Below are 68,482 nucleotides of genomic sequence, written 5' to 3'. Positions count from 1 at the left end.
AGCGCTAACTTCATGGACTGTGGAGACTTTTTGTTTACATGTAATTTTGACAGAAATGAACAGTTGGCGTATTAAACAGCTGCATCAGATTCTGCTCATCATCAGCGCCTCCACAAGACGACAAAATACCGACGTGGGCAGGATCGAGAAACCCTCATTCACCTGGAAGCTGGCCCAAGAGGTCAAAGTTCACATTTCTTCACACCGCAATCGTTGCGACACCTCAGGTTCATCTGATTGACACGTGGTCGAGCAGGGGGTGGAGTCTGCAGCAGTGGCTCTCACCTCTTGGCTCAGAGAGCTGCAGGTGAGGTCGGCCGGGCGGCGGCACTGAACACTGACTGCCACAACATCTCCAAGACTCTGGACTGAAGGTCATCGAGGTCAAACTTTCAGAAAAAAGACTGATGAGATAAGTCTACATCAATCTGCATGATGAACAAAGTCACGAGATGGAAACAACGGTGTGATGAAAGCATGCTCACGTTGACGCTGCGCTCTCGTCACTGATGCTACGAACATGGTTACTGTTTGAATAAACGAGCTGTTTGTCAGGCTCAGGGAGGAAGACAGGATAAAGACATGCTGTGGAAGAGAGACAGATTAATAACAAGTATGATTCAGTGCAGAGAGGTCTGTTAACACATAGTGAGTGAAGAAGAAACACCCAGTGCATCATGGGAATCCCCGGCAGCCTACGTCTATTGCAGCATAACTAAGGGAGGATTCAGGGTCACCTGGTCCAGCCCTAACTATATGCTTTAGCAAAAAGGAAAGTTTGAAGCCTAATCTTGGGTTATTATAATGGTCTTTTTACTTGTCTCAACAAATCAGCTGTGGAACGCCTTCAGACTGCACAGACTTTTAACTGGCACAAACAAGAGGTCACACATTACTCCAGTTTTGACTTCTCTTCATTGGTTGCCAGGAAATTTTAGAGTTCATTTTAAAACTTTTGTCGTAACTTTTTGAGCTCTGCATGCTGAAGCTGCCCAGCGTATCTCTGAGCTGCTGAAGCCTCATGCTTCATCCCGAGCACTCGGGTCTTCAGGTCAGAGGTCACTGTTGGTCCCACGCACTGGGTTCAAACCCTGTGTGGGGATCGGTCTCCTCGGGCACCGAGGCTGTCGTCTTTACGCTGTGCACACTCCACTGTCTCCTTTAAAAAGCAGTTGAAGACATTTTTATACAAACAAGCTTTTAATCTTTTCACTGTTTTCTATTATTTTATTTATATTTCTGGATTTATTGTGAAGCACTTTGTGATTTTATTCTGTGAATTGTGCTATATAAATAAATTTTGCTCACCGTATTTTCCGCACTATAAGGCGCACCAGATTATAAGGCACATTAAGACAAACAGTCAGATAACTCGACCTTTATTAAGCTCATTCACAGTAACTCTTAACACTGTTAAGCTGTAACACATTAAATATTGAAGAATACACTCACTTTTTCCTGTACATTAACTTCCACAATTCCATCAAGTTCTTCACCTCCCGTGTCTGAGTTACGGTAAACAGCTGGGCAATTTCGGCATCAAGCATGCCCGGATCGCTCTCATCATTATCTGAATCAGTCTCGTTGCTGTTACTTAGCTGTTCAGTGATTATTCCAGCCTGAAAGCTCAGACGACACTTGAAACTGATACCTTAGCCCAAGCATCCACGATCCATTGGCAGGTAGTGGCGTAACTTGCTCCGCGTGGCCTCCCTGTCTTGGTGAATGTGTGCTCGCCTTCTGTCATCCAATGCTCCCACGCAGCTCGTAATTTAACTTTGAACAACCAATGGTTGGAGTTCTTTGGTTAATCCACCCGGAATGACGGCAAGCTCCAAATTAGTTTGCTTCACTTGGGTTTTGACAGCCTCGGTGAGATGGGCGCGCATGGAGTCGTAGATCAAAAGAGACGGAGATTTGTGGAAAAAGCCACCCGGTCTCTTGACATAAACTCAGCCACTCGCTCATCTTCTCCTCGTCCATCCAGCCCTTTGAGTTAGCCTTCACGATGACGCCGGCCGGAAACTTTTCTACTTTTCTTTTGCCAAAGTCTTCCTCTTTAAAATGACCATGGGTGGTAGTTTCTGGCCATTAGCTTGGCAGCCCAGAACTACAGTGGAGGATGACTTCTCGTTCCCTGTGGTGCATATAGATACCGTACTGGTGCCTGTTTTCTCAACAGTACGGTTCACGGGGATGTCAAAGGTGAGGAGGACCTCGTCCATGCTAGTGATGTGTTCTGGCCGGATCTTCTTTCCAGTGATCTCATTCTGGCAGTAGGTGCTGAAAATGGCCAACTTTTCTTTGGCAGTTGCTGTGAGACAGTAGTTCTTGTGCGGATTGAGAGATTATGCCTTTTCATAAAACGGAAGCACCAAGAAGGTCGCTCTCGAAAGTCGTTGATCTCCATGTCACGTGCTGCTGTAGCCTTGAGTCGAACAGAGACTGTAGAGACACTTCTGCCTGCTGTTCTCTGTTCAATAACCCACTGTTCAATTTTGTCCTCTGCCATCGCGCCGTGTTCCCTCGGAAACTCCTTTTGGTCTTCTTTACTTGTTTTAGGTCATCTTCGTGCTTCCTCCACTTGCGCACCACCGACTCATTAATGCCGAATTGCCTCGCAGCTGCTCTATTTCCATTTTCTACTGCATAACTGATTGTTTAAAATCCGCTTCGTAAGCATAACACGGTAATGTTGTGTTGAAGCACAGTACGTATTACTCCATGAGGCTCCTTGCAACGGTAACCGTAATGCTCCGAGAAAGTGGCACTAAAAGGTTTTTTTGACAGATTTTTGAGCATCGTGTACCACGTAAAATCGGTTCACGGTCAGGAAGCACAAAGCAAATTTCATACATAAGGCACACCAGATTATAAGGCGCACTGTCGATTTAAGGATTTTACGTGCGCCTTATAGTACGGTAAATACGGTACTTACTAATCTTAAAAGTAGTGTCTGTCTCCTGAATCCAAACTGGAAGCTGGTTCCACAGAAGAGAGGCCTGAAAACTGAAGGCTCTGCCTGTCACGGCCCCTCCCCTCTGTGAACAGACTGCTGTGGGAGGGGCTTCAGTCGGCCTTTTATTACATCACTTCCAGGCAGAGCGACATTTGACGGTGGAGGTTTAGTGTTTTTGGGTGAACTTTAAAGAAGTCAGATTTAAGAGGAGTCAGAGACATTGGTTCATTGATTATTGACAATCGTATTATTAGTTTCATGTAAACACTGAGGACGAGCAGACTCCCCGGCTCCTGCTTCGTTTCCTGCTCTCAGCTGAGTGAGGTGGACCCTGTAGAGCAGCAGGGTCATGTGACACACCTCAGTCTGAGCACGTCCCAGAATCCCACCCACCCGCTCACCTGTGCCAATGTCACAGCGGCTCGCGGTCTGTTTTCCCAGCATGCATCATTCACAGACACAGAACTTCAGCTGTAATGACTTCAGGTAAAACCACCTGCTGCCCCCTGCTGGCCGGAGCCTCCATTACAGTCTGCAGAGTCAGCAAAGAAAAACTGAAATAAACGTTCGGAGTCTCAAAGGCATTCAAACATGAATAAAGCCCCGCCCCCTTACGGTCACCAGGACAGTCACCGTCACCTGACCTGAAACAAAATGCAAGTACTTAAAATAAATAAGTAATGTAACTTAATTTAGAATCAGTCCTACTAACTGACAAAGTTCATCTAACATTTTCTTCTATTTCAGTTCAACTCACCATTTCTAGTATTTTCCATATTTTTTTTTTTTTTTTTTTTTTTTTAAATGACATCAGAAACAGCAGTATGCAACATTATGTGATGGCAGAGCTTCAGTTCATCCTTTGTCATTTTTTTTTTTTTTTTTTTTTAATAAATAGGACAGGGGGAATGAATGAGAGAGAGAGGGGGAGAGAAAGAAAGAAAACCCAAGGGGAGAAGAGACGGTGAGAAGGGGGGGGGAAGAGAGACAAAAAAAAAAAAAAAAAAAAAAAAAAAAAAAAAAAAAAAACTCCTGGGTCACCTGTATGGAGAAAAAACAAACAAACAAACAAACAAACAAACAAACAAACAAACAGAGGAGACAGCAAACAACAAAGAGCAACATAATAATAGAGAAAACAAAGCACCATCACAATAAACTAGCTAGTCATAGATATCAGTATTTACTAAGTAATAAACGATATTGTGCAGCACGCAAGATAGACAGCGCACAGTGTGCTTTGAGGCAGCAGCCAAGAAAGCTTTAGTCCGCGTCTGTGAATACCCATGTGTGCATACCTGTGTGGATCAGCATGCTTGCATTCCAAAGGTTTCTCCATGTAATGATCTGCTAGGGAGTGTGGGGGGGCCACAGCCCCGTCCTCCAGGGTGTGAAGCGGGTATGGAAGAGATCAAAACTCCAGACATCCAGAGGCCCCCAGAACACAAGAGACCAAGGAAGACCAACAGAGGGGCAGCCGCGCCACTGTCCCAGTAAGAGCTGAGGAGAGTCCCAGATGAGGGCTCGCCCAGCAGCCGCGGAGCAGAAGTCAGGGGGAGTTGCAGTGACGCGCCCGTGAGCTCCGCCGGCCCCCAGCTGCGCCTGAGTGACCGAGCCCTAGGCCGAGAGGCCGGGGGCACCCCACCTCCAAAGGGGCCCGAGCGAGCCCCAGGCCCCAGGCCCCGACAAGCGGCCGCCAAGGAGTGAGCCGGTGTGTACCCGGACGCCCACCCCCAGACACAAAGAACCACCAACACACCGACACCTGAGGGAGTCCGCCACCGGCAGGGGAAGTGGTGGTGGGTGGAGATAGGCCTCCAAACCTTGGAGGTCCTGAGATGTCCCCAGAGAGGTGGCGTCTGACACCCAACCTGACATATAGACACAGACATACAGGCACACACAGACACAAACATCCATTCCCACCCTCATGCTCTCATATGCACTTACTCCACACTCAACCAACGTGGAGACAGACATAAAGAGACGCTGTACACACAATCACACTCCCCAAGCGTACTCTACAAACCGGGTCTAGGTACCCTTGCCCCTGGAGGGGGGAATTGCACCCAGACCCAGGTGGTGTTACCCTTTTCCCTGCGGTGGGGAGAGGCAGACCACCCCGACTCCGCAGCAGCAGGGAGGCCCCACACCCCAGACCGCAGTCGGACGGCCAACTCCTCCTACTAGCCCTCCCGCTCCAGCAGGCCGCAGAGAATGGGGGTGGGAGAAGACTCCAAACCTCCCTCCACCCGCTCATTGTAGTGTTGATGCATATGTGTTCTAAGGTGCAATTAAAACCCAGGAGGGCATGGAGCTACCTGCCAGAGAGCAGCAGGTAAGCGCATAGTCCCTCCTGCTAACCCTCAATGACTAAGTGTATTTAAAATTGAGAGGTGGGCAACGACGTCAGGGGTGAGGTATACACCCTGATGGTGATTTGGACTCCGTGATTGTGCCCACCCCCAAGATCCTATATGTATGTGTAATGAGAGTGTGAATAATGTGAATGTCTAAGTTGTGGGATAAAATTGAGGCAGAGGCAGCCAGAAGGGGACAGAGGGGGGGGGGGGGGGGGGGGGTAGCCTCCTCTGCACCCTGGTGACATACCCCCACTCCAAGGCCCTGCATGTGTGGGTGGTTGTGGAGGAGCGGGAAGAGGGAGGCAGCTGGAGATGGGGAGGGAAGGAAGGGAGGGGCAGGTAACCCCTCCCTGGGGCCAGCTCCCCCGCTGACCCCAGTAGGCACTCCCACCCTCCGCGACCCGCCAGGGATGGGGGGCCCAGGCCCATCAGACTGGGGCCCAGTGCAGTAGCGCCCCCCGGCTCCACAGAGCCCTGGACAGTCCACCCAACCCCACCACAGAGAAAACTGCACCCACCCCACCAACCACTCATCTTCCAGACTACATAAGACGGTAAACGCCCAGGCTGAGATCTTCCTCCACCTCTCCTGTATCTCCCCCTCCTGCAGAGAGTTCCTGAGAGAAGAAAGCTCCTGCCAGATGTGACCATCCCCCCCACCAGTTGAAGAGCCCCCCAGGCGGCTCGATGCACCGGCGCCACCCTGCTCCAGGGCCGGGCCCCCATGCACCCACCCGCCCACAACCCCGGCAACACACCAACCAGGACCCGAGCCCCCGAGGCCCGGCCCGGGCCCCCGCCCAGAGACGGAGCACCCCCAGAACCTCACGCCCATCCCGGACCCACCCAGGGGCAGCCAGGTTGCCAGGTCAGTAACCCACGTCCGTCAGCACAGACCCTCCCCTAGCCCCGCTGCACGCAGCCGCGAGGAAACAGTCACCTGAGAGCCAACAGAGCCCTCAACCGGACGTGACCGCTACCCCGGGTTGAGCCCCCCAAGGAAGATGCCTCCGGGGAACCCCCCGACGCCCTAAGCCTGTCCCTACCCCCTCACCAATCACAACAGTGAAGGCGGGACCAAACTATGACCCCCCACCCCCACTAGGTGATGGAGCTGATAAAAGGAGCCCAGAGCAATTGATCTGATGTGGTGGCAGAGGCTGTATCAAGACTAATGTAATCTAATAGATAATTTCTATATTGGTTAGAATTAAGATTATTTTTATTTTTCCAGTTCATGAGGACTGTTTTCTTGGCTATGCATAGGGCAGTGAAAACCATATGGGCGATATTCTTTTCTGAAGTGACATTATCTAAGCTGCCCAACAAACACACTAAGGGGGAAGTTGGAATGTTACATTTCAGACATTTTGATAAGTCTTCACATATCTCGCGCCAAAACTTTTGCACTGGTGGACAGAACCAAAGAGCGTGGATGTAATTGTCTGGTGTATTGCCTTGACAGTGTGAGCAGTTGTTGGAAGATGTAAAGCCCATCTTGAACATCCGATGACCTGTATAGTGCACTCTATGAAGTATTTTGTATTGTATTAATTGCAGACTGGGATTTTTAATTAATTTAAAAGTTTTTAAGCAAATCTGAGACCAGAAGTTTTGGTCTAGGTTGACTGATAAATCTGCTTCCCACTTTGCAGTAGGAAGGGATATTGATTCATCTAATTTAGAAAGTGTTCTGTATATTTTAGATAATAATTTGGGGGATTTAAGAGTAAGAAAATGTGCCGCACTTAGTGGTGTTTGTAATTCAACTTGACTGAGGTTAAATTTCTTTTTTACTATGGATTTAATTTGTTGATATTCTAAAAACCTTGTCTTGTTGATCCCATATTGTTCAACTAGTCTGTCAAATGGAATAAATTCTGTTCCCTCTAATATATGTTCTAAGTATTTAATTCCTTTACAACTCCATTCTGGGAAATTAATCATATTATTGTTTTGTAATATGTCAGGGTTATTCCAGATAGGTGTACGTTTGCATGGGATTAATGAAGACGCCGTTATTTTTAGAAACTCCCACCATGCTGTTAGAGAAAAGCTGATGTTGATACTTTTAAAGCATTCATGTCTTTTGATGTTTGAGCTAATAAATGGTAGGTCTGAAATCTCTAGATCCTTGCATAGTGCCTGTTCAACATCTAGCCAGGGCTCAACTAAGAAGGTATGTTTTAACCATTCTGAGATGAACTGAAGCCTGTTGGCTAAGAAGTATTGGTGAAAATTAGGCAGATCTAATCCTCCTCTATCCTTGGTTCTTTGTAGCGTTTTTAAGCTGATACGCGGGGGTTTATCTTTCCAAAGGAATTTGGAAATATATGAATCCAGAGATCTGAACCAATCTTGTGATGGTTTGTTAGGGATCATCAAAAATAAGTAATTTATTTTTGGCAAGATCATCATTTTTATAGTGGCGACCCTTCCCATGAGTGATATGGGTAAAGATTTCCATCTAGTCAGATCGCCTTCTACTTTCTTTAGAAGTGGGATGTGGTTTAGTTTAGTTAAGTCTGAAAGCTTAGGAGAGATATTAATACCTAAATATTTAATATTTCCGGATTGCAGTGGGGCAGAGGAAGAATTATGGAAGGAGCAGTTAATGGGGAGAACTGTAGATTTTGGCCAGTTAATTGAATAATCTGAAACTCTTGAAAACCAGTTTATTAAAGTAATTACCTCAGAGAGGTTGGTTTGTGTGTTTTGCAGAAAAAGCAACACATCATCCGCATAGAGACTGATTTTATGTTCTATGTTCTTACATTTTATGCCCTTAATTGTTGTAGCCTGTCTAAATGCTGCTGCTAGAGGTTCGATAAAAATTGCAAAAAGTGAAGGGGAGAGTGGGCATCCCTGTCTGGTGCCCCTCAAGAGACAGAAGCTGGAGGATGTCTGGTCATTTGTTCTGATACGAGCCGTTGGGGAATTGTATAATATTCTTATCCAGTTTATGAAAGAGTTTCCAAAACCAAATTTGTGTAAAGTTGCGAATAAAAATTTCCAATTAACTCTGTCAAATGCTTTTTCTGCATCTAGAGATAATATTATGGTTTCGATGTTTTTATCGTATGAGTAGTCTATTAAATTAAGTAATCTACGAGTGTTTGTTGATGAGTGACTACCTTTTATGAAACCAGTTTGGTCAGGATGAATTAAGAGGGGGGTTATTTTCTCTAATCTCTTTGAGAGAGCTTTGCAGATTATTTTAAGGTCTACATTTAAAAGAGAAATTGGACGATAGCTTGAGGGAAATAAAGGGTCTTTGCCTGGTTTTAGCAGGAGACTAATGTTGGCAGAATTCATATTTGGTGGTAGTCTGCCATTTTCCTCGATTTCCTGCAACATGCCGTGGAATACTGGTGCCAAAATTGTCCAGAATTCTTTGTAGAATTCTGCAGGGAAGCCGTCTGGACCTGGAGCCTTATTATTGGGCATACTTATCAGGGCTTCCTGGAGTTCACTTGGCGTCAGTGGCGAATCCAATTCCATTGCTTGACTGTCTAGTAATTTTGGAAGAGTTACGTTGTCAAGAAACAGATCAATTTCATTTTTAGATGGGTTTATTTGTGGTGAGTATAAAGTTTCATAGAAATCCCTAAAAATGTTGTTTATTCTTCCAGGATCATATATTGTGTTCCCCGATAAATCTTTAGCAGCACATATAGTTGTTTTTTCTTTATTTATTTTTAGCTGGTTAGCTAGAAATCGACCTGATTTGTTACTGTGTTCAAAATTCTGCAAGCGAAGTCTTTGTATAAGGAATTGTGTTTTTTTATTAATAGTTTCATTTAATTCTAGTTTTGTTTTGCATATTTTGTTCAATGTTTCCTGATCTTGGTGGGACGCGTAGGCTTCTTCTAGTGATTTGATGTTTTTTTCTAATTCCTGAATATTTTTGTTTTCTTCTTTCTTTTTGTGTGATGAGAAAGAAATTATTTTACCTCTCATCACAGCTTTCCCTGCTTCCCATAGAACAGAAGCAGATATTCCGGGAGTGTCATTAAAGTCTAAATATGAGGTCCATTCCTTTTTAAAGTATTTAATAAAGTCTTCATCTTTAAGTAGTGATATATTAAATCTCCAGTTTTTTCTTGGCGTAGTGTTATTCTTGTGTATTAGTGTTAAGGATACGGGAGCATGATCGCTGACAGCTATAGGATGAATCTCAGTGTCTGAAATGTCACACAGCAGTGAGCTGCTGACCAAAAAATAATCCAGACGAGAGTAAGAGTGATGAACATGCGAGAAAAAAGTATATTCCTTACTGGTGGGGTGAAGAGAGCGCCATGCATCGCAAAGACCAAAGTCGCTCATATACTGTTTGATCATATTTGTGGACTGCCAATTACGCTGAGTTCCTGTTGTGTTGAGCCTATCCATTTCTTCATTTAGTCCAAGGTTGAGGTCACCGCCAAGAATGAGTGTGCAATCAAGGTGTTCAGAGAGTGCACTAAAAAAACCGTGGAAGAATGAGGGTTCATCAACATTTGGACCATATATACTAACAATACATAGTTTTTTGTTCAATATTGATAGTTTAATAATTAGAAATCTACCCTCTGGATCTATAACTGTATCGAGTACTGTAAAATTAACATTTTTATGTATTAAAATTGCTACTCCCCGTTGTCTAGAATTATAACCGGCTGCAAACACGTTAGGAAACTCAGGTGTTTTAAGTTCATTTAAACCTGTGACAGGTCTGTGAGTTTCTTGTAATAAAACAACATCTGCCTGTAGTTTTTTAAGCTGGTTAAATATTTTTAACCTCTTTCCTCTGGTGCCAGCTCCATTTACATTCCATGTGACAAACCTCAGCATGCCCTTAATTGTGCGTGTATGTCTAATGATGTATGCTGGGTGTTTCGTTTAGACAGGTGGAGAGAATATGGAAACATCCCTTGTTTGTAAATAGAAAGAGAAAAAGAAGTGTGGTGAGAGACTCCATAAGTCTGACTATGTGTGTGAATATTCACTAATATGAACAAGCGTGGCTTGCTTATGTGTCCTGCAAGTCTGTGCGTGCTGTGAGGCTGTTGTGAATGTGCTGCCGTTGAGCTGATGTGTTTGCGTGATCGTGTTGTGAAAATATGGAGAAATAGAGGGTGTTGTTTGTAGGTGAGTGGGGAAGTAGGTGATCACAGCAGTGAAAGACAAGAGAAAGAAAGAAACCACATGAACTGTGAGCGACAACAAAAAAAAGGAAACGAAACGGAAACATTCCAATTAAAGTAATGACGGAGGGTGACGGTGTTATATCTGCTATGACATCCTACTGATATTACTAGGTTAAACACATTTTAAAGGAGAGAGTGTGAATGAATAAGAAAAGAGTGTAGCGGGTTCTTATCTGGAGTGCAGTCAGTATAACCACGGTGTGGTGCCGGGGTCGCGGTACAGCTGTCCGTCCACGTAGAGCCGGTCCACAGCGATGACAGCACGGGAGCCTTTCTGGATAAAGCTACGTCGAACTGGGAACAGGACCTTGCGTCGTTCCAGGATCTCTTTGGGGAACTGGTCGTTCACGCTGAAGTCCGTTCCTTTCAGCTCTCTGCCGCGACTCTTCACCTGTTCCTTTTGTTTGAATTGGCTGAATTTGGCCACAATAGGCCGTGGTCTCCCGGTCCGCGACCGCGCGCCCCCCAAGCGATGTACTCTATCGAAGTCGATGTTCTTTACGGTGTCCTCCGGCAGCTTCAGGTGGATTTTAATGAAGCTTTTCACCGTTGCCTCTGCGTCCTCTCCGGCAGTTTCTGGAATACCAGAAAACACAAGATTATCTCTCATGCTACGGGCTTGTAGATCGATAACGGACTCTTTTATTTTTTTATTTTCAATGTTTAGCTGGGTCACGTTATCGGTGAGAGATTTAACCGACTCCCGTAGCGTGGCATTTTCAGCGGCAAGCGTTTCCACCTGCCGCTGGCTGAATTCCAGGGATTCTCTCAGAGATTTAAATTCCCGGTGTAAAATCTCCACCAGGGACAGCCTCGCATCGAAACTGGACAATCGCTTGTCGATGGACTCCAGGATTTCTGCGATGTCTTTGCCGGCAGGCGATGTTGTACCGGGGGAGTCTGCCTGGCGACTTCTCTTCGATGACGGCGTCTCGATTTTGGCCGGGGAAGATGCACTCTGGGCCTTATGCATTACTAAATCTTGAAAACAGCGGTCGATGTAATCTTGGAGAGCGTCTAAACTCTCCCCGTTGTCCTCCAGGGTGTTAGAGATGATAAAACAGATGTTGTTAGTTATATGACAATTGATTAGTATATTTGGAAATACTGAAGCTTGGAAAACCTTTGTTAAACTCTATGCTACCATTTGCTTTTTCTCCGCCAAAATCTCCGGCGTCTGACGTCACCTACAACATCACTTCCGTCACTTACCTCTCACTTCCGTCACTTACCTCCACTTACCACTTACCTCAGCCTCAGTATTTTCCATATTGAGTACCTGCTACTTTAAAAGCATAATTTCATTTTGTCAAGTCATCTTTGGAAGGTTTTGATTTCAGGGAAAAATTTGAACATTAAAGATATTAGTCTTTAGTGTAACTGATTCAGGTGAGAAACACAAAACAGTGAAAGTAAAATGTCTTTCATCAGTTGCTCACAGGTTGTTGCAGTGACGTCATGCACAACAGTTAACTCATTATTTTTGGTTTTGCTTCTATTTCTTTTTGAAACTTTACACAAATATTTTAAACATTTGAAAAACTAAAAACTGTGCTTTTTTTTGGAAGTCGAATTTCCCAGAGGAACCCACCCGAGGGATTAATAAAGTTCTATCTTATCTTATCTTATCTTAACTACTTGACTAAAAACAACAAATTTACTGAATTCATTCAGCTAATAAGTTAGCGCAGCCACCTGACTACGCTAGCTGACCGAGTTCACAGGTGAGGCAGACTGCTCACTTTTTAAACCACGGACAGTGTTATTTTATTTTTCCTTTTTTGACACATGCTCTCTATTGTAAGCAGACACGATGACAACGTTTTTTAAATTTAAGGGGATAGAATGAAGATTGCAAAACTGGTAAAAACTGCTGTGAGTAATTGTTAGGTAAGTGACACGAGCTGGATCAGAGAAGCTAGACAGAGAAGCTACCCTTGAGTTACACGACCTGCACGTCTGCCTAATTAGACGTTTTACAAGAACGTCTAATTAGCAGAAACCAATGTGCCGGCCTCTTCACCCACTTCACTCACAAAGATGCTGGCAGGTCAAAACTTCCCTGAGAAGAGCCAGAACTATCAGGAGTTCCTCCCGTCTCCCCCTTAGTGGGTTTTTCAAATGTTGTAACATGAGTGTGAAACACACCTCTGTGGACCAACGTGAAAGGAAAATGATTGGTTCAAGTCACTCAGGTCAATGCAGCCGTTTTATAGGATGTGAGCTGGCAAGAGCAGGGCTGTGATTGGTCAACCATGTGTAGAAATTAGAGAAGTGTGAAATCACTCATAAGTTGCGTATGTGTACGTGTGACATGTTCGCTTTATGTTCCATTACTGATAACTGAGTGATAATGTTTGTGATGGATTGTGAAAGTTGAATGTTTATACGTGTGTGTGTGTCTCCTGCTGCTGGGACTTCTTGATGGTTTTTACTAATAAGAAAAACAAACATAATAATACATTTTATTTGAAAGCGCCCAGAACACTCAAGGACACTGTACAAGGTAGAATAATAAAAGGAACATAAACGCAAACAGTTTACACAATCATAAAAGCATAAGACATAAAACAAATGTAAAATAGCAGAGTGGAGAGGTTATGTGGGATAAGCTGTTTTGAACAAGTGAGTTTTGAATTGGGACTTAAAGAGAGAGAAGGAAGAGATATTTCTTAAATCAGGAGGTCGGGAATTCCAGAGTCGAGGAGCAGCTGAAAGCTCCCCATGGTGGCAAGACGGAGGGGACATAGAGAGAAAGGGAAGAAGAAGATCTGAGACACCGAGATGGGGCGGTGATCCGAACCAGGTCAGAGAGATATGGAGGAGAGAGATGATGAACAGCCTTAAATGTGTACAAGAGTATTTTGAAATTGATGCCATATTTGACTGGAAGCCAATGAAGCTGCTGCAGGACAGGAGTGATGTGGTGGACAGAAGGGGTCCTGGAGATGATACGGGCAGCAGAGTTCTGGACGCGTTGGAGCTTGTGGATGGATGTTTGAGTAAGACCAAAAAGAAGTGAATTACAATAATCAATCCAGGAAGTAACAAGGCTGTGGACAAGAATGGCAGCAGCATGTGGGGTGAGGAAAGGACGGAGACGATTAATGTTGCGCAATTAAAAATATGCAAACCGAGTAATATTATTAATGTGTGAATTGAAAGATAGAGTACTGTCGAGGATGACACCCAAGCTTTTCACAGAGGAAGAAACAAAGACCGGCGAGTTATTGATAGTAACAGAGAAACTGTTGGTTCTGGATAATGTAGATTTAGTGCCGACCAAGAGGAGCTCGGATTTGTTACTGTTGAGTTTGAGAAAATAAGAAGAGAACCTGTGCTTGTCCTGCTAGACCTCAGTGCAGCGTTCGATACTGTCGACCATAATATCCTATTAGAGCGATTAGAACATGCTGTAGGTATTACAGGTACTGCACTGCAGTGGTTTGTATCATATCTATCTAATAGACTCCAGTTTGTGCATGTAAATGGAGAGTCCTCTTCACACACTGAGGTTAATTATGGAGTTCCACAGGGTTCAGTGCTAGGACCAATTCTGTTTACATTATACATGCTTCCCTTAGGCAGCATCATTAGAAGACATAGCATACATTTTCACTGCTATGCAGATGACACCCAGCTCTATCTGTCCATGAAGCCAGATAACACACACCAATGAGTTAAACTGCAGGAATGTCTTAAAGACATAAAGACCTGGGTGGCCGCTAACTTTCTGCTTCTTAATTCAGATCAAACTGAGGTTATTGTACTCGGCCCTGAAAAGCTTAGAAATATGGTATCTAAGCAGATTCTTACTCTGGATGGCATTACCTTGGCCTCCAGTAACACTGTGAGGAACCTTGGAGTCATTTTTGACCAGGACATGTCCTTCAACGCACATATTAAACAAATATGTAAGACTGCTTTCTTCCATTTGTGCAACATCTCTAAAGTTAGAAATATCCTGTCTCAGAGTGACGCTGAAAAACTAGTTCATGCATTTATTACTTCCAGGCTGGACGACTGTAATTCATTATTATCAGGAAGTCCTAAAAACTCCCTGAAAAGCCTTCAGCTGATCCAAAATGCTGCAGCAAGAGTCCTGACAGGGACTAGAAAGAGAGAGCAGATTTCTCCTGTTTTGGCTTCCTGTTAAATCCAGAATTCAAAATCCTGCTCCTCACATACAAGGCCTTAAATAATCAGGCCCCATCTTATCTTAATGACCTTGTAGTACCATATCACCCTATTAGAGCACTTGGCTCTCGCTCTGCAGGCCTACTTGTTGTTCCTAGAGTATTTCAAAGTAGAATGGGAGGCAGAGCCTTCAGTTTTCAGGCCCCTCTTCTGTGGAACCAGCTTCCAGTTTGGATTCAGGAGACAGACACTATCTCTACTTTCAAGATTAGGCTTCAAACTTTCCTTTTTGCTAAAGCATATAGTTAGGGCTGGACCAGGTGACCCTGAATCCTCCCTTAGTTATGCTGCAATAGACGTAGGCTGCCGGGGATTCCCATGATGCATTGAGTTTTTCCTTTCCAGTCACCTTTCTCACTCACTATGTGTTAACAGACCTCTCTGCATTGAATCATATCTGTTATTAATCTCTGTCTCTCTTCCACAGCATGTCTTTATCCTGCCTTCCTTCTCTCACCCCAACCGGTCGCAGCAGATGGCCCCGCCCCTCCCTGAGCCTGGTTCTGCCGGAGGTTTCTTCCTGTTAAAAGGGAGTTTTTCCTTCCCACTGTTGCCAAAGTGCTGCTCATAGGGGGTCATATGATTGTTGGGTTTTTCTCTGTATCTATGAAAGCGCCTTGAGGCGACTTTTGTTGTGATTTGGCGCTATATAAATAAAATTGAATTGAATTGAATTGAATTGAATCTGTTCTTCCCGTATGCAAACTGGTGGAGATTGAATGTGGCTGGGAGTCCTCTCGAGACACTTCGAGATGACTGGAGTAAGAGCCACTGGGCAGAAATCGTTAGGCTAGCTAGACACATGAACAGGTTGGTGGTGCACCTGGGGCCTCACAGTCACCCAGCCGTCCTGTTTTCCCGGCTGCTCAGGGCCTGCCAGACACGGCTGCAGCTCACAGAGGAACACGTTCATCAGCTGGCACATTATCTGCTTACCCACAGCGATAAATCAGCTCCCCGTGTTGTGGTTGCAGTATCTAGTAGTTCCACGTATTGACAACGCTGTCTCCAGATGTTCTCGGCCTTGTTCAGAATTCCCACCTCACCAGCAGTAACCTTCAGCTCCCACTGCTCTCCTCTCTTCTTAGAAACCCGCTTCTGGTGACCACTACTCCCAGTGCTTCCCTTCTATCCAAAGATCTAAACCAGTACAGAGTCCAACACTCTCTACCAGCCTAGTCCGCCTGTCACACTTTCATACTCACACATTTTATTCTGTGTGTGCTAGTCTGCTGAAACGTTAGCCCTGCTCCAGCTTCACTTTACAATGCCAGAGCACTGAGCAAAGAAATCTTTATCTTTCTTTATGTTGGTTACCCAAAATGGACAACGTGGACTTTATGAAGGAGGAAACAAGATCAGGAAAGTCCAACTCTAAAGAAAAACTGCAGTTAAACATGAATTCAGTAGATTTGTTTCATAATAAAACAAATCTACTGATTTGTTTTATTATTTCACTTTCATTTCTCATGTGAGAATTGAAAGTGGATCAGCTGTGCTGCCACAGTGCTGATCGTGCTACTTCTTTCCACTCTGTTCATTTCCTCATTTCCCAAACTTGGACTGTTTTATTAGACAGAAATGATGAACACATAAAACTTTAAACACATAATCAGTAATGTTTGAACCCTTCTTTGTTTATTTAACGCTTGTTATTTTTCCTTTTCAGTATAACTCACAATAATCATCGTCAGTCATTCCAGTACAATCCTTAATAGCTGCCCATGGTTTTTGATGACGATCAGTCACGTGTGTTGATATTGTGACTATGATCACATGTCTGCTGTGTATTTAAATGTGGATGTTTCTGTGTGAGATCAGCAGCCGTCCAGCAAACCTCATCCAGCCGACCACGTCTGCACACACGTAAGTCTGCCACCATTCACTCGGCGTCCTCATTTCACTCTTTATTTTACTCTGGTGAAAATCATCTCCCAAGACTTTGGTATCATCTTATTAATTAAAGGTGGTAATAAGCTATTTTTCCCATATGTTCCTCTGGGTTCAGTTTAATGGTTTCAGGCTCAGAGTGGAGACTGTAATATCATAAAAACACAAGGATGCTGTGATTGTGTGCAGATTGTTCTGTTGGCATTTTTTCCTTTTAAAGAGCTTCTTAGTTGGCGCTGTTGCCATTATTACATACTATCCTGATTCCCCTTGTTAAAACCTTTTTATATCTGGATTGATTCTTGATTCGTTCAACTCTGTTTGGTGCAGGAACCCATAATGTCTTTCATCGCTGAGCTCCAAGTGTCTTTGAACAAAGCCGAGGAGTTTGCGCTCCGTGAACAAGGCTTCAAGAAAATCTTTGTTAATCTGAACGAAGGAGCCGGGGGAAACTTCGTCTACCTCTGGTACAAAAAAGGCGATCATGCAATTACCAGGATTCAGATTTCCTTCCACGATGAGATGTCCACGGGTCTGTCCAGTGCAGGGTTCAAAAAGATCGACAAAAACCTGAACGAGGGGGCATGTGGAGGTTCTGTCTACCTGTGGTACTACAAAGGTTCCTTAAAGTACGATGTTCCCATCAGGAAACTCGATGTCTCTGTACAAGCAGGAGATGAACCCTACAAGTATAAACTGGGCTGGGAGAGACTGGCCTGTGACCTGAACCGTGGTGCTGGAGGAAACTGGATCTATCTGTGGTTGAAGAGAGAGAACCCCACCTACATCTGTGACATCAGGGCCACTGCTAAATTTGAGGAAGATGATGACAACTTCAATGATGGCTACATCCGGGTGGATGAAGACACCAACAGGGGAGCAGGAGGGCCCTACATCTTCATCTGGTACCGTCAAACCAAGGACCCCAAGGACGCCATCAGTGAGCTGGAAATCTCCTCCAGTGATGTCAAGCAAAAGAGCCTCCAAGACCAAGGCTATGAAATCGTGAACCAGGATCTGAACGAGGGCACCGAGGGAAAGGAGGTGTTCCTGTGGTACAAGAAAGACAGCGGCAGCGCTCCCATCAAGGCCGTCACCGTGCTCGCCGACCCAGCAGCTAAGCAGGCGTATGACAATGACGGGCTCAAAGTGAACCCAGAAAACCTCAACACAGGCAACCCAAGAGCTGCTCCCGTCTACCTGTGCTATCATCAGTGAGAGCGGTCATGGTAAAAGAAGTGAGCACGCTCACTGAGCAGAAACCCAGAGGTCTGATGATGTCTTTTTTCTTTAATGATGTTCAATCACTGTGATCTCAGAGGTTTGTCTGCACCAGCGATCATTGATCCTCCAACCAATCTGATTGATTAGCTCTGAATCACTTTATTCTGTTTATTGTCTCTCTTTCAATAAAGTCTGTTTAGCATCTGAAATCTCTCTGTGTCGTGTGTCAAAGCTTCATCTGTTGCTTGTTAGCAGAGTAAGGTGAGCTCAGCAGGATCAATACATGACTTCATTTAGCAGAAACCCGAGTTCACACTGAACCTCGCAGTAATCACAGCAGTAGGTACGTCCTCTTTGGACTCAGGTTCATCGTGACCAATCAAACAGTACATCTGAGGAGGGCCTTCATATGTCCTGTGTAGAAAAATGCTCAGCAGTATCTGAGCCGAAGGCACGACGGCGTCGCACAGGTGGAACCCGTTTAACAGCAGGACTATGAGCAGCAACTTGGTCAGAGAATACAGCATCCTCGACGTGTAAGTTACAGACAGATGATATGATAACACCGAAGATAATGTGGCACCCTTAACAAGCTGAATGAGATTAAAAGAGTTCACTAAGTCCCAGGAGCTTCTCTGGGTAACACAGGTGGATATTAAAATCACTGAGCAGCAGGATCTGGTCGTATCGTGATGCACAGTCAGCTAGGAAGTCACTTGGATAAAAAAAATCCTTATTATATCTAAGAGGCCGGTAAACTACTGCACACAGCAGCGAAGGGGAGTTCACAGAAACAGAGCTGAAAGCTGGTGCATGTCGATGAGGATCGCTGCTTAAGGTTGAAGTGGGCTTTAAAAACAGCAGCTAACCCTCCGCTGCGACAAGAAGCTCTCAGAGCACTAAAAGATGCACAGCCGGCAGCTGGCAGTTCAGAAAAGCTGCTTAACTCACCGGGTGATGTGCAGGTTTCAGTTAGACAGAGGAAATCCAATGAAAAGAAATCCTTCAAAATAAAGGTCTTATTTGCCGGGAGCTGGGTCAGAGACTTCCACGACAACCGGATCCACCGGCCGAAGGTTTGATCGATCTGCTCCCCGCCAGTGAAAGGGCGATGGTGGAGGTTCAGAGTTTTGTATGCCTAGGGGGTTCAGAGGGGAGAGGTGGATGCAGGTCTGGAGGTGGTGTGAGAGAGAGTTCAGCATCCTGACAGCCTGATGGATGAAGCTGTCTCTCAGTCTGCTGGTTCTGGCCTCGAGGCTCTTCAGTCTCCTTCCTGATGGCAGCAAACTGAAGAAGCTGTTGGACGGATGGGTGGAGTCACCTGTGATGCAGAGAGCTTTCAGGTGAGACGGGTGCAGTAGATGTCCTGGAGGGAGGGAACAGAGGTACCCACGATCCTCTCTGCTGCTCTCACTACCCGTCGTAGCTGTTTCCAGCAGCACCCAGGAGCCACACCACACAGTGATGCAGCTGGGAGGATGCTCTCCATGGTGCCTCTGTAGAAGCTGCTCATAGTGGAGGTTGATGCTCTCGCTGTCCTCAGTTTGCAGAGGAAGTAGAGTCGCTGTTGGGCTTTGCTGACCAGGAGAGATGTGCAGGAACTTGGTGCTGCCTACCCTCCACAGCAACACCATTGATGGTTAGTGGGGTGTGCAGAGTGTGAGTTCTCCTGCAGTCTGTGATGATCTCCTTAGTCTTCTCCACATTCAGGGACAGGTTGTTGTTGCTGAACCACTTGGCCAGATGTTTAACTTCAGTCCTGTAGTAGGCCTCATCGTTGTTGCTGATGTGACCTACCACAGCTGTGTCGGCTGCAAACTTGATGAAAAGGTTGGAGCTGTGTGATGGTGTGCAGTCAGTATGTGAACTGAAACGGGTCCAGGTCGGAGGGAAGAGATGTCTTAACCGTTCAAAGCTTCATGCGAGCAAATCAAAATGTATTTATACAGCACATTTAAAAACAATGTCGATCAAAGTGCTTCACAAACTAAGAGCGAGTAAAATAATTTACCATTTCACTCGCTGGGCCCACGCCCTCATTTTAGGTTTGACAGCGTTTTAGTAGGTAATGCTTTGACATCAATTGAGCTGCGGTTTGGGGAAGGCCTCGATGGGGACTGGCGACGGCTCCTGGGCCTGGCAGATCCCCGTGTTACAGAATTGAGAACAAGGAGGGAGGTGCACAGCTTGCAGAACTGGGGGCACCTATATAGATGACAACCGGAAGGAGCACGTTTGGAGGCGTGGCCCTGCTCCTGAGATTCCCATACATAACCTCCAACACAAACATAGCAGCTTGCCAAATGATGATCAACTAACTTAAGTCAAGGCCAAAGTAAAAAGAAGAGTCTTTAAAAGACTGAATAGACTCAGAAGAGCGAATGGCAGTAAGATTGTTCCACAGTCTAGGTGCTGCAATAGCAAAGGCACGATCACCTCTGTTTCAGCCTAGACTTAGGCTGCATTAAGAGCATCTGATTAGAGGATCTTAGTGCTAAAACCGGAGTCATGTGATCATGCATTCTGGCAGCTGATAAAAGGCGTGCAGCAGCGTTCTGTACTAATGCAAACGGTAGAGAGAGGAGTGACGGAGGCCAAAAAAGGGAGTTACAGCAGTCTAGTCTCGAAGTAACGAATGCACGAATCAGCTTCTCAAGGTCCTTGGGGGAAAGCAAAGGCTTGGCTTTAGAAATCTGACATAGCTGATAGAAACTTGATTTAACCACTGTGGATACTTGTTTCTCTCATTTGAAGGAGCTATCCAAGAGTCCCCCTGAGTCTCTAGAGAGGTAGCTAGCAGAGGGCCAAGGGTATCAGTTAGTTCAGAGGGATACGGCTGTAGATTTATGGCTGTCAAAGACAATAACTTCAGCTTTACTCTCATTCAAAGTGAGAGAGTTTTGAGATTACCAGACTCTGACATCATGAAGACAATTAAACAATGTGTGCAATGGATCTGTGACATTCAAGCTCAAAGGGAAATATATTTGAATGTCATTGGCAAAGCAATGGAAAGAAATTTTCTGTATATAGTGACGGAGGCGAGTGCGACCGGACGGTAGTCGTTAAAGCAGGAGTGAGACGACTTCTTCGGTACAGGAATGATTTGAGGGATGTGGGAACGACAGCCTGGCTCACTGATGTACGACCATGCAGCGTTTAAAGTGTGGAAGTAATCACATTACTTTGAGTTTGATTCCATAAAAATAACAGAAACAGCGTCCGCTGTTCACTCTGTGGGAAGAAAACTTCTTTCTACAGCAAAAAATTAAACTTCTAATCTGAGCGAGCAGCGAGCACGCTGCCACGGGAATGTGACATTCACAGAGAAACCCACGGATCCTCCCACTGACATGACCGCTGTGGGCAGACCTCCACCCGCCCCACTCCTGCTAAACAGCTGACAATAGATTTAAGAGCTGCTGAGTCTTTGATTTCATTCATTTCTTCTGTTTTACTTGCATCTGTTTGACAGAGCAGGTTCCAAAACACATGATTTTATTTTATGCTGGAATATGCAGAACACAGGTTTCAGTGTTAAACACGCTTCTTCAGTCAGAATTTAGTTTTTGCTGGATGCATCAAGTTAACAGAGTAAAACAAGTTTTAAAAAGAGACTTTTATATGATGATTATGCAGAATAAATAGAACTGGGCTGAAGGGTCTGTTGCTTTACTACATATTCAGGTGGAGCATCATGTTTTTTAAAAGTAACTAAGTATTAACGTAACTAATTACTTTTGAAAGTAAGTAATCAGGAAAGTAACAGGATTACATTCTTGAAGAAGTAATTAATAATTAGTAACTAATTACTTTTTTCAAGTAACTTGACCAACACTGTATATATGAGATACAGATATACATAATTACTCCCAGCTCGCACCTGCGGGCGGTTTATCCTTCAAGCTCGGGTCCTCTACCAGAGGCCTGGGAGCTTGAGGGTCCTGCGCAGTATCTTAGCTGTTCCCAGGACTGCGCTCTTCTGGACAGAGATCTCCGATGTTGTTCCCGGGATCTGCTGGAGCCACTCGCCTAGCTTGGGAGTCACCGCACCTAGTGCTCCGATTACCACGGGGACCACAGTTACCTTCACCCTCCACATCCTCTCGAGCTCTTCTCTGAGCCCTTGGTATTTCTCCAGCTTCTCGTGTTCCTTCTTCCTGATGTTGCTGTCATTCGGAACCGCTACATCGATCACTACGGCCGTCTTCTTCTGTTTGTCTACCACCACTATGTCCGGTTGGTTAGCCACCACCATTTTGTCCGTCTGTATCTGGAAGTCCCACAGGATCTTAGCTCGGTCATTCTCCACCACCCTTGGGGGCATCTCCCATAACCATTTAATATGGAGGGCCAGGAGTCCCAAAATGAATCAAACACATCATTAAATAATCTTTTAAATGTGTCATGAATTTAAATTGTAAATCAGTAATTTATTCAATGTTCAGTTCATTTTTATTTCGAACATATACATTCACCAACAGTCCATAACATCATCCATTCAGCTGTTTGAAAAGCAGTAGGCAGAAGTATACACTTATGTTTATACTTATTTAGCCCCCCTCAGGTTTACGTCTTAATCATTTCCTCGCCAGTCTATTTAAATTTGAACAAGTGTGTCAAATTAATAGAACTGTAATTTAATCATTCATATATTTAATAATTTATTTCCAGTTTTTTCATTCCCATGCATAAATAAATATACTGAACATTAGTTTGCAGAGTTTTGATCAGTGTGAGATTTGCTGCATTTGGCTGTTTAAAAACATTTAAACAGCAAATTAAAAACAAATTGTCCCAAACTGGCTGGAACGACACAGCTGGGAGAGTCTGGATCAGAGCTCACAGACCGCAGAGGCGCGTGATCAGAACTCCTCCTCTTTACTGCGGCACAGCCACAGACCATCCCGACACCGCGCTCACACAGGACGCCGTCAGGAAACTGCAGAAGAAGAAAAACAGGAAGTTTGCTGAACATGGGAATAAAACTGTCACGGTCACGTGACCCAACCTGCTCAGTCAGCTGTCTGGTCACGTGACGTTCTGGGATCAGACGAACGCTTCGGTCGATCTTTGTCACGGCGCCCCGCTCTGAGAACACACTGCCTGGCGGGGGCGCTACAATTCGGCCTTTTGTTCACATCATCTCCCAGAAGACCCGCCCACCCTGCGACATCACCACACACTCACATCAAACCTCACCTTTGTGGCTGAGGCGCCACCGATGACATCACAGCTCAGGATCAAATCAGAGAGCAGAGCCACCTGCAAGAACACAAACTGATGGTTAGATTGTAGCCGTGGACTCCGTGGAAGTCGTGGACGCCACGTGCCGCCTGGATCAGAGTACGCTTCAGTCCGGTTTTGTCACGGCCCCTCCCCTCTGTGAACAGACTGCTGTGGGAGGGGCTTCAGTCGGCCTTTTATTACATCACTTCCAGGCAGAGCGACATTTGACGGTGGAGGTTTAGTGTTTTTGGGTGAACTTTAAAGAAGTCAGATTTAAGAGGAGTCAGAGACATTGGTTCATTGATTATTGACAATCGTATTATTAGTTTCATGTAAACACTGAGGACGAGCAGACTCCCCGGCTCCTGCTTCGTTTCCTGCTCTCAGCTGAGTGAGGTGGACCCTGTAGAGCAGCAGGGTCATGTGACACACCTCAGTCTGAGCACGTCCCAGAATCCCACCCACCCGCTCACCTGTGCCGATGTCACAGCGGCTCGCGGTCCGTTTTCCCAGCATGCATCATTCACAGACACAGAACTTCAGCTGTAATGACTTCAGGTAAAACCACCTGCTGCCCCCTGCTGGCCGGAGCCTCCATTACAGTCTGCAGAGTCAGCAAAGAAAAACTGAAATAAACGTTCGGAGTCTCAAAGGCATTCAAACATGAATAAAGCCCCGCCCCCTATTTTCTTACTAGTCTTCATTTTGAGCTTCAGCTTCAGCAGGTTTCCAGAGTGGCTTTTCATTCGTTTGTCTTTTTTCCAATATCACTGTATTTATGACAAACGCCAGATTTATAAAACGCAGCAAAGATATTCGAACACAATAAACACGCCCATAAAGGAATTTTATCAAATTAACAAATAAAAACAATAAATGTAGTTTAGCTGAGTCCACAACATGGTTTCAGTTGTTAGGGAGCTACAGTGTTGGTGTTTGTGAGGGCCTGAGACGCTGAGGCAGAACTGCACCTGACAGCAGCTCCACAGCCACACCTGCTGGACACCTTCGCTACTGTCACATCTGGATTACAGTACACTGTGACACAGAGACCCACGGGGTCCTTTTTACATCTGTAACCGTCAATAATTCTGATCAGCAGTCTCCAAAACACCTGCTGAAGGCTGAGCCTCAGTGAAGTGCGGTAACATCGCAAGGCTGATCTCTTTTAGGAAACTCGCCTCTCCGTCAGCCTCCACTCAAGCCGTCTGCCTCCCGGCACCGGACGGGTAATCTGGCATACCAGGCAGATTACCCGCTGTGAGCCGGACAGCCCGTTGGTTCATTTCCATTACTGACGCTGGACTGAAGGACAGAGATCAGGGCGGGAGAAGCGACGGACAAACAACGCTGAACTGTGACAGTAGGGCTGGGCCAGCTCTGTTCTAGGATGCCCTCTGGACCCAGTGGAGGTGGTGAGTGACAGGAGAACGGCGGCTAAGCTGTCATCCCTCATGGACAACATCTCCCACCCCATGCAGCAGACTGTGACAGCACTGAGCAGCTCCTTCAGTGGGAGACTGCGGCACCCACGGTGTGGGACGGAGAGATTTCGCAGGTCTTTCCTCCCCACTGCTGTCAGACTCCATAATAAAGACTTTAACTGAACAAACACACACATCCACACATGTGCAATACTTTTCTGGCATCGTATTTTTACTCAGTTGTATAGCATTTGTATTCTATTTTTATCTTATTGTATATTTTATTCTATTTTATTCTAATGTATATAGTATTTATTCTATTCTATTCTGTACTGTATTTATTCTTATTGTATTCTAATTTTTGCTTCATAACTTTTGCACTGTCCACTTCCTGCTGTGACAAAACAAATTTCCCACGTGTGGGACTAATAAAAGTTATCTTATCTTATCATACCGCTCACGGTAGCACCGGTGTCATGTTGGGCAATGATAGGAAAATGAAACATGGCGATAGAATATGGGTAAAACGTGCATGCGCAGTGCCTTTGTTTTCATACGCACACGGCGGAAAAATCATGGCGGCGACGCAGAATGAGGAGGACGAAAGTGGATCGTTGAATGAAACGGATGAACCAGAACTGGTTTGTAAAAATGCTGCAGCTTCACTGGTGTGGAACTGGTTTGGCTTTCGTCCATCAGATACACAACAAAGCACTATTTTTGGTAGAGCATGCTAGCGGGCCGCCGTTATTACCGTGTTGTTTGGAAAATACGGCGCACTTAAAATCTGAAAAGTCGACAGAGCCCCTTATAATCCCGTGTGCCTTATGTATGAACTCTGGTTGTGTTTACTGACCTCGAAACGATTTTATGTGCACGGCGCTCGAAAATCTGTCAGATGTTTCAGTACGACTTTGCTGAGCTACGAAGCCGCACCGCTTGATGGATTGTTGGAGCGTTACGGCTATCGTAGGCGGAGCCTCGCGGAGTGATACGTAGTGTGCTTCAACATAATATAGACTATGTGCACGTTAGCATATGCTACGTCCGGTGTGGAAACTCCTGTGGGGAGCTGTGTTTCCGGTGTCCTATTCGCGCCTTGTTTATGGTCCAAAACAATTTAAGCAAATGAATCAAGCGGCGATTTACATTTCTATAGATGTCTCGGGCATTTACCCAACATATCTGTAAATGATGTTCATCGACTTGTCGATATTTTCCCCGCGCCTCAGAGCAAAAGAGAAAAGGATTCAAATGTTATATTTCTCAGCTGTCCCTCGTTTATCGCGGGTGTTATGTTCTAAAAATAACCAGCGAGAGGTGAAATCAAGGAGCCGATTTTATTTTTGACGATGCAAAACGTTTGGTGGACATCGTGGACATACAGCACTGCACTGCAGAGTCACACTGCTAGCATCGATGCAGCGATTCTGGACTGTACAGGAGAGACGGAGGAGATCGTCTGCAGCGATCAGGACACAGGACACAATGTGCTGTAAAAATAAGCAGCAAACTTGCACTAAAAATTCTGAAACAGCGAGGTGAAAGGTGAACCGCGTTATAGCGAGGGACCGCTGTAATTTTGAAGGTAAGTCACAACATACCCTTCCTACATACTAATGTATAGAAACCGTTACCAGCAGTCATTCGTTTTTTGTGTGGCTTTTTTCACGGTTTGTTAACATGCTGTGTATCAGAATCAGAATACTTTATTCATCTCGAGGGAAATTAGGCTACGTTCACACTGCAGGTCTTAATGCTCAATTCCGATTTTTTGATCAAATCCGATGTTTTTGTCTGCTCGTTCACACTACAAATAAAATGCGACAGCAAACGTGCTCTAGTGTGAACGCTCAAAGCGGCCCGCATGCGCAAAAGAAGATGTCACACACAACGCGCTCTGTTTAGACCCAGAGCAACAGTATTGTTTGACTGATGGCCCTTAATATAAAGACTTCGGTCTTCACGTTTCCCAATTTTTGCTTTAAGTTATTTTGTTATTTACATAATAATGTAAATAACCTAATAATGATCCTTATTGCCGTTTAAGAGAGGAGCGGTGCTTCAAAGGATAGCTGCAGATTTCTGTCAGAATCTGCAGATTATACAGGACAAATAAAATGTTCACGTTGTCTTCCCAACAGTTTCACTGACATCTACACTGGATGGCCAGGAAGCGTTCACGATGTCTTCTCGGGCGCTTCTCTGGCGCTGATAATTGGCTTCAGTCTTGTGTCGGTGACGTAAAAGGCGGATTTAATGCGACTTGACCATTCACACAGCAGTCGCTTTCTAAAACATCGGATATGTATCGGATTCAGTACCACATACGAAAGTGACCCAGATCGGATTTGAAAATATCGGATTTGTGCCGTTCACACTGTCATAGCATGATCGGATATGGGTCGCATAGGGTCAAAAAAATCGGATTTGATGCGCTTTCGCCTGCAGTGTGAACGTAGCCTTAGGGTTACAGCAGGCAGCACGCTAATGGCGCATGCGCACTCACAAAGGAACCTTCTGACCAACTTTACACAAACATCACATTGGGCAGACATGTCAGAAGGTAGGCTGATAGGAAAAAAACAACGAAAATACACTACATGAGGTAAGAGGAGGAGAAAAAAAACTCCACTCAGACTGAGCTCCTAGTGGGAAAGAAAAAACACCTCAGCACAAAAGCACATGACTATCAATACACCATAGAAACACGAGACAAGCAACAGGGGCGGGTAAAGGGTAAGAGAGAGCCGGCGTAGACAGCGCATCCGGTCCTGCAGCATCTGTGCTGGTCCAGTTGACTGCTATCATCCCCGGTAGGGCACAAGCATCGAAGGCGTTGGAAAGGGAGGGGGATGAGTGAGTGCTTATCAGTGCAAGTGTGTGTGTGTGCGTGTCCATAGTTTAGCTGAGACAGTGTCCTTCGGCCTATCAGGCTAAGTAAACAGTCTACCAGCCAATCCAGGTGTCCTTCATGGGGCGGGAAGAATAGTCATCACACAGTCGTTATCAGGGAGTTGTTTTGGTGGGCTCCAGCCTTGGGCCTGCAGCTGGCGCCGTGGTGTCCAAATGTTGAATATTGTTGATTTCTCCTTTGTGAGCAGCTCGAATTCTAGCACTCCGAGGCTGGTCTCTCGATCTCCCGTTGAAGAGCTGCGAGCCTCCCCATGATGGTATCAAACTTCTGTTCCGTGGTGTTGTCAGTCTTTTGATCAAATCCATAATTCTCTTTTAGGTTTAGAGAACGACAGTGAGAGACTTTTCCAGGGAAAGTAAATTCACACAAGACAAGACAAGGACATAGAGGCGAAGCAGGGAAGATAAGGGTGAGGAGGAGAGGAGAAAGTGCGACCGCCTTCGCTGAGAGCTCAAGAAGGAGGTGTAGGTGTGTACTTGACGAGCTGATCTCGACATAACGGGGAAACATCTGGTTTGACTGTTCTTCACCTGTAGTTTGAATGCTGAACATTTGCCTGTTTGAATCATGAGACCAGTCACTACACAGAGATGTGCTTCTGCATGTGGACGATGTGTCTTCTGCTGCAGCGATGCAGCTCTGCTTGTGTTGAGTGATGTAAACAGCTGATCGATCTAAACTCTTTAAACTGATCATTAGATTTTTTATGACACAGCAGCGGTGAGTGTTCCCACCTTCTCTTTGTAACTTAACACCATCTTTCCGTTTTAGAGTTTTGGACATGATTGTGGAGGATATATCTTCGCAGTAGCGATTGACCGCAAAGTAAAGCTACCGGAAATGTACAACCCCACATCCGGTCTCAAACCAGGAAGTTAGCATTGTCTCGTGCACAGGGTCTATTACTGTATTGTGTGTGTAGAGCCTCTTTTTAAGGTTTGTGGATGTTGTACATGGTTATGCTGAGGATATGTCGGCCGGTTTCCACTGGAAATGCCTTTTGGTTAAACTGTTAGCGAGCAATTTGCACTGTTAAATGTTTATATAACTTTAATGCAGATTAAAAAAAACAGCTGGTTGATTAAGTGAACATACATTGATGGTTTTGCACTAATAAAGTTGAGGAGTTGTAAAGTATTTTGTCCAGTGTCAATTATATCGTCAGTTATATCGTTATCGCACATTTTCAAATGTATATGGTGATAAATATTTTATCTGCCCTGCTCTATGTGACAGAGAAAAAGAAACTAAAACACGAGTGTGTCAAATACACCCAGGTGTTAGCAGCAGACAGCAGGGTGGGACGCGGTGACCGTGGACCACAGGCGGAGCCACACAGCAGCTGTTGTAGATCCACGCACGGTCACTGAGACATAAACGCGACACTTACACAACGACACTAAAGCGACCGGAAGGATTATTTATGATGTAGCGCCGAGTCTGTGAATGACGTCACGCATGTCCTGACTTACATCATTTAAATCTGCAGAATATTCACCAACACGAGCAGAGAAATAAAACACACAGAAACACCGGAAGTGGGTCCTGGGAACCCTACGGCTCACCTGGTCGCCCCGCGGACACGTCCGCGTGGAGCGTCCCGTCGGGTCCCGGTCCACGTCTCAGGCGCACGTGGAGCTCGGATCATGACTGATTATTGAAGACTGATCTGATGAGAAGCCGCGAGTCCGGTCCGCCGACCAATCAGCGCCCACCACCCCGGCTGCTCGAAATTTATTGGTGGATGGAAAACAACGACACGGTGCGTTACCGCCACCGGCTGGCGCGGAGTGTGAACTGCAGCCCTCAGACAAGCCAAACATAAGGCTCGAGGGCCAGAACCCAGCCCACTGGACAGGGTCGGGAGATGTGACGCACCACGGGGAGCGTACGCCCGCTGTGCTCCGGGCACAAACTCACATTTTGATCTAAAATGCTCTGTTCCCAGCTCTGTTCTGGGATGCACCCTGGACCCAGTGCAAGGGTGGGAGACAGAAGGACTCTGGCCAAAATAACATCTCCGATGGACAGAGTCTCCCAGCCCATGCATGTAGATGTTGTTGAACTGCAGAGCTCCTGCAGTGACAGGCTGCTGCATCCTCGATGCATGAAGGAGCGTTTCCACAGGTCCTTCCTCCCTGCAGCTGTCAGACTACACAATCAGAACTGCTCCCAACAAACACAGATGTTTACATCTGTGCTGTAACTGCAATAAGTTAATTAACCGATTCGCACTACAACCTGGTTTGCCTCTTACCTGTAGTTATTTAATTTAATTTAATAACTGTACAGTACTCTGTTTATAGTAACGATTGTCCTTAATGTAAATATGTAAGAAAAATTGTGTATGTTTCTGCTCTGTGTCCTGTTTGTTTGTATATGTGTCTTTTTGGCTGCTGTTACAACCAAATTTCTCCTTGTGGGACAATTAAAGGATTATCCTAAAATCTGACAAAATCATAAAATTAGAGAAGAAAGGTTTATTCTTTATATTTTTAAACCCACCAACACGTTTAACGAATCATTTTCTTGAAATACAAAAATGAACGTATGCACAAATTCTGGAGCCTATCCTGGCTCTGCGAGGGCGAGAGGCGGAGTCCACCGAAGGCGTCCGCTATGCACCAACTCCAACACTTCCTCACACGTACTGCGATGATGATAAGCTGGACTCTGCAGGTTTGATGTGAAGCCAGTGAGCCACATGACCTCGGGGTCAGTGTGTCTGCCAAACAAAGATTTACATTTTAAATGAAGGTTTTCCACATAAATGAGTTAAAACTACAAATTTGACCCTTTTGAATGATTTTCTTTACTTCATAAGTCCAGAAAACTTTCAGGGCTGAAAAACTACAAACACTGTAACACCCACTGCAAAACTCACAGTGTTGTTGATGCAGTGATCATCAGTATGAGGGCACATATCACAGTTTGATGTCTTTGACTTAGAGGGAAAATGCATTGTGGGTAAATTTTCAGCGTGGAGCCTGTGGGACAGGTGTGCGTTAACCTGATACCAGGATGGTCTCCTGGCTGGGACTTTCAGTCTTATGTGGAAACAGCCTGTGATTTGGTGCACTGGTGTATAAATATGGTGTTTCTTGTAGTGGTTAGCTGTGGCAGGAAGTCAGCATGAGTTCTGTGGAAAGTGACGAGTGGGTCAGGGTACCGAGTCATACGCTCACTTTTTCCTAAGAATCCTTCGGGTCACATGATCAGTGTCGGGTATATAAAGGCTGCGTTTCTGTGAGGTCAGCAGCTCTCAGCCAATCAGACACCGTCTGCACGGTACGACTCCTCCCTCAGCACACGGGATCTACACCCATCTTAGTTTAGTACTTTCCAGTGTTTTTAGGATCTGACTGAAGCTTTAATCCTACTCACAGCACTTTGATCTGTATTTTAATGGGATTATAGACCCTGGCTCCATTCACATTAACAGCTCTGACTCCTATTATTACAGCTTATTGGAGTTCTGTCAGTGTTTCCTGTTGGAAGTTCACATTTCTGTCACGATATCGCTTTAAAACTCTGTTTGCGCACAAATCTTTCAACTCAGTTTGATGCAGAATCCCAGAAAGTCCCACATCAGCAAAGTGTGTCCGTCTCAGGCCGAGGACAAACGGGGTCCACTCAGTCCAGGCTCGCAGTGTGCTAGTCCACCCAGAAGCTGTGAAGAAGAGTATAAAAAGGCTGTGCCAGTGAGAGCTGCCATGGTTGTCATGGTAACAGAGCTGAGCATGCTCACTCTGAGCAGAAACCAGACTCAAGCATCCTGATTTTCTTCAATCCCTGTGATCTCTGAGGTTTGACTCCAGCAGCGATTATCGATCCTATCATCACTCCAATCAATCTGTTTGATTGGCTCTGTTTCAATAAAGTCACAGCCTTTCATTAGAGCTGGGCGATAGAACGATAACTATATGTATTGTGAAATAACTTTTTCTCGATAGAAAAATTAAACTATTGAGATAGACCTCACGGCTCTTGTCCTCTTAAAAAAAAACCCCAGCCAATCCAAATTAAGTAGCGCAGAGCCGAACCAATCACAGCCGCAGTGTCACGTCACGTGACTTGTTGCGTACAGCACAAGTGCCAAGCCGCACATGTGTATTTGTTTGGGAAGCAGCCAGCCGCCGTGCCGCCGGGTAACGGAGGAAATGAGTGTGCCGAGAGCGCGACCGAAGGTTACCGAGGAGAAAACAGACGATGGTTCCAACGCCGGAGAGATTGTCGAACGGAAGAGCCACAGAAGCTCCGTAGTGTGAAGGTATTTCTGCTATTTCAAGTCTGACAAAAACAGAGCAGCTGCACTGTAAATGTGCCGAAAGCAAGTCTGGAAATACAATAAAGCGGTGCAGCTCAGTCTCTGACTGGAAGCGCTGATTCGTCATTCGGCTTTTGTCAGACTAGTAACTGTTACAGCTGTTTGAAAAGCTCAGCTATACAACAAGGAGAGGTCGAGAATTTCCTTTTAGTTCTCAGTTTATTTGATGTTGACAAAAGTTAGTCAGTTTTGTCTGATCTTCTGTAAAACAAACTAAGATTTATTTTTAGAATTAATATTTTGTTTCTAAGTGGAATTGACAGTTTAGTCTGTTTCGTTTTTTCCATTTTGAAACTTAAACGCTTTAGCGGCTGCCTTTTGTGTAGTTTGCAATATTTGCCTTTATTTATCTGAAAAAGTCTCATGTTCCTTAAGTACATCTACCCTGTTGAACTTATTATGGAAAATAAATATTTAAATCAAAACAAGCTGCTGATTATTTCACATTTTACTTGTGAGCAACGGCACATTTAAATCTTACAAATATAGTTATTTGGCTGATATCGTGATAGATATCGTTATCGCCTGAAATGAAAAAACACATATCGTGATATGAAAAAAATCTCATATCGCCCAGCTCTACTTTTCATGTGTCAAAGCTTCACCCTCTGTTGGTCTTCCTTGGTCTCTTGTGTTCTGGGGGCCTCTGGATGTCTGGAGTTTTGATCTCCTCCATACCTGCTTCATGCCCTGGAGGACGGGGCTGTGGCCCCCCCACACCCTCTAGCAGATCATTACATGAAGGAACCTTTTAAAAACAAGCGCGTCCATGCTCACAGGTGTACACACGGGTGATCACACCCACAAACTACACCCTTTTTGGCTCCTACCTCACTGTGTTCTGTTGATCTTATGTGCTGCACAATAATGTTTAATATTTAGTATTTACTGTCATATTCCCATATATCATTGTGATGTTGTTTATTCTATTACTCTTGTTCTCTTCTGCTTGTTTTCTTTTTTCTTTCTCAGCAGGTGATCCAGGTGATCGATATATGCATTTTTTTTTTCTGCTCATTCTGTTGGTTTTTGTCTTTTACCCTTCTCCCCCGTCCCTCTTCTCAGCTGTTTCTCTTTCCCTCTTTCTTTCTCCCCTTCTTTCCCCCAGTCAAGTCTGTCCCGTATTCAGTAAGTGAAAATAAAATAAACAATAAAAGGTGAATCAAATGGACCATTACGGCAAGGCTGGGATGGTCAGTTTGGTAAAGTAAATCCGTTGGGCATCTTTCTTTGCCTTTAGACAACAATTCTGATGCAAAAGAGCCAAACGGGACAGGCAAAAATAAATAAATAAATAAAAATCCCAATATAAAGTGAGAGAACACTCTCGATCGTCCCCACAAACCCTCCACACCACATCAGGCACAAAACGAGACCTCGGATCAGGCGAAAAGCAGGAAGCGAAGCCGTCCGTTAACACCGGCACGCCATATCCATCCACTGACATTTTGAAATTCATATAACTCTGTTATAATTCAAACAAAACATTTTCATGACTTTTCCTGAAACGGACTTTTTCATCAAACAGGGAATTTTGAGTTGTGTGTGATCAAAAGAAAAAGATTAAGACCACCTAAAACTGCCCGACGTCATTTTGACTCCTTGGGAATGGATGTAAAACTATTGCCTAGCAACACTTACCGTTTACACGCATGTTGATATGAAGGCGGCTGTACCATGAGCTAAAGCGAGCAGACATTCATCCTTTTAAGTACCTTAAATAAATAAAGTAAACTTCATTTAAAACCAGTCCTAACTCACAGAGCTCCAGTTCATCTAACATTTTCTTCCATTTCACTTTTACTCAGTGCTACATCCTGGACTCTGTTTGGCTGCAGTTCACACTCCACACCAGCAGGTGGCAGTAACACACCATTTCTTATTATTGAACATTTTTATTTAATCATTATTAAACATCAGGTCTCTCTGTTGGTACATATTAGTTGGTCTGCCTGGTTACAGCAGGATGTAAGTTAGCTTAAACGAGTCAACAGTCCCGAGTCAGTCGAACGATCGGAGTCCTCGAAGCGACGCCAGCTCAGTTTAGGCTTTCTGTGTATTTCTCATGGCTTCATCTGCTGTTCTGTTTTCTGTGGCTCATATTTTTCATCCATTCTCTTCCTCTCATCCAGGTCAGGGTCACGGGGGGTGGGGCTAAAACTTTCCCAGGTGCCTGTGGGTACAGGGTACACCCTGGACGGGTCTACCACAGGGCACACACAGACAGACACACACCCAGTCACCTGTTTTATATTGTGTATCATAGTTGGTTTTGTATATGTGGGTAATGACCTGTCTGATCGACTGTATCAGACATCATGCTTTCTCTTATTTACTTGTTCTTGTTTCCTGGTTGTCTCTTTAGCCAATCGTGTTTTTCTCGATGAGACGCAACAAATACGAAAGCTGCACTTCTGCACGGGCGGTGAGGATGTTCCCCTGTTTTATACGAAGTAGAAGCTGCAATCAGTTTTGGAAAAAGTCACGCATACATCCTTATTTATCCAGGTAAACACTCTGACACGCCCCCTTGGAGCTGGGACATACAAGATGGCATCTTTACCTTATGTTACACTAACGCTGGCGATCAGGATACAGCCGGTTACAACCTGCCAAGATAACCCAGGATTTGATCTGCGCATTGGGGGGGTGGCGTGTGCCACATTACAAACCTGACACGAGCTCAGCACGAATACATGAATGTTTACAGAACAATGAAACCGCTTCAACTTTGTTTTATCCTATTTTATGTTTTCTGCTTTGACTACTTTTGTCAACAGATGTGATATATAAATAAACTTGAACTTGCTGCCAACAGGGGGAAAAAAGACTATTGAAGCTCAGCGCACGAAGCCCCCAGACCCTCCCGTTCTCCCCGTAGTGGTCCGAGGGATCCTCCAGGAATGGTGACGCTACGTTCAGGACAGCTGATTGGCCTGCCACCTTCAGGAAACCGACGTTAACCCTGAAGTCACCCGGATCAGCCAAAAAGTCGTCTTTGTGGTGCACACCTCCGATCATCAGAGCGCTTTACTATCACAGAGTTTATGAATCAACATGATGCTCGGCCCTCACACAGTCACAGTCCACCAATCAGCAGTCAGCATAGCTGGGGCCTTCCAAAATAAAATACCTGCTGACCTCTGATCTCACAGACAGACCTCTCCTGGATGTTTCCATGACAACCAGGAGGTCCGAAGGAGTTCAGGACTCTGAGTTCAGGGAGGAGATTTTATCGATGGACTGCAGCAGCTGAGACACCAAACGCAGAGTCTCTGCTTCCCCCAGCAGCTGCCTGCAGAGACAGGTGTGACAGAGACAGGTGAGACAGACACAGGTGAGACAGACACAGGTGACAGGGAGAGAGTAGCAGCATTAACAGCTTGGTGTTATGGCTGATGGCTGTATGTGTCTGCAGGTACTGACCTGATGGAGGAGTGGGCGTGGCTCGCCATCTTGTTCAGGTAGTCGGATGCCACCTGAGCATTTTGCCTCATCGTCATGACGACCTGAGACTCCATCGACTTCAGACCGTTGTTCTCAGCCCGCAGAGAATCCACCTCGGCCTCAAACACACACACACACACACACGCGCTGATACACACAGCCAGCAGATTATCAGTAATCAATGATTCATTCTCCATCTCACCTGCAGCTGCTGTAGCTCCGCCTTCAGTTTGGAAACGGCGTTCTCCGCTTTCACCGCTCGCCTCTAACATGGACAGACGTAGAGTATTTTTACACACACAATCTCACACACACACACACACACACGTTCATGCAAACACTGTGTTTGTGTGTACCGTCATCAGGTGGAGGTTCTGCTCCACAGAGTGAACCATGCTCTCCAGGTCCTGGGCCTCCTTCTCTTCCTGACGCCTCCTCTGCAGCAGCTCCTCCGAGAGCTGCGACGCCCTGGGAGACAGAGGCATGCTGGGTAAATGATTGGTCAGCGACATATTGCGGCGCTGTCCTGTGATTGGTTGGTACAAACCTGCGTTCGTTCACTTCGGCTCTCCTCTGCAGCTCCCTGACGGTCCTCCTCAGTGCTGCGTTCTCCTCCTTCAGCTGAGACAGAACAGGAGCTCGTTAATACGCCTGTTCTGCTTTGTCCCACGCTCCCTGAACTAAGCGCTCCGTGGTTGGGTTACCTGCTGCGTCTGGCTGCTCCTGGCACTCCTCCTCCTGCAGAAGGTGGCTGGCTCAACCATTGAGGTCTCGTCATCTCCTTCGTAGTTCTCTCCTCCTCCTACTGCACCTCCTCCTGCAGCTGCTTCAGGTTTGGAGGAGAACCTGGTGACACAGGTGAAGGTGACTTCACGGCAGGTGCAGTTTCATCTGCACAGAAGCTGCTCGGACATTTTTACGCCCCGCCCTTCATCTGACTCACCTGGTCTCCTCCTCTTCTTCTTCCTCCTCTGTGCACAGGGAGGAGGTGCTGCCAATGCCTGACTGGAAGCTCCGCCCCCACTCCTCCTCCTCCTGATGAGACAGACAGAGGCTGTGTGAGGCGGGTCGGGTGTATCCTTCGTAGTCCACGCTATCCCAGGATTCACTGCGAATCTGAGGTTGAAGAAATGTTTTGGAAAAAATGGCGGCCTGTCGAAGGGAAGCGGTCCAGAAACGGACGAATGTTAGCATAACGAAGAATCTGAAAACATGTTAAACTCAGCTAACCTTCGGCGAAGTTAGGTGACGTTAGCGATATCTAACATGGCTCGGGTCGTACGAGCTTTGGTCTGTTTGTCGCTGTGAAGCCAAACGTACGTCAACGTTTACACCGAGCAGACGGTTAAGGCTGTGCGCCAAGTGTGTTTACGGGGACCAAACATCTGGCCCCTGGACTGTGCTGAGGACACAGACTCAAGCATGCTGCGCTGAAGTTCTCATCCTGTGTAAGCTACTAATGATAGACAGACCGTGTGCTTAGAGGAGAAAACTGTGTTTTCATCTGTTAACAGATATTTGATCAAGTTGTTTGTTGTTAACGGCGAATCAGTCGCAGGTATTGAATTTGAACTGAAATGTACGAAATTATATTCCATAACCAACACGCTGCTAGTTTCACGCTATTATGGGTAGGCGGAGCCTAAAGAAGCACAGGCTCCCGGTGTGATTGGTCCTTTTGATGGACACTTCAGATTACACTGTGGCAGCGGCAGAAACACTGTTTTTAACTGTCCAGCCGTGGAAATACTGACACCTGTCAGTGGGTTGTTGATGTCGAAGCATGGAGGGGCCTAAGGGAACACCTGTCACCATCTTACAGTGACTGCAGCCATTCCCCAACCCTCTGTGAGTGGGACTCATCAGTGGGTTAGAGTGGGCCCATACTGCTGTGTCAGTCGTTATGCAGATGTGCTGTTTATAAGGTTGGAACCTGCAGTCAGCTGACACCGAAGGAGTCACCTGATGATGAGACTCCCACTGAAAACGTCCAGATGAACACAACCAGCTTTTTGGGATTTTCCTAACCTTGAACTGAACATGAGCAACACCAAAGAGATGGTGGTGACCTTCTCCAGCAGGCAGCGTGGTTCTGTGCTCACAGCTGTGACACGCGTGTGTTTGTGACGGAGACGCTGTTTTCTGCAGATTTTGAGAAACAGCAGCTGAGCTCAGGTCACCTCTGCAGTTTCATGAGAACAGTTACAGCAGCATGACGTGGGCTGAACACTCAGCGTGGGGCCGATGGACGGTTTGAGTCTGAGCTGTGAGCCGATTACACGCTCGGCCCACAGCGATCACATCCACGACCGCCACAGCGCAGCGGTTTGAAGTTTGTGTCACTCTTTTAAATATGCACATGTACACGCGTGTCACAGCTGTGAGCACAGACCCACTCTGTGTTTGTGCTCGCTGCCTTAGGACAGAGGTGCACCTCCAGCTGTGCAGCTCTGACCTCAGTGCGTGCCTGCTCCGGGTCCGGGTCCTGGTTCTTCCAGCGCAGAAACTCTCTGAAGGAGAACGGGTTGAGCTCCTCCGCCTCCACCCCCTCCACCTCCTCATCTGCACACACAGAACAGCTGGAGCTGTGACGGAGGCTCACATGGCGACTGCAGACCCCCTCCCCCCCGGACACTCACCGTCTGTGATGATCAGAGTCTTGCCGCCTCTCTGGTTGGACATGTCGGACTCGCAGACAGACACGTGGCTCGCTCCGCGCCCTGACTTCCGTTCACGTATCGATCATAACTATCGATCAGCCTCTGAATCTCCTCTGCGGGACCAAACCAAACCCGGAAACACCAGCCGACGGCTCCCGGTGCACGTGATCCACATTCACACTTATCATTGGCTGGAACCACTTCGTGACGTCAGAGAAAAAATAGCCCACAAGGAAGCGCGTGTCCCGCAAGGTCCCGGTCAAGAAATCGAAGCACGCGTCGCGGTTCGTGGACGCGCAGAGACCCGGATGCTGGTTCTGGCTCTGCTGAGTGCAGAGCTCGCTGAGAAGGCGCGCGCATGCTGACAGCACCGGCGGGGTTCCGGTTTCACGGTGAGTGTGAGTCTCGGACACGCGGTCTGTGTTTGAACGCTGCCACAGTGGGGCGTGGGGATGTTGCACTGTGTGCTCTGGGGCTCCGAGCCCACGGATGTCCACGATCCTGCGGCAGAAACCCAAACTCTTCTTCTCTTGTTCTTGATTTTGTCTCTCATGTGTCTGCAGAGCTGAAGGATGTCTGAAAAGGGGACTCCTGAGGGGGAGCGTCCTCAGTCCCAAACCCAGTCCACCCTGTCCCCGTCCCAGGCCAAGTCCCAGTCCCAGCCTGGTTCCAGTTCATCCAGTGGGCCCAGCTCAGCCAGTCAGTCGTCGAGTGGCTCGGGGACTCTGAGCAGCGTGGACACCATCCCCGTAACGCTCGCGTCCGTCCCAGAGGAGCCTGAGCCGCAACCCTGGGGCCGCCTACTGCCCATGGTCCCGGGCTTCAGGAGCCACGGTACCGCTGCTCACAACACGCCGGCTCGTCCTCTGTTCACTCTGTTCTTAATCAGGTTCCATTAAACTGAACATATTGTGCTGTGTCTGGAAATAGTAATTAGTAGAATTAGCAGCAGAATTAGCATAATCAGCCAGCCGAGCTCTGCTGTTCCATACTTTAAGTAACACATGAAGTAATCAGGATACTTCTGTTCAGCAGACAGTGCTTCAGGTGTGACAGATCTTTAGACTGTAGATAAAAGATGGACGTGGCATCCTGGTTTTTTAACACCTCTTCCTGTTTCAAGCAGTGACCAAAGGATGAGCTAGCTGCTGCTGCTAATTAGCAACCAAATAAAATCCCAGAATTGCAGGTTTTGTAATTCCACGGGGGGATAGAAGACTGCATAGAGGAGCACTTCCTGTTTCCTGTTTGTTTGTTTACAGACTGCATAGAGGAGCACTTCCTGTTTCCTGTTTGTTTGTTTACAGACTGCATAGAGGACCAGTACCTGTTTGGACGGGACTCCAAGTGTAACTACGTCCTGGAGGATCCAAATGACCGAAATTCCAGAAAGTTCCGAATCTACAGCAAGAAACACTTCAGGATCTACAGAGTGAGACTACTGCAGTACTACTACCACTGATATTAGCACTGATCGTACTGTGAGTACTGCGCTCACGGGGCTTTAACGTCGCCCTCTCCACCTGTGTGTGTCAGGAGGGCTCGGAGGTCTTCGTGGAGGACCTCAGTAATAACGGCACTTTTCTCGATGGGATTCCGATCGGGAAAGACAAGAAGCTTCCTCTGGTCAATAACGCCGTCATCTCTCTGGCTGAACAACGAAACCGAGGTGACTCCGCCCACAAGAACAGCACCTGAAAACACCTGGACACCCTGGTGCCGGTCTCACCTCCTGCTCATGTCTCTCTGCAGTCTTTGTCTTCATCGACCTGATGTCGGACGATCAGTCCAGCCTACCCAGAGACCTGCAAGACAAATACCTACTGACGCGACGCATCGGCACGTGAGTTGTTTCGTGGCGTTGTGATGTCATTTCCTGTGCCACCCTGCTGACTGTGTGTGTTTCAGAGGAGTGTGTGGCGAGGTCCGGCTGGCTTTCGAGCGATCCACCTGCAGGAAGTTTGCAGTGAAAATCATAAACAAGAAGAACTTTCAGTCTGAAGGGGTGAGTCGCCTCATCTGCTCTCTGATTGGCTGAGACCCGCTGCTCGTTTCTTTCGACTGCGTGTTTGTCAGCAGGTGTGATGGTGTCAGTTCATTTATGAATTTTAATAGCGTCAAAAATGCAGACACCCCTCTCTGTCAAACTAACAGTGCACTGCATGAAATCACCACTAGGGGGGCGGGAAACTCTCAGTACACTGCTTAATTTAAATATTTCTGGTGCCAGCCAATCAGGTATTGAATTGAACTCAGTTTAACCCAATGAAATGTCAGCAAGGTGTGAAAACACAGATACCTCCCAGAGAACTACAAACATGGCGTCTCAACCTTATTTTGAGTTGAAGGGGAACAACAACTTATTTTTCTGTCCAATCACAGACGGCGACACGAAACGCAAAGACGGAGATTGATATCCTGCAGAGGGTCGACCACGTGAGTAACACCAACGAAGAAGAAGAAGAAGCACAAGTACAGGAACGCTCCTTTATCGCCAGTAACAACACTCATCCTTCCTTTCCTTCTCTTCACTCCTTGTCTCCTGCAGCCTTGTCTCATAAAGACGGAGGACTTCTATCAGACGGAGGAAAGTTTCTACATCGTGTTGGAGCTGTGCGTGAAACTGCACCTGTCTCTCTCACCCGTCTCTCAGGCCACGTCCACACTAATACGTTTTTGTTTTTTTCTCTCCGTTTTGGCCTCCCGTCCTAACTGAGACGCCGTTTTCGCTCAAGGAAAACGCCGCGTTTTGAAAACTGATACATTTGAACACGGTGCTTTTCCAAAGAGTTGCCAACACTGGTGTGACCCGAGTGGACAAGGCCAAAATTGGCCTTATTCAGTTCTGTCTGTCCCCTCCCAAGACTGATATGGACAACCAGATCGTGGTGTCAGACTACGCCCAAATGGACCGCGTGTTGCGGGAGGAGCGTGCTTACATCCTCAACTTGGTAAAACAGATTAAGAAGGCTTATCACATAGTCATGTGATGCAGTCATGTGACCAATTAAACTGAGATAGCGGAGGGCGTTACACAGCAGTTGTTTTGTTTGACAGCCCTATTAAAGATCAACATCAGCCTGTACATGCTCCTGAGAGCTTTTCTTCAAATTCTTTAATTCTCACTCGCTTTTGCAACTTTGTACTTTTGTGTTACTTGCAGCAACGACTCCACCTCATTGTGAGTCCATTTAAAAAACTCGGTGCTTTTCCTCCACATTTTGCCGACGTGTCAACGAGCCGGAACGTAAATAAACGGCAGACAGAAATGAGGCAGGTCGAATCTTCTTGCGTTTCACGCATGTGCAGGACTGGAACGGAAGCGTTTTTGGCCGTTTCAATGTGGACGCACAACTCTGTGAACGCTAGTGTGGACGCAGCCTCTCTCTCACCTGTGTCTCTCTCTCACCTGTGTCTCTCTCTCACCTGTGTCTCTCTCTCACCTGTGTCTCTCTCTCACCTGTGTGTCTCTCTCTCTCACCTGTGTCTCTCTCTCACCTGTCAGGATGGAGGGGGGGGAGCTGTTCCACAGAGTGAAGTCGAAGCAGCAGCTCAACGAATCTGTTGCCAAACTTTATTTTTACCAGATGCTTCGTGCTGTGGAGGTTAGCTGGTGTTGCTATGGTAACGAGCACGCGCACACACACACAAACACACACAGGTGCAGCGACTGTAACTGTGTGTGTGTGTGTGTGTGTGTGTGTGTGTAGTATCTCCACAGTAACGGGATCATCCACAGAGACCTGAAGCCGGAGAACATCCTGCTGTCCTCACAGGACGATGTGTGTCTCATCAAGGTACGTGCGCTCACCTGCAGCATCACCTGCAGCATCACCACCTCCTCCCTCCTCACTGTGTGTGTGTGTGTGTGTGTGTGTGCGTGCGCGCGCGCGCGTCAGGTGACGGACTTTAACCAGTCACGGATCCTGGAGGAGGCGGTGCTGATGAGGACTCTGTGTGGGACTCCATCTTACCTGGCTCCGGAGGTGTTCACGCACGCGTCCACCACAGGTTATGGGCTCGCCGTGGACGCCTGGAGCCTCGGCGTGCTGCTCTTCGTCTGGTAGGCTCCGGCCTCCTGCTGCAGGGATGATTGATGATGATGGATGGTTTGTGTTGTCAGGGAAACGCTTTCGTTCATTCACCTGTCGCGCCGCCTCGACTCGTGCGCTCGCTCGTTTGCCCGCCTGGTTACCCTCGGCACATGAAAACAGAGCCGCTGCCGGCACGCCAGAGTCTGTTTCTACTTCCTGCGTGGAGCCATTGACATCGATCACACAATTGATCTATATTCAGACGAAAAAAACTTCAGAGTAGAAAAACTTTATTTTTTTCTGTAAAGCCCACAAACATGTTTAACGAATCATTTTCATAACTTGAAGTGCAAAAAGAAATTTTACATTTCTAAATAAAACAATTACAACACAACACTCTGACCGCACTCTGACCGCACTCTTCAAACTTCCCCCTCTTCCTAAACAACCAAGTGCCACATGTTGCCATATCATTTTTTGATTGGTTGACATGGTACACAGTAACACCAATAGGGAAGTGTTTGCTAGCACTGCCCGTTCTTCCTGCTGTAAACACAGTTTTATTCAGAAAAACGTGGCGTGTACTTTTATCATAACCCATTCAGACTCTGTCAGAACTGGTATAAAGTTTGAAGTCCGCACCTTCGACCCAGGTTGAAACGAGACTCTGGGTCGCTGGTTGCTGTGTCGTCTTAAATTGGTCGTGTGATTTTGACGCGCCGGTACCTCTGTCGACCCCAGAGTGTTAAACGTGCTCGTGGGCATCGGCTGCTTTTACACCCATGTTCAGTCCCTGGTCACCTGACCTTTGACCTCAGAAAGGCTCCTCCCTGGGATGAATCCGTATTACATACAGACAGAAAACGCTGGCTGTCAGCGGCAGAGTCTGACAGAAACGGCTTTTCTGCAGCGACCGGCTGATTCCCGAGACCTCGGCACGCGTCGCTGTCCGAGGTGTTCACAGCGTCCTACGCCTGCTCACACCACCAACGAAGAAGAAGCAGAATACGCGTCCGCTTTTTATCCCTGTAGGACTCAGTTTCCATAAATGACTCGTGGTTTACGAGTCATTTATGGAACTTCGGCGGCGATGTCACCTGGCTCCTGCAGGCGTGTGACTGTCGAGGAAGCCGCAGAGAAACAGCCAGGGTCAGAGGTCAAACATCTCCACCTGAAAGCTGTGAAAATTTCTATGTAACGTTTGATGATTTGCTGAAACTCCAGCTTCATCACTGAGTCCTCCTCTCTCTCCTCCCGTGTCAGCCTGGGAGGTTACCCTCCGTTCCACGAGAGCTTTGGTCATCAGTCGGTCACCGATCAGATCATCAGAGGAGAGTTCACCATGGTTCAGTCCAAGTGGACGAGCGTCTCTGATCAAGGTACGAGCTGCTTCAGTTGAACTTTATCGATACTGTTAGTGATGACTGGCTCGCTGTCGGGCGCTCGCTGAGATTTTTCTAGAAATGAGCAAACGAGAGCCACTCACACCGCAGAGTCACCGTCAGGCTCACGGTGTGTTCAGGTGTGTCAGTGAGTCACTGCGTGTTCCACAGTGCGTCGGGGGGCTCAGGACTTTTGCACAGCACTGTTTTGGTTCCATCTTGTTTGGAACCTGAGGGTGAAAGGCGGAGCTTCCTGTGTTTGGACTCATATGACCCGTTTGTGTTTCAGCCAAAGACGTGGTGAGGAAGCTGCTGGTCGTTGATCCGATGAAGAGGATGAGCATCGAGGAAGCTCTGCAGCACCCCTGGCTACAGGTAACGCCTCACCTGACGCCCCGCCCACCCACCCACCCAAATAACCACACACCAGGCTGTGTTCAGTGTTTTTGTAGTGACTCCGCCCTCAACGATGGCGGTTGGTTGTCTGCAGCACAGCTGACGCCACAGCAGCAAGTCTTAAGAGGGTTAAAGATGTTCAGGTGCATTGTGGGAAGTGTAGGCTGCTCACTCTGTGATGGTTGCAGGACCAGAAGATGTTGGAGACGGCGCACAGGCTCATGTACCCGTCTGCAGAGGGAGGGGGGGCTGCTGCTGCCATGGTAACCACACATACACAACCACACACACAGTACAACCATGACTCTGCCTCCTGATCCATTGAGCTCCTCCCCCTGCAGGAGGCGGAGTCGACCTCAGGAAGACACCTGAGGAAACGAGGACGAGAAGGAGATGGCGAGGAGCAACATCCTGCCAAACGGAGCCAAGGCCCGCCCTCTTCCTCTGTGTAGTCACATGTCTCTGCTGCTGAACCTGGTGTAAATAAAGTTTTCTAATAAAGATTTTTACATTTTTGCTGAGTCTCTTTAATGTGCTCGTTTGAACACGCCTACAGCACCGCAGCTCCTCCTCCAGCCTGCGGGGGGCGCTCAGTCACAGACACTCAAGGGGCAAAGTACAAGCAGCTTTTTTTATTTTCATTTCAAAGCTCATTTCCTGTTAAAGTGCTTCAGCTGATTCAAACATTGAACTCCAACATTGATTCATCGATAGATTTATTGATTCTGTCATCGATCAGAGTCCAGGAACTCTGTGACGGCTCGAAGGCCTCTGAGGTTTTTAAAGCAGAGAAATCAAAGTGAAATTGAGCCACTCCTTTATCCTCCTCACACCCTCGACTAACTCCTCCCCCTCATGCCGATGTCACAGACGGGCTCGGCGGCGGTCTCTGAGGGCATACAGGACGCTGTGAGCTTCGTCAAATGCCTCACCGACGGCCGACTGGACTCGACTCCTCCACCGCTGCAGCTGAGGACGCTCCTTCAGGACGTCTCTGCCCCCGCCCAGAGGCTGCAAGGAGACACACTGAGCATGCTCAGAACCATACAGACACAAACAGAGGGTACGTTCAGAGTGCCCGCTCCTCTCGGGAGCGTTTCTAATCAGCTGTCAGTCCTCAGAGTAAGGAAAGGAGCTTCAGTGCTTCCTTTAGCAGAGGAGACAGTGGAGCATCCTTCATGAGAAGAGAAGCAATAATCTGAACTCAGTCTGTGAAGGTTCTCAGACATCCAGCTCATTGTAGTCTGAGGAGCTCAGAAAGAAAAGCTTTGGGACTTAATCAGAGAAGCTTCTTCAGTTCTAAGAACAACAACTGGAGAGTCCCTAAGAGGGTCGTGGACCCCCTATTGATCCTCTTCCTCATCACAAGAGTATCATGTCTGTAACTGCTCGCTGGGGCAGGGACAAGTTAAAAAGTGCAACACAAACAGACATGCTCTGCTTTCAAAGTAAAAGCTGCACTTTTGTTGGCAGCAGTGCAGAATTACAACTTTTACTTTGAAGGGGAAGCATCTCCATTTCCTGTTTGTGTCTCAGTTTCACTGCAGCTGTTTGGAGACGAGCTCTCTGAACATACCCAAAGAGACAAAAAGCTTCTCTGAGGGGGGCGGGGCTTGAGCATCCAGAAACTGACCTGCGTGAGCTCGCACGCCGCGAGCAGGTCGGCCACAGTGATGTCATCACCGCAAAGGAAAGGCTGGCGGCGAAGAAACATGGACTCCAGTTTATCCAGCGTGTCGTCGAGGTCGGAGAGAGCGCGATTCAAACGGGCCTCATCCACCGGAGAGCCAGACTGAGCTGGGAGCAGCACCTGAGGTGGGCGGAGACACAAAGCACACCTGAGCTCCTTCATGGCATTACAGCAGCTTTATATTCCTGATGATGTCAGAACAGGTGCGGCGTCATCACAGAACCCCACGCTGCCGTCTCCTGATCAGCTGATTTCAGATATTTGAAGACGTGTTTTACAAAATCAGGATTTTGGCTCCATACCTCCAGGATGAAGACTTTAGCAGCGTGCGGTCGTGTGTTGGTGTGATGCCACGCTGTGTACTCGTCCACTCGGGCTCGTCTCTCTGGTTGCCGTGGATACCAGTGCTCTGGGACATCGTACTTGGTGGTGAGGTACTTCAGGATGGCGTCGCTGCAACACATGACACAACCTGACGTTTACACTGAGCATGTGATTCCGACGTGACCCGTCCTGCCTCACAGGAACACACTTTAAATGAGTGAGCGTGTGTGTGTGTTTTAATCTCTAAAGTTAATTCAATTCCATTTTATTTATATAGCGCCAAATCACAACAAAAGTCGCCTCAAGGCGCTTCATAGACACTGAGAAAAACCCAACAACCATATGACCCCCTATGAACAAGCACTTTGGCGACAGTGGGAAGGAAAAACTCCCTTTTAACAGGAAGAAACCTCCGACAGAACCAGGCTCAGGGAGGGGCGGGGCCATCTGCTGTGATTGGTTGGGGTGAGAGAAGGAGAAGTTAGAAATATCCTGTCTCAGAGTGAAGCTGAAAAACTAGTTCATGCATTTATTACTTCCAGGCTGGACGACTGTAATTCATTATTATCAGGAAGTCCTAAAAACTCCCTGAAAAGCCTTCAGCTAATCCAAAATGCTGCAGCAATATGGGCAGAAATCTGTGCCATCAGAAACTGAATTTGAATAAGTTCAATTTGAATTGCTCAGATTGAATCTGAATTGTAACTTGAATAAATGCTTTTGAAAACTGAATTTGAATTAGTCTAAATTGAAATTGAATTTTATATTTTGAAAATGAATTGATTTGCTTTGAAACTGCATTTTATCCTTTAAAAATTCAGCTCTCGAATAATTTCAGTTTCACTTCTCACCATTCAATTTCTGTTCCAAAATTCAGTTTTTTGGAACTTACATCCGGTTCCGGTTCAAGCGCAGATGAATAGAACTACGTTTTACTAGCGGACCGAAAGTGTTACTGACGGGAATCTACAGCGTCTTGAGCTGAATTAAGACTTCAGAAGTCATTCGTCATGTCGAATGACCAGCGGATAAACTCTCAGGTTGGTAATAAATGTATTACATGTATAAGAACAAGTGTCATGTTAACAAAAGATAGCCGTACAGTAACTTTTATGCTTATTGTAGCTGCTAGCTAAAAACGCTAATTTAGCGTAGTTTGCCTTGAATTCAGCTTTGACAACAAATATGATCGACTGTTTCTAGTAGAATTCCAAAGTTGTCATCTTGGACCCTCTCAGAGTACCCCCTCTGTATGCTTGCAGAGACCCCTACAGTAGGGAAACATGCAAAACGGTGTCCAAACCTTTGTGTTTTAGCTTTATTTATGTCTTACACAGCATCCCAACTCTTTAGCTAACTTAATAACTTTAGCTAAAGTGAGTAGTTAGTCTAATTCATTAGTGCAGCATTACTGGATCACCTCTGTTTGAAGTGATATATTTGTTTGTCAAAGCTGAATTCAAGGCAAACTACGCTAAATTAGCGTTTTTAGCTAGCAGCTACAATAAGCATAAAAGTTACTGTACGGCTATCATTTGTTAACTTGACGCTTGTTCTTATACATGTAATACATTTATTACCAACCTGAGAGTTTATCCGCTGGTCATTCGACATGACGAATGACTTCTGAAGTCTTAATTCAGCTCAAGACGCTGTAGATTCCCGTCGGTAACACTTTCGGTCCGCTAGTAAAACGTAGTTCTATTCATCTGTGCTTGAACCGGAACCGGATGTAAGTTCCAAAAAACTGAATTGTAGAACTGAAATTGAATGGTGAGAAGTGAAACTGAAATTATTCCAGAGCTGAATTTTTAAAGGATAAAATGCAGTTTCAAAGCAAATCAATTCATTTTCAAAATATAAATTCAATTTCAAATTAGACTAATTCAAATTCAGTTTTCAAAAGCATTTATTCAAGTTACAATTCAAATTCAAACTGAACTTATTCAAATTCAGTTTCTGATGGCACAGATTTCTGCCCATGCAGCAAGAGTCCTGACAGGGACTAGAAAGAGAGAGCAGATTTCTCCTGTTTTGGCTTCCTGTTAAATCCAGAATTCAAAATCCTGCTCCTCACATACAAGGTCTTAAATAATCAGGCCCCATCTTATCTTAATGACCTTGTAGTACCATATCACCCTATTAGAGCACTTCGCTCTCGCTCTGCAGGCCTACTTGTTGTTCCTCGAGTATTTAAAAGTAGAATGGGAGGCAGAGCCTTCAGTTTTCAGGCCCCTCTTCTGTGGAACCAGCTTCCAGTTTGGATTCAGGAGACAGACACTATCTCTACTTTCAAGATCAGGCTTCAAACTTTCCTTTTTGCTAAAGCATATAGTTAGGGCTGGACTAGGTGACCCTGAATCCTCCCTTAGTTATGCTGCAATAGACGTAGGCTGCCGGGGGATTCCCATGATGCACTGGGTGTTTCCTTTCCAGTCACCTTTCTCACTCACTATGTGTTAACAGACCTCTCTGCACTGAATCATATCTGTTATTAATCTCTGTCTCTCTTCCACAGCATGTCTTTATCCTGTCTTCCTTCTCTCACCCCAACCAATCACAGCAGATGGCCCCGCCCCTCCCTGAGCCTGGTTCTGCTGGAGGTTTCTTCCTGTTAAAAGGGAGTTTTTCCTTCCCACTGTTGCCAAAGTGCTGCTCATAGGGGGTCATATGATTGTTGGGTTTTTCTCTGTGTGTATTATTGTACGATCTACTGTACAATATAAAGCACCTTGAGGCGACTGTTGTTGCGATTTGGTGCTGTGTAAATAAAATTGAATTTTGTGTGTGTGTGTGTGTGTACCTCTCTGTGAGGACAAAGCCGTCGTCCACCATGACAGGAACCTTCTGCATGGGGTTCAGCTTGGTGAAGGTCGGAGTCCGATGTTCTCCTGCACACACAAGAGAAGCTAAAAACAAAGTCCACTCAAAACTCAGGTCATATAAAGCGGCCTGCAGCGTGTGCGCTCTAATGCAGACAGAAGTCTGAGCAGCAGCTTCATTCAGAACTCCGATGGGAAACCAAGTGATTTAAGATTCCCAGAATAATGATCTGTTGTTATTTTTTGTTTCCGAAACATGTAAACTGTGTGAAAATCGGACATTCGGTGAGTTTAAGAGCGCCGAATGTCCCCGACCAGTCTCATGACGTTTTCTATGAGGATCAGCTCGGTTCGGATGCAGTTTCCTCTCACGGGGTCAGAGAGAGCATAAATCCGGAGATTTTGAGTGAGGTCTGGCGGGCTCTGTGCACCGCTCGGATGTAGGTCAAAGTTCTTTGGGTCGGAGTTCAGCTGAAGTTGTGTGCCCACAAACTGCTCTAAGTGCGCCGAGTGCGTACACGGGTGAGCAGGCCGTCAGAGGACTAGTTAGCCGCTCGGCTAGTCGGTTAGTTAACCGGCTGGTTGGTTAACCAGCCTGTCAGTAGCTCACCTTTCCGCAGCGCCACGGCGCGCACTTTGTGCGGGATTTTGGTGCAGGTGAGCAGGATGTGCACCGCCCGGCAGGGCTGCGATAGAAGGTCCAGGTACACCTCCACCAGCCGGCCTGTTGCCATGGTGACCGAGGCGTTTTTATCCGTTAAACCAGCGAAAAAAGCACAAAAAGCGTGAGCAGGTAGCCGTCCGTCTTCCCCTGAGGTTCTGCAGCCTGACAGCTGCTCCACAGCGCCCCCTGCAGCCGCACAGACAACTGCAGCCGCACAGACAACTGCAGCCCAGAAAAGGTTACAGCTTCCTGGGAGGACACTGCAGCGCCTCCTTGACACCTCCTTCAGAGGAAACACAGAAGCATCATGACAGGACGACCCTCTTCCTCTGTGTAGTCACCCAACAATCATAGAGGTTTACATCAGCACTGCAGCAGCTTCTACTGTTATAACCTCACATTGCTTTTCTCAGCTTAAATATGTAAAAATTGTGTTTTTTGTTCTGTGTCCTGTTCTTTTTGCATATATGTGTGTTTTTATTGCTGCTGACACAACCAAATTTCCCCTTGTGGGACAATTGAAGGATTATTCTGTTCTCCTGTAAACTGGGAGCGTGTCCGTGGCGTGTGCTGTGTTCAGACTGCATGAACAGCTGCTGTGCTTATCTCTCGTCATTAATAAACCTTCTCTCTCAAACTATTTCAGAGTCGAATTAGTTCTAAAGAAAATGAGGAACGCTTCACGAATTTGCGTGTCATCCTTGCGCAGGGGCCATGCTAATCTTCTCTGTATCGTTCCAATTTTAGTATATGTGCTACCGAAGTAACACGACCACCCCGGCCCGTCTGCGCCTTATGAGCCCGTCTGCGCTGGAGGCGCTCACTGATGACTGATGTAAGCTGACACAGCAACAAGCTGCAGCCTATTTCAGCCCACATTGAAAGTTCCAACTTCAAAGTTTTTAAATTTTAATTACAGGCCAGTAAATCCAGAGTTATGATCATATATATCAGCCACGCTTCGTTCTAAATACTGTCGTCACGTTTGTGTGTGTGTGTTTTAAGCGTTTTCTAAAGACAGCGCGAAAACAGTAAAGAAAGGAAAAAAGCCACCTCTTTCTTATTGGTGGAAAAATGCACCATGTCGACCAATTAAAAAAAAGTCAACATGTGGGATTTGGTTGTTTAGGAAGAGGGAAAAGTTTGGGGAGTGACGGTAACAGGGCGAGCGAGACAGAGCGAGCAAGTGAGAGAGACAGAGCGAGAGTTTAGATGTGGCAGATTTGTGACGTTTAGTGTGGAGTGTTTACTTAGTGTGTTGTGTTGTGTAGTCGTTCTGTTGTGTAGTCATTTTGTTTTGTGTGTCAGTGAGGGCACTAATGACTGTCAGAGGTACATTTGTAAACACTGTCACTAAGTAGAAAACCAGTGATACACCTGCTGTTGTCGGGCCTGCAGGTTTGTCCCTGTGCTCTTCTGTCTTTTGGTGGACAAACTTGTTTTTACTGGCACACATCATTTGTGGGGCATCTTATTGCCACACCTGATTGTTCTCTCATTTTAGTTTTAGTAAGATTTTTAAATGGTTGTACAAAATGAAAAACAGCAGGTGTATCGGCTGCATTTTTAGATAAATAGTTGTTTATGTTTACAAAATGTACGTTTTATATTTGCATTTCAAGTTATAAAAATTTACTTTTTTTTTTTTTTACAGTAAAAAATACTACTAGGATCTTAAGTTCTTTGTGTGGTTTCAGATCAGTAACACTAATGCAGTATGTCAGTGAAAAAAACAACTAAATTCAGTTGAGCTTAAAAGACACCAAACAAGGCAACGGGGGAAAAAAATAAAATGAAACAATCTGAGGGTGAAATACAAACGTAAACTCAAAAGGAGTCACAAATGGCCGGTTGTATTTCAGACCTCAGAGGGTTCATCCAACAAATCATGAAAAATTGGGTTTACATGTTTGTTCATGACAGTGCAGATTTCTGACATTTTGTGTAATTTAAGCTGCAACAATGTGACTGTTTTCTAACAAAAACAGTGAAACTCAAGTTAGACTTGTGTTTGTAAATGAAGCGCCCCATGTTGTGTAGCTTTCTGGAGTTTATACTTATTGGGCAACATATTTATTTATCATACAGGCTATACAGTACATAGCATCAAAACTCACATGTTTTATGTAACTAGTGTGTAATTATGTGGGCTACAGACAATAATTAAGTTATCGACTATATTTATATGAAAAACGTGCATACTTACTGCATTTGAATCATGTAACCATATGTAACCACCTGCATATGTGTTTGAAAAAAAAAATGCCACCCTCATGCCACCCTAAGAAAATTTCTCTAGATCCGCCCCTGCTATGAACATGCCAAAGCAGCAGGTGGCGCTATAGTCCTAACCGTGTAGAAATGTTGGCCAATCAGAAGACTAGAAGCCTCGGTGGGAAATAGTAAACAAGGATGGGGCATAGAAGCAGAACCGAGTGGTATGTGTGGAGGGACGGTAACTGTGTGTGTGTATGTAAGCATTTAAACACTGCAGAGAGTTCAAGTAACAGTAACAGTATTGTAGAAATCCATTTCACCGAAACAATAACGTGGCGCACACTGTGACGTCAAAAAAGGTGCACACCTTTGACGCTGCTTTTTCTCCGTTTTTCTCGTTCACACTTAAATGCAAAAACGGAGTTTTAGAAAATATCCACCCTGGCAGGCGTTTTTAGAAATCTCCGTTTTCAGTGACCGAAAACGCCGTTTACGTGTGGACGAAAGATGCAAACGCATAGAAAAATCTGCGTTTTCAAAAATACCCGTGGACGTAGCCTAAATTTCATAACTCATCGGTTTTAACCAGAGGCGGCAAACGTACAGACTTTCTTTACTCAAACAGAAGTACAGATACGTGGGTTAAAATACTCCAGTTGAAGTACTGAAGCAAGTTTTTTACTCAAAAGCTGTGAAATGTACCAAAGTAAGAAAGTATAAAGTAGCTCTATGAACAGTTTTTGTACGAAGGTAACTGAACCTTTTGTTGTATTGACATAATATTAGCACATGACAATATAAAATGTATTCAAAGTTATTTAGAACTTTCTCATTCTAATGAGTGTACTTAGTTTAAATCTGTAGGACACAAGTAGTGAAAGAGAATTTTAAAAACACCTGTTTTCTCTCTCCACATGTTAGCGGGCGACTTTGCCTCCACACCTAAAAACTACAATTTTCAGGGTCCCAGGGTCGCTCAGACCCAGGGACCCTGAGCAGTTATGGACTAATATTATAATGTATGTATTTTGTATTGCTGTCCCTCCTTCTCCCTGCTTGTAGACGTATGTGCATGTAGGGGTGTGTGTGTGGGTGTGGCCCTTGGCCACACCTGAAGACCTTGACACACTTGCAGCTGATCAGGCCGGGAGAGCACGGGATTTATTGTCATGTTTTTCCATCACTGTAAATAAACGCACTGTTTATACACAGAGCACCGCGCCTGGGTCCTCATTCCCCATATCCCCACGGTCTGCCCATGTCACAACAATGACAACAGTTGGAGGTTAAAGTGAGGATTAGCAGGTGAGGGGACACTGTGTAGTGGCTCAGCACACCTTTAACACTAAGCTCTCTTCTTCCTGTCCTCTCCTGTCTTCCTGCATGTCTGAGTGAACTTAGCTCTCTTTCTTTTCTCTCCCTGTCAAATCCAAGCTCTGCTGCACTGTGAGACAAACCGCACACAGACACTTTACTGCCTGTCACGGCCTTTTAAGTGTCAAAACAAAAAGTACTCCAGTAAAAGGCTGAAGGTGGCAACAGGTGGTTTGTGTCAGAACGCACTTCCAACTTGATTCTTTAAAAAATATGTGTTTATTTTGTGCTAAATCATAAACCACAAATCAACCCAATGCTTTCTTACGACTTCGATGTCAACAAAAGTTTACTTAATCTGATTCCACAAGTTCAAAAAGTGGTCAGAAAATTGTCGTGGTTTTAGGCAAGGATTCAAGCGACACCTTGTAGAGCACTCAAACTCCGACCTTTATTGTCTACTTCCTGTTTCAGAACCCCCTTTCACAATAAAACAGGTTATGCTCAAACAGATTACACCACATCCTCCTTTCGCTGAAAACATCAAACTTACAAGAACATTTAGAACCTTTCATAGAAACTTTTCTTTCTCTTCAACCTTTTTTCCTTTACTTTTAAACCCATGTTTATCTTTTTTGTTTTGTTTATTTTCACAAGTCCAGTGTTTGTGGTTTTTTGACAACCCTGCCAGCCCATTAAGGATCACTGACATTCTACGCTGAAAATGTTCTGGGGCTGACACTATTCCAAAGGGAAGTCTGTTAAAGTGGAAGCGCCCAAAGGATGTAATGAACGTTGTGTAGTGTGCTGACTCTGGTGACAATGGAACCTGCCAGAAGCCTCTGTTTGCGTCCAACTTACTGAAGACTTTTGCTCCCGCCAGGGATCCAAGTGTCTGTTCAACCGAAGGCAGGATGTACTTTTCTCTGCACGCTGCTTCATTGAGGTGAGTGAGGTCAACACAAATACGCACAGAGTCGTTTTTTGTTGGCACTGGGACCATACCTGCACACCATTCTGTTGGTTCTTCAACTCTGCTGATTACTCCCATGGACTCCATTCTTTCCAGTTCCTGTTTCACCTTTCCTAACAAAGGGATGGGGACCCGTCTTGGTGTGGCCAGGGAAAAAGGCACAGCATTGGGTTTCAACTTAATCGTATAAGGTTGTTGCATTAAACCTAATCCCTGACACAGCTTTGGGTAGTTCTCATTCAACACATTCATGTCAATACTGTCAGCTCTACACACAAGGTTCAGCTTGACACTTGCTGGCCTGCTTAACAGTGCTATGTGCAAATCTTTGATAATGTAGACATTTTCCTGTATTCCCTGTTCACCTTTGCAAATTGTTTCTCTGCTCATACCCAACACATCAAGTGGAGTACCCCCTGGACCAAACAATGATCTATCTGGTTTACATAACTCTGTCTCATTTTGGTTTATGCAGTAATACATCTGGGCTGGGATAACAGAGACGTCAGCTCCTGTGTCTATCTTAAATCTAACTTTGTGGTTTCTGATAGTGAGATCTGCATACCAAGGATCTGAACCTGCGTCTACAGAACCAAGAAACACGGGTGTATCATCACTTTTCTCTGTTTCTATCACATGCACAGATTTAACAGATTTCCACACTTTACTGAAGTGTCCTCTTTTACCACATGAGTGACATGTTGCATCTTTTGCTGGGCATTGTCCTTTACCATGCGCAGGGGTTTTCCCACACCTGTAGCATGATCTCCCATTTGGTGTTTTGTCCTTTGTTGTGCATTTACGTTCTCTTCGGGGTTTGAATGTTGAATGCTTTTGTTCCCTGTGCTTCGCTGTCACAGCATCTATTTCCATCTTATTTTCCCCTCTGATGTCTGTCTGTTGTTTTTTGATGACTTCAGACTGCCGGGCCTGTTTAACTGCTTTCTCCAACGTCAAATCTTTGTCCATTTGAAGTCTCTCCGCTAAGCTGATGTCCCTCAGACCCACGACGAGGCGATCTCTTATTAACTCATCGTGCAGTGCACCATAACTGCAGTTTTCAGCTAAAGCATAAAGTGCGGTGACAAACGAGTCAACAGTCTCATTAGCTTGCTGTGTTCTTTGATTAAAGCGGGCTCTCTCATAGATAATGTTTTTCCTGGGAACAAAGTATGTATCCAAAGTGTCTCTTACTGCTTAGTACGGCTGCCTTTGTATGTCCGATAAAGCTTGCCCTCGGAGGATATCATCTGCTTCATCCCCCATGCAGTAGATGAGTGTGTTTACCTGGTTAGTCTCTGAGCTAAGGTGCAGGTTGCTTGAAAGTCGAAATCTTTCAAACCTCCTTATCCCACTTCTTACTGCAATCCCGCTTCTGACACATGGTGTCAGAAGCGGGATTGCAGTAAGAAGTGGGATAAGTGGCAAGGATTTTAGGCAAGGATTCAAGCGACACCTTGTAGAGAACTCAAACTCCTACCTTTATTGTCTACTTCCTGTTTCAGAACCCCCTTTCACAATAAAACAGGTTATGCTCAAACAGATTACACCACAAAAATCATTTTAAACCTTCCTGTTGTCCCACTTGACATTTGACAAACAAACAAAAAAAAATAAGTATACCTAAGTCCTTATTTCACTTCCCACCTCTGGTTTTTACAAGGATCTCCAACACCACTGGCTGACATGCAGCTAAAACCACGATATCATGACTTCAGGCTCGGGTCCTCTACCAGAGGCCTGGGAGCTTCAGGGTCCTGCGCAATATCTTAGCTGTTCCCAGGACTGCGCTCTGCTGGACAGAGATCTCTGATGTTGTTCCTGGGATCAGCTGGAGCCATTCGCCTAGTTTGGGGGTCTACCACCACTATGTCCGGTTGGTTAGCCACCACCATTTTGTCCGTCTGTATCTGGAAGTCCCACAGGATCTTAGCTCGGTCATTCTCCACCACCCTTGGGGGCATCTCCCATTTTGACCTCGGGACTTCCAGGTTATACTCGGCACAGATGTTCCTGTACACTATGCCGGCCACTTGGTTATGGCGTTCCATGTATGCCTTGCCTGCTAGCATCTTGCACCCTGCTGTTATGTGCTGGATTGTCTCTGGGGCATCTTTACACAGCCTGCACCTGGGGTCTTGCCTGGTGTGATAGACCCCAGCCTCTATGGATCTTGTGCTCAGAGCTTGTTCTTGTGCTGCCATGATTAGTGCCTCTGTGCTGTCTTTCAGTCCAGCTTTGTCCAGCCACTGGTAGGATTTCTGGATATCAGCCACCTCCTCTATCTGCCGGTGGTACATACCGTGCAGGGGTCTGTCCTTCCATGATGGTTCTTGCTCCCCTTCTTTCTCAGGTTTCTGTTGCCTGACATTTTCAGCAAACACACAGTCAGTTATGGCCATCTTCCTGATGTACTTCCATATGCTGTTCCAGTATTGCTCCGTCTCCAGCCTTGGTGGGGCTGGTTTTATATTGTCCCCCTGTCACTGCGAGTACACCTTGGATGGTTCAGTGGAGAACATCTAGTTTATTCTCCTGCCTTCGATCTCTCTGGTGTACCTCTTCAAGGCCAAGGCTGTGAGTCTTTCCATGGCAGTTTCCGAGACCCTTTGTACTTAGGTATCAATCTACAGTGGTGGGAATTGTTTTTGTATATTTGTCACCCTTAGATGTTTCAGACAAAAAAATGTAAATGTTAGACAAAGATAACACAACTAAACACAATGCAGTTTGGAAATGAAAGTGCTTATTATTAAAGGGAACAAACCCAAGCCTACATGGCTCTGTGTGAAAACTTGATTGTCCCTAAACCTAATAACTGGTTGGGGCACCCTTGGCACCAACACCTGCAATCAAGCGTCTGAGATAAGTAGCAACGAGCCTTTTACAGCTGTGGAGGAACTTCAGCCCACTCATCTTTGGAGAATTGTTGTAATTCAGCCCCACTGGAGGGGTTTCGAGCATGAACTGCTTATTTAAGGTCATGCCACGGCATGTCAATCGGAGTCAGGTCAGGACTTTGAGTAGCCCAAAGTCTCCAGTCCCTGACCATCACACTACCACCACCATATTTTACTGCTGGTATGATGTGCATTTTCTGAAAAGCTGTGGTAGTTTCATGCCAGATGTAATGGGACACACACACATCTGTCCCAAAGGTCTTGGGGATCATCCAGATGTTTTCTGGCAAACTGAGACGAGCCTTTATCCTTTAGCTCAGCAGTGGTTTTCTCCATGAACCCTGCCATTCAGGCCATTTTGCCCAGTCTCTTTCTTATGGTGGAGTCATGAACTCTGACCTTAACTTCAGTTCTCTGGATGTTGTTCTGTGGTTTTTTCTTCTTTTTGCTCTTTGGGTAATTTTGGTTGGCGGGCCACTCCTGGGAAGGTTCACCACTGGTCCATGTTTTCACCGTATGTGGATAATGGCTGTCACTGTGGATCACTGGACTCCCACAGCTTTAAAAAGACCAGATAAGAAGTTTGCGTACATAAGATTTTCTGGAGGAGGACAGACATTTGTTTAGAACTCTTAAAGATGTCAAAGAAACTCCTTTAAGCAATTACTTTGGTGTTCCTCCACCTCCAAAGAAATATCAGAAGGAGTCCGAACCGCAAAAGAAGCACGCATTCTCGGAGAAGTGGTTGCAGGAGGTGAGCTGGCTTCAAACAAACAATGAACGCACAGAGATGTGGTGCGGAATATGCTGTGAAAATCCCACTCTCGCGGACAAAAACAGTGCCTTTTATATGGACGCAAACGCGGTTTGCAACTTCTTATCTGGTGCGCGTCTTTTATTTTGACAGCGCGTGCGCACCTGCGGACCACTCATGTGCACCCCTGATTATAACATAAATTAACTGAGGTGTATCACATCTTTGAAAAGCTGAGTTCAATCTCTCTGGCCTGATTACTGCCACACCTGTTCTCAATAAGGGCATCACTTAAATCTTTCTCAACACTTCCTCTAACGTCCAGCAGAGGCAGCAGTGAGTCAGCCCCCGCACACTCTCACGTTAAAATTAACATGTTTAAAGCCTCAGAGACTGTTTTGATAATTTTCCCCTCAGAGCACCTGTACAGGAGACGGATGACTTTAGAACTCACATTAAGGGTTTTAATTTGCATTTTGTGAAGTTTTCTGTGAACGGACAATAGCATGGCGCCGTTGTCTGTTCTCATCAGCACGCTGACGCTCTGGGACTACACAAAGGAAAGGTACGCTCTGTCTCAGTGTGTGAAGATGAGAATCAGAAGTACTCCGTCTTCGCCAACTTGTCTGTCACAGGAAGCAAAGCTGACCTTTGACCTCTATGTACCCCTCACCTGTAATCTGTGGCAGGGTTTAATGATGAGGATTATTCCATTTTGGGAATTCCAAAACTTCTTCCCGGTAACTGTCTGTGCAGTTTTCAAGGAACAGGTCATGTGACCTGCAGTGTGCGTTTGGTCCACCACGGCGTGATGACTCATTTTGGACGCTGTCTGCACATGCCGAGGAGAGACATGCCGTCTGTTGTATTAGCAGCTTCGCAGCTGAGATCGGATGATTTCAGACGTGAGTTCATCCCTAAATTCAGACGGTCAGTGTGAGAATAAAAGCTCGACGTCAGCTCGGTTCAGCCCTCACAGGACGCAGGCCCTGACCTTTGACCCGTGTGTTTCAGTGGATCGTGTCTGACTTGGACCTTCAGACCAAAGACATCATTAAGAAGCTCACAGGTTTGACCTTCACCCTTTCACACCGCTTCACTGATGCTAGCTACACAAAGCGCTTCATATGTGGGCGGGGCTTAGAATTTTCTGTGACTGTCTTCACTATGAGAACTCTGTTTAGGAGGAAGCTCTGTGGATTTGTCGCTGGTCTTCTGGTTTTTGGTTCTGTTTCCGTGTCTGTGGATACGTGGTGACCTTAACCACCTGTCATACGACAGAAAACATCATCACGTTCGCCGCACTGGAAAACCACAAGATCATCAAACTGTGTTCGCCGCAGTCCACAGCCTGACCCTGACTGGTTTAATTCACCTGGAAGACACACAGATACAACTAAACCAGGTCCAGACTGGAAACCAGTTCAGTTAAAGGGCCAATTCAGTAACTCTTTGATCCACAAGAAAAGCCTTAAACTTTCCAAGGACTGGAAGCACTTTAAACCTGCAGATGAAGAGACTTTTATTTTGAAATCGCTTCAGGTTGTCAATTATTTTGGTGAAAAGCTCCAGGCTGTGTTTGTCCTTGACTCTTCATCATGGACTTTTTCCATTTCTGGGGAGCAATCTTCACTTCCTCTCCCCTCCCTTTCATAATAAAAGTCCTCCTGTTGTTCAACAGTAAGTCACTTTGTCCCCTAAAGGCTTTTATTGTTTAAGATTATTATTATTATTATTATTATTATTATTATTATTATTATTATTATTGATAGAATCATTTAAAAAAATCATGTTTTAATGTTTTACAGGTTTATATTTTTTTTTGCTTTTTCCATTAACAAACCAGTGTTACTCAAAAACAACAACAGGACTACTTTCTGTCCTAAAACACAATGTGTGTCAGCTCAGACTGACAGGATCACAGTCAGTCTGAGCTGAAAACATCTGGCCTTCTCTGATCAAAGGCTTCAAACAAGTTTCTGTAAGCGATGCAGGTGCAGATGGGGGTCATGACCCTCACCTACACCTGCACATGAACCACTCCCACCACAGTTTAGGCAACAAACAGGTTTTATTTAGCAACTCTGAACAGATGCATAGTTTAAACTTGACATGTTTCATCATCTCAGCTTTAGGACAAACTAGCCAATGTAGGGGCAGAAAAACTACAGAAACCTTCAGATGAAACATGGTGAATTCTCATTTCTTCATTTTCATCTAGAATCATGAACTCTCTGTATTTGAGCTTTGAAGAGTTAAATATAATGTTTTTAGCTGAAATACTGTTTGACAGACACTAACAAAAGGAAAAGGGAAATCTCAAGTTTAAGATCCGGGATGTTTTACACAGAGAAACAGAGCAATACAGATCAGGGTATAATCTGCATAAAGACGGCGCTCCGGTAACAGCGTTTAGAACAGAAGAAAAACTTGGACAATTTTTTGTTTTAATAAAAAGTTTGTCTGAGGAGGCGATGTTGGTCTCACTTCCATTCTTTAAATCTATACTTGAAGTCTAATGAAGCAGCTTTGCATGAGTCACAGTTCACACTAGGCATGGTGCAGCCCCTCCCTTCATCCCTTGTCCTAAACAAGCTGATTTAGCTCCTCCCCTTTAAGGTTCTTCTGATTGGACCGTTTCTGGAAGACTCAGACAGGCCTGTTCTTGTGGAGATTCTGAAAACAAATTGTAAACCTGCTAAACCACAGCAGTGCAAACAGAGACGTGGATGCTGTTAGGGGTTAAGATCAAAGTTCATGTCTTTGATAAATATTGCCCTCATTGGCTGCTTGTTGTGGGACACGATGGCAGCCTTACAGTCGCGGCGTATTTCTGTGAATGCTTCTGTAGGTATTCACCATGCTGACAAACACTTATCGAGCTGATGCCGACTCATCAGGAAAAGAAAAGAGTTTGAAGGAGTCTGAACCTGAGAGGTTTGTTTGCACTTCATGAGTCAGCCTTTCTTATACAATCTGGCATCGTCACACTTTCAGATACATAATCAGCACCTGTTCGAAAGTTTCTGAGATTTGATGAGACAGTCAACACAATCGTTTTGGGAAAACTTCCCCGAAAAGAGAATCTGTAGCGCCAGTATAACACCCGAGCTTTAGCTCTGAGGAGCAACCTTCAGCTTTTGTTGTGAACTCTGTTCTCAGTGAACAATGCAAAAACTATGAAGCTTCAAACAGCCGAGGACGTTCTTCAAATAAAATTCAACATTAGCAGAATGAAAGTCCAAACTCGGTTTCTGACATGAAAAAAAAATTCAACAAAATTTTACTGAAGAATCTGAGATGGTGGCAAGAAAGAAAAGCCCACATGACGTGGGACTGCAGACACTTCCTGTTTCAGTACCTGTGACTCAAACATTCCTACGAGCCCTCCTCAGGTCCTCCACAGTTGGGACCACATGGCCCCTGCCTCCTGTCAGCAGCACTGAGCTGATGGAGGGCAGAAAAACCCAGCGAAGCTGGACCCGAGTCTGCAGCAGAACCAGTCTGGACCAGGTCAGACCAGAGTCCAGCCCAGCGTGCCGATGGAGATGAGCGTCTGGCAGGTGGCCGAGTCCAGCCACACCGACTCCACCAGGCTGAAGTGCAGGAAGCCAAGTGCAAAGCCGCAACCTACGTCTGACAGGTGGTGTTTCCCCAGCAACACCCGAGACACGCCCACCAGGAAGGCCCACAGGCAGAGTAGGATCCTCAGAGGCACCTGGAGGACAGGAGGCGGACACACCTGGATCAGGTTTGTAAACTGTTCCAGTCTTTGTTATCTGTGAAGCAGCAAGCTACTCACCGCCAGCACCAGGTGGTTCAGCAGAAACTTGGACACCATGACAGCCCGACTGGCGTGGGCTGCTGGGAACGAGTACATATCCATGGCAATGTAGTCAAAAAAGGTTGGCGGGAAATCCCACGGTCCCCGACGTTTGACCAACTTCTGCATCCCAGCAACCGTCATCACATCTAGTATCAGCGCTGCAGATAGACAGGTGAGAGACAGGTGAGACAGGCGAGAGACAGACAGGTGAGAGACAGGTGAGACAGGCGAGAGACAGGCAGGTGAGAGACAGGTGAGACAGCAGAGAGACAGGCAGGTGAGAGACAGGTGAGACAGCAGAGAGACAGGCAGGTGAGAGACAGGTGAGACAGCAGAGAGACAGGCAGGTGAGAGACAGGTGAGACAGCAGAGAGACAGGCAGGTGAGAGACAGGTGAGACAGGCGAGAGACAGGTGAGACAGAGAGACAGGCAGGTGAGAGACAGGTGAGACAGCAGAGAGACAGGCAGGTGAGAGACAGGTGAGACAGCAGAGAGACAGACAGGTGAGAGACAGGTGAGACAGCAGAGAGACAGGCAGGTGAGAGACAGGTGAGACAGGCAGGTGAGAGACAGGTGAGAGACAGACAGGTGAGAGACAGGTGAGACAGCAGAGAGACAGGCAGGTGAGAGACAGGTGAGACAGCAGAGAGACAGACAGGTGACAGGCAGGTGAGAGACAGGTGAGACAGACAGGTGACAGGCAGGTGAGACAGGCGAGAGACAGACAGGTGAGAGACAGGTGAGACAGGCGAGAGACAGACAGGTGAGAGACAGGTGAGACAGGCGAGAGACAGGCAGGCGAGAGACAGGTGAGAGAGGCGAGAGACAGACAGGCGAGAGACAGGTGAGAGAGGCGAGAGAAAGACAGGTGAGAGACAGGTGAGACAGGCGAGAGACAGACAGGTGAGAGACAGGTGAGACAGGCGAGAGACAGGCAGGCGAGAGACAGGTGAGACAGCAGAGAGACAGGCAGGCGAGAGACAGGTGAGAGAGGCGAGAGACAGACAGGCGAGAGACAGGTGAGAGAGGCGAGAGAAAGACAGGTGAGAGACAGGTGAGACAGGCGAGAGACAGACAGGTGAGAGACAGGTGAGACAGGCGAGAGACAGGCAGGTGAGAGACAGGTGAGACAGCAGAGAGACAGGCAGGCGAGAGACAGGTGAGAGAGGCGAGAGACAGACAGGCGAGAGACAGGTGAGAGAGGCGAGAGAAAGACAGGTGAGAGACAGGTGAGACAGCAGAGAGACAGACAGGTGACAGACAGGTGAGAGACAGGTGAGTCAGCAGAGAGACAGGCAAGTGAGAGACAGGTGAGACAGCAGAGAGACAGGCAAGTGAGAGACAGGTGAGAGAGGCGAGAGACAGACAGGTGAGACAGCAGAGAGACAGGCAGGTGAGAGACAGGTGAGAGAGGCGAGAGACAGACAGGTGAGACAGCAGAGAGACAGGCAGGTGAGAGACAACAGAGAGAGGCGAGAGACAGGTGAGAGACAGACAGGTGAGAGACAGGTGAGACAGCAGAGAGACAGACGAGACAGCAGAGAGACAGACAGGTGTCTGACCCAGCAACAGGTTGACAAGCACTTCCTGTCCAGCCAGCGTGCTGCTCCTCCACAGGCAGATTAGGGTGCCACAGATCCAGGGGAGGGCGTGGCCAGTGAGGGCCAGCAAGGTGATCATGGGGCGGAGCGGGGCCCCGGAGCCGCGGGCTCCCACGCAGACCCCTAGACGCTTTGAGAGACTGATGTCAATGGCGAGCAGAGAGCTGATGGCGATACCTTTGAAAGACGGGTTAAGCTGCATGCAGTCCTGCTCCGGCCAGCGGGAGGCATCCTTCGCACCGCCGCTGTCAGCAGTTGGACCGCTCTCGGAGGACTCTCTGGCCCCCCTGAGGAAAAGACCAGACTCCATTAGAAAAACCCACATTTTATGTGGGTAAACAGACTGTTGCATGAACACAACTACACTTCCCATCATGCTTTTGTTTACAGGTGCTCAGACTGGCCCAGTGAAGGAGCATCAGCGAACACTGAGATCACCACCTAAAATCTGATTGTCAGGCAGCTTCCTCTCTGCATGTTAATGCTGAGGGAGAGGAGCTCCCACAGTCTGAGGAGGAGGTCACAGACTGAGCTCTGAACTCCTTAAAAATAACTCGGCTCTTCTCAGGCGTCGGGTTTCAGAAGGTTTTATTAAAGCACCATTACGTTTAAAGGTCACATTCTGATTTTGCATTATTGAATTTAACTGAAGATGATCCAGGATCGGGTCACAGAAAAAGTTTGAGCACCTAAATGAAACTCTGGTCTCGGTCCAGGTCCCGAGTCTGTGGGCGGAGCTTGTTTGTCTTACCTCCCCCCTGTGCTGTCCTGCTGACTCTGCTGTCTGAACACAGGTCTCCTCGGACCTCCGCCCCCCCGTCCCTCCCCCACCGCCTGTTCCCGGCGGGATGGCTGGTTCAGGGACAGAAACTCGGGCCGGTTCAGGACATTGTTGCGGTCTCTGGCCCGGAATTGGGCCTGGCTGCCGGGCATGGTGGTGGTGCAGCGGTGGAGGACGTGCTGGGCCGGGTCTGACTCTGTGGGATCTGCTATTAATAGACCTGCTGGCCTTCTTCTTCTGCTCTCAGCTGTTATTGTGTGTGTGTGTGTGTGTGGGGGGGGTGTTAAAGGGATACTCTGTCTATTTTACTGCGTCTCACCAAAGGTATGTGGACACTTGAATCATAATGGGGGTGGCAGGTCAAAGGTCAAAAGTAAATAGACATGAGGCTGTAGCTGTCCCAAAACGTCGGCTGCATCCTCCAGAGGCCGCATTTGTAGACGATTACGTCACAGCGACGCGACGAAGGCTGTCCCAATTCACAGACTCCTCTGAATGCAGCCGACAAATGCGTCCTCCTTTTCCCCAGATTTGAAGGATGGGTCGGGTGTGTCCTTTACTGCCACCATATCCCAGAATTCATAGCGCAGCCCAGGCAATTCCAGTTTCCAACAATGGCGGCCGCTACTAAGTTTTAAAATTACTCATACTAATCTTTCTGGGTCACAAAATAAACTTTTAACATATTTTCAGGCGAGAAAGTAGCTGTGTAAACTTCAAATATCTGCTCGGTTTATCAAGATATCGCATATTTGCAAAAGTGCTTCGACGTTTTCGGAGACGTCTGTTACCCACCAGCTCGATAGCTCGCCGGGAGCTCGAGGGTCACTGAAGCCGCCGAGAACGGCACAACTCCCGGCACATCATTTTCAGATCACCGCGGACTTTCGCTGCTCAGGTTAAACGTGATATATGAGTCACTTAGACAACTTAAACATGTTATTGTTGGGCTTTTTTCAGTGTTTTGTTTGTTCCTGAGTAAATCGGTTTGGCTGAGATTAAAGTTATTAGATTAAATAAAACTTTATTAATCCATCGGGTGGGTTCCTTCTTGGTTTTCACACAGCTGATTAAATGTCAAGCACTGATTACGTAGAGGCGTTGCAATATTGATCCATAAAAATCTACCGTTCACTCTACATACTATTGTGAGGGATACGGATGATTTATTCTGATTACTGGGCTTTTATATGGGGAACAGATTCTATTAGGAAGTGTTTATGCACCAAATATTTTAGATAGATTGTTTTATTCAAACCTTCTGGCAAAAACCTCCTCTGTGTGTCTGAATCACGTAATAATTGGTGGGGATTTTAACTGTGGTCTGAGTCCTGAAACTGATTATGATCCACCAGAATCTCAACCACCTTCAAAAATGGCAAAGGCTGCAGTGGACTTCTGCTCAGATCTTGGTCTTTTTGATGCCTGGAGAGTTTGTAATCCACATGTGAAAGACTTTACAGTTTTCTTTTTCCAGAATTGATTACATGTTTGTTTCTAGATCTGTCCTTGACAGAACTCGGGGTTGTTTGATCAACACATGCGCTCTCTCAGACCACTCATCAGTCTCAATGGAGTTATTACCACCTTATTATGGTCCCTTGTTTACACACTGGCGGCTAAGCCCAGCTCTCCTTAGTGACCCTGAATTTGTCAAATATTTAGAAGATCAGTGGGAACTTTTTCTTTCTACAAATGACTTACCGGGGGTTAGTGCTTCTACTCTGTGGGAGGCGGGTAAGGCATTTCTCAGGGGCTCTATTATCTCTTTCACCTCAGCGAAAAAGAAGAGCACCTTAGCCAAACAATTAGTACTTGAACGCGACATGACTAACTTGGAGAGGGAGTTTAAGAAATCCTCGTCTGTTTCTGTGCTTAAAAAACTGGATGCAGCCAGATCAGCCCTGGACCAACTACTAACTCAGAAAGCAGAAACTGCAATATTCTATGCAAAGCATAGATTATTTGAATCGGGCAACAAACCTGGACGCTTACTTGCCCGACTTGCCCAGGGGAAAAAGGGCTCTTATGCAATACCCTCTCTAAAAGATAAGAAAGGTGTTTTACAATTCGAGGCTAAACTTATCAGCAAAATAATGAAAGAGTTCTATCAGGATATTCCCCTGAGTGTCAAAGTACTGTAGATCAGGGGTGTCAAACTCTTTTTAGTTCAGGGGCCACATGGAGAAAAGTCTATTCTCAAGTGGGCTGGACTGGTAAAATCATTGTATACATAACAACTTCAGATTGTTTTCTTTGTTTTAATACGATCAACATAAAAATAAAGCTAGAGCCTGTGGACAGTATGCCCAAAGTAGTACAGGCACAACATGCTATTAATCATAAAACATCTCAAGTTATTTGAAAACTCTGAGGACAAAGAACAAGCACACAGTGCCTCAGTGATTCACAAAACTGTTTCACAGAACTACATCAGGGTGTCACTTCGCAGGCAGCAATGTAGATAAAAATAATGAAATGCTGTTCCCCAAACAAGTACAAGAACCACAGAATAAGTTAAATATATAAATCAAATATAATCAATTAGAAACACTCTCACATCAACATAAAAACATATAAACATAAAGCTGGAGCCTGAGGACAGTGTGTCCAAAGTAGTACAGGCACAACATGCTATTAATCATAAAACATCTCAAGTTATTTGAAAACTCTGAGGACAAAGAACAAGCACACAGTGCCTCAGTGATTCACAGAAGTACATCAGGGTGTCTCATGCAGCACTTTCAGTGGGGTTGCATCGTTTATGTGACTCCTGATACCTGGCATCTTTAGCTTTCACCAGCTCATCAATATCAGGCTTCACATCCTGAGCAGCAGCTAACTTCAGGATGTGATTCGAGTGCCTGTGCGTGAGCCTTGAGCGCAGTTTTGTTTTATTTATGCTCATTACAGAGAAACTTGCTCACAAAGATACGTGCTTCCCAACATGCACAATAGTTTTGCAGCGAGGGCATCAAGTTGGGGTAACCTGGCAGGAGATTCTGATAGAATGTGTTCAAGTCAGCTGCAGCAAATTTTCCCTTCAAATCCGAGTCACGCTGCAAGTCTGTTATTTCAAGTTGGATCCGGACGGGCAGATCAGAGGGATTCACGGTGAACGGCGAGCACAAAACTTTGAAGTCTTTCTCCAGTTCACCAAAAATCTGAAATCATTGCTCAAACTCTAGTAATAGTCCTGTTATTTTATCTTTGAACTGCTTCATATCCGCCACACTTTGGATCGTGCACACATTTTTCAGACAGGGGAAGTGAGCTGCATCACCACCAGCGAGCTGCGTCTCCCACAATAACAGCTTCAACTTGAAATGCTGTCATAATACTGCGTGACAACTTTGTTGCGTCCTTGCAACTGTTTGTTCAAGTTATTCAGGTGCTCTGTAACATCCACCATAAATGCAAGGTGCTGCATCAATTCTGCAGAATGAAATTCTAACACTGGTTTCCAGTTTTCTTCCATGAACTGTTCAATTTCTTCTCGTAAATCAAAGAAACGCCTCAGCACAGCACCTCGGCTCAGCCATCTTACCGCAGTGTGGTATGGCAGGCCATAGATGTGGTCTTTCTCTCTGAGAAGACTGTCAAACTGACGCTGATTGAGGCTTCTGGATGAAATTAACAGTTTGGATGACCACCTTCATGGCGTTATCCATTTTCAGTGACTTGCAACACAAAGCCTCCTGGTGCAAAATACAGTGAAAAGTCCAAAAACCACGTCCTCCATTTGCAGATTGCACTTTATCTCTGAACCTTTTTACAACGCCTGCTTTCTTCCCGATCATTGAGGGCGCACCATCTGTAGCCAGGCTGACAGCGCGGGACCGGTCCACTCCGACCCTGTCCAACGCGCCGACGAGTGCGGTGAAAATATCAGCTGCGGTCGCTGTATCTGTCATCGGTACCAACTCCACGAACTCCTCGGTGACGGTCAATGTGTCATCAACTCCGCGGATGAAAATTGCCAGTTGTGCAACATCTGTAATGTGCCTTCATCAATTGCAACTGAAAACACAATAAATGACTATTTTTTGTCCAAATCCGCTGAAAGATCAGAAATCCTGTCGGCAACTGTGTTTCCTGTCAGGCTGATATTTGCAAAGGACTGGCGCTTTGCAGGGCACACAATCTTAGATGCCTTCATCATACATGTGTTTACAAATTCACCCTCACTAAATGGTTTTGAAGCTAGTGCAATGTCGTTGGCAACGAGGTAGCTAGCTTTCACTGCAGCATCACTGATGCCTCGGCTGTGAGTAAACACAGACTGCAGTTTCTTCAGACCCGCCAACAGTTCATTCACCTTCTCTCTTCTCCGCTGTCCTTGAAAGTTGTCATATTTGTCGGCATGAAGACTCACGTAGTGGCGACGGAGGTTATATTCTTTCAGCACTGCAACATGCTGGGAACACACCAAACATACAGCTTTCACTTCCGTGAATAAACAGGATGACCATTTTTCTTGGAACACTGCACTCTGCAGCCACTTTTCTCTTTTTGACAGAGACATATTGGGCCAATGAGGGTGCCAAAGCACATCAGGTTTAAATTTCGCGGGCAAAACAAAGTAGCTCACAATTGCTATTGCGCCATCCAATGGACACAATTGGAACAGCAGTTTCTTTATTGAAAAATTGCTGCTCATTTTTATACTTTACAAAATCATCTCACGGGCCAGATTAGGCCCGCAAATGGGTTTAATCCGGCCTGCGGGCCGTCTGTTTGACACCCCTGCTGTAGATGCTAGGATATTGTTTCTTGATAATGTTAATCTCCCTATACCATCAGAGGAAAGTCGATTAGATCTTTGCAGTCCTATTAGGGCGCAGGAAATCTTAGATGCAATCAAATCCTTACAGAGTGGAAAAGCTCCAGGCCCTGATGGGTTTGGGCCAGAGTTTTACAAAAAATGGCCAAACACATGGTGGGTCCTTTATTAAAAATGTATGTAGAATCTCTTGA

At 46.1% G+C, this 68,482-nt stretch overlaps 6 protein-coding genes, 1 long non-coding RNA gene and 2 other non-coding genes across 14 annotated transcripts in view; 3 read left to right on the top strand and 6 right to left on the bottom strand.

The window, feature by feature from the left end:
- LOC147318254 (rap guanine nucleotide exchange factor 1-like) overlaps positions 1–3,756 on the top strand; it is a 33,757-nt gene extending 30,001 nt beyond the window's left edge. Inside the window, exon 23 of the mRNA XM_086257903.1 lies at positions 1–3,756. This exon is cut by the window's left edge and continues 2,057 nt beyond it. The gene's annotated coding sequence lies outside the window, so the exon portion shown is untranslated.
- Positions 3,757–15,385: 11,629 nt separating this feature from the next.
- Positions 15,386–18,020, top strand: LOC147318253 (uncharacterized). Its single transcript, XM_086313025.1, has 2 exons — positions 15,386–16,574; positions 16,929–18,020. The coding sequence occupies exon 2, from the start codon at positions 16,938–16,940 to the stop codon at positions 17,814–17,816; it is 879 nt and encodes a 292-aa protein (XP_086169151.1). The 5' UTR covers positions 15,386–16,574; positions 16,929–16,937; the 3' UTR covers positions 17,817–18,020.
- Positions 18,021–22,234: 4,214 nt separating this feature from the next.
- LOC147318251 (uncharacterized) lies at positions 22,235–29,110 on the bottom strand. Its single transcript, XR_015124297.1, has 4 exons — positions 28,958–29,110; positions 23,525–23,655; positions 23,025–23,087; positions 22,235–22,764 (listed from the first exon to the last, which is right to left on the bottom strand). It is a non-coding gene; the product is annotated as an uncharacterized LOC147318251 (long non-coding RNA).
- LOC147318252 (small nucleolar RNA SNORD89) lies at positions 22,865–22,976 on the bottom strand. Its single transcript, XR_015124304.1, has one exon. It is a non-coding gene; the product is annotated as a small nucleolar RNA SNORD89 (small nucleolar RNA).
- A 2,391-nt stretch (positions 29,111–31,501) lies between the features above and the next one.
- On the top strand, positions 31,502–44,141 carry chek2 (checkpoint kinase 2). Of its 3 annotated transcripts, none has more exons than XM_086257895.1 (21): positions 31,502–31,662; positions 34,085–34,227; positions 34,538–35,041; positions 35,138–35,656; positions 35,746–36,024; positions 36,148–36,240; positions 36,782–38,218; positions 38,390–38,660; positions 39,134–39,258; positions 39,363–39,495; positions 39,579–39,669; positions 39,735–39,831; positions 40,209–40,262; positions 40,375–40,439; positions 41,332–41,431; positions 41,537–41,623; positions 41,726–41,889; positions 43,124–43,239; positions 43,532–43,617; positions 43,827–43,901; positions 43,980–44,141. In XM_086257895.1, the coding sequence occupies exons 8-21, from the start codon at positions 38,399–38,401 to the stop codon at positions 44,088–44,090; spliced, it is 1,566 nt and encodes a 521-aa protein (XP_086114021.1). In that variant the 5' UTR covers positions 31,502–31,662; positions 34,085–34,227; positions 34,538–35,041; positions 35,138–35,656; positions 35,746–36,024; positions 36,148–36,240; positions 36,782–38,218; positions 38,390–38,398; the 3' UTR covers positions 44,091–44,141. The 3 variants fall into 3 exon arrangements, with proteins under 3 accessions (XP_086114021.1, XP_086114022.1, XP_086114020.1); XM_086257896.1 differs by having other exon boundaries at positions 36,148–37,498; positions 37,588–38,218; XM_086257894.1 differs by having other exon boundaries at positions 34,538–35,026; positions 36,148–38,218.
- Positions 33,595–38,354, bottom strand: entr1 (endosome associated trafficking regulator 1). Of its 4 annotated transcripts, none has more exons than XM_086257897.1 (9): positions 37,806–38,354; positions 37,622–37,728; positions 36,110–36,318; positions 35,871–36,012; positions 35,714–35,787; positions 35,523–35,634; positions 35,369–35,431; positions 35,146–35,285; positions 33,595–35,014 (listed from the first exon to the last, which is right to left on the bottom strand). In XM_086257897.1, exons 1-9 carry the CDS (start codon positions 37,846–37,848, stop codon positions 34,924–34,926), a joined length of 981 nt encoding a protein of 326 aa, XP_086114023.1. In that variant the 5' UTR covers positions 37,849–38,354; the 3' UTR covers positions 33,595–34,923. The 4 variants fall into 4 exon arrangements, with proteins under 4 accessions (XP_086114023.1, XP_086114025.1, XP_086114027.1 ...); XM_086257899.1 differs by having other exon boundaries at positions 36,110–36,282; positions 37,806–38,351; XM_086257901.1 differs by having other exon boundaries at positions 36,110–36,201; positions 37,583–37,728; positions 37,806–38,349.
- Positions 44,142–44,255: 114 nt separating the features above from the next.
- Positions 44,256–49,362, bottom strand: gstt2 (glutathione S-transferase theta 2). Its single transcript, XM_086257902.1, has 5 exons — positions 49,085–49,362; positions 48,456–48,543; positions 45,631–45,781; positions 45,272–45,448; positions 44,256–44,649 (listed from the first exon to the last, which is right to left on the bottom strand). The coding sequence occupies exons 1-5, from the start codon at positions 49,206–49,208 to the stop codon at positions 44,503–44,505; spliced, it is 687 nt and encodes a 228-aa protein (XP_086114028.1). The 5' UTR covers positions 49,209–49,362; the 3' UTR covers positions 44,256–44,502.
- A 440-nt stretch (positions 49,363–49,802) lies between these two features.
- Positions 49,803–49,908, bottom strand: LOC147318247 (U6 spliceosomal RNA). The gene has a single exon (XR_015124302.1). It is a non-coding gene; the product is annotated as a U6 spliceosomal RNA (small nuclear RNA).
- A 9,448-nt stretch (positions 49,909–59,356) lies between these two features.
- Positions 59,357–65,753, bottom strand: LOC147318246 (inactive phospholipid phosphatase 7-like). The gene is made up of 4 exons (XM_086257893.1): positions 63,476–65,753; positions 62,686–63,011; positions 61,099–61,280; positions 59,357–61,014 (listed from the first exon to the last, which is right to left on the bottom strand). The coding sequence occupies exons 1-4, from the start codon at positions 63,655–63,657 to the stop codon at positions 60,811–60,813; spliced, it is 894 nt and encodes a 297-aa protein (XP_086114019.1). The 5' UTR covers positions 63,658–65,753; the 3' UTR covers positions 59,357–60,810.
- Positions 65,754–68,482: the final 2,729 nt, after the last annotated feature.

Source organism: Aulonocara sp. 'chitande type north' Nkhata Bay, linkage group LG12 (genome assembly GCF_057382095.1).
Source record: "Aulonocara sp. 'chitande type north' Nkhata Bay isolate Kocher_YH1m ecotype deep benthic linkage group LG12, A_spYH_male_GT1.1, whole genome shotgun sequence".
NCBI classification, from domain to species: Eukaryota; Metazoa; Chordata; class Actinopteri; order Cichliformes; family Cichlidae; genus Aulonocara; species Aulonocara sp. 'chitande type north' Nkhata Bay.
This window is presented reverse-complemented; position numbering and strand designations above follow the sequence as displayed.

What these genes read in the sequence shown, in the direction of transcription:
- LOC147318253 (XM_086313025.1), top strand. Translation starts at nt 16,938, where the DNA reads ATGTCTTTCATCGCTGAGCTCCAAGTGTCTTTGAACAAAGCCGAGGAG.
- entr1 (XM_086257897.1), bottom strand. Translation starts at nt 37,848, where the DNA reads ATGTCCAACCAGAGAGGCGGCAAGACTCTGATCATCACAGACG. An exon ending in GCCGAAGTGAACGAACGCAG is followed by an intron (nt 35,635 to 35,713) that starts GTTTGTACCAAC and finishes TCTGTCTCCCAG; the next exon opens with GGCGTCGCAGCTCTCGGAGG. An exon ending in AGAACCTCCACCTGATGACG is followed by an intron (nt 35,432 to 35,522) that starts GTACACACAAAC and finishes TGTCCATGTTAG; the next exon opens with AGGCGAGCGGTGAAAGCGGA.
- gstt2 (XM_086257902.1), bottom strand. Translation starts at nt 49,208, where the DNA reads ATGGCAACAGGCCGGCTGGTGGAGGTGTACCTGGACCTTCTATCGCAG. An exon ending in CGCCGTGGCGCTGCGGAAAG is followed by an intron (nt 48,544 to 49,084) that starts GTGAGCTACTGA and finishes TTGTGTGTGCAG; the next exon opens with GAGAACATCGGACTCCGACC. An exon ending in CTAAAGTCTTCATCCTGGAG is followed by an intron (nt 45,449 to 45,630) that starts GTATGGAGCCAA and finishes CGCCCACCTCAG; the next exon opens with GTGCTGCTCCCAGCTCAGTC.
- LOC147318246 (XM_086257893.1), bottom strand. Translation starts at nt 63,657, where the DNA reads ATGCCCGGCAGCCAGGCCCAATTCCGGGCCAGAGACCGCAACAATGTC. An exon ending in GCTTGTCAACCTGTTGCTGG is followed by an intron (nt 61,281 to 62,685) that starts GTCAGACACCTG and finishes GTCTATCTGCAG; the next exon opens with CGCTGATACTAGATGTGATG. An exon ending in TGAACCACCTGGTGCTGGCG is followed by an intron (nt 61,015 to 61,098) that starts GTGAGTAGCTTG and finishes CCTGTCCTCCAG; the next exon opens with GTGCCTCTGAGGATCCTACT.
- chek2 (XM_086257894.1), top strand. Translation starts at nt 38,399, where the DNA reads ATGTCTGAAAAGGGGACTCCTGAGGGGGAGCGTCCTCAGTCCCAAACC. An exon ending in AGAACTTTCAGTCTGAAGGG is followed by an intron (nt 39,832 to 40,208) that starts GTGAGTCGCCTC and finishes GTCCAATCACAG; the next exon opens with ACGGCGACACGAAACGCAAA. An exon ending in TTCTACATCGTGTTGGAGCT is followed by an intron (nt 40,440 to 41,331) that starts GTGCGTGAAACT and finishes CTCACCTGTCAG; the next exon opens with GATGGAGGGGGGGGAGCTGT.